The 71,777-nt window shown below is 40.7% G+C and overlaps 3 protein-coding genes, 1 non-coding gene and 1 pseudogene across 7 annotated transcripts; 4 read left to right on the top strand and 1 right to left on the bottom strand.

Annotated features, from left to right (window-relative positions):
- The first annotated feature begins 36,882 nt into the window (after positions 1 to 36,882).
- On the top strand, positions 36,883 to 40,485 carry LOC125592658. Its single transcript, XM_048767989.1, has 2 exons — positions 36,883 to 38,293; positions 38,486 to 40,485. The coding sequence occupies exons 1-2, from the start codon at positions 36,883 to 36,885 to the stop codon at positions 40,483 to 40,485; spliced, it is 3,411 nt and encodes a 1,136-aa protein (XP_048623946.1).
- Positions 40,486 to 53,693: 13,208 nt separating this feature from the next.
- On the top strand, positions 53,694 to 53,800 carry LOC125593683. Its single transcript, XR_007329583.1, has one exon. It is a non-coding gene; the product is annotated as a small nucleolar RNA R71 (small nucleolar RNA).
- A 3,222-nt stretch (positions 53,801 to 57,022) lies between these two features.
- Positions 57,023 to 59,300, top strand: LOC125592311 (annotated as a pseudogene).
- Positions 59,301 to 60,358: 1,058 nt separating this feature from the next.
- LOC125592310 lies at positions 60,359 to 63,923 on the top strand. 4 transcript variants are annotated; one of them, XM_048767119.1, is made up of 4 exons: positions 60,359 to 61,079; positions 61,964 to 62,137; positions 62,213 to 62,784; positions 62,866 to 63,923. In XM_048767119.1, the coding sequence occupies exons 3-4, from the start codon at positions 62,290 to 62,292 to the stop codon at positions 63,682 to 63,684; spliced, it is 1,314 nt and encodes a 437-aa protein (XP_048623076.1). In that variant the 5' UTR covers positions 60,359 to 61,079; positions 61,964 to 62,137; positions 62,213 to 62,289; the 3' UTR covers positions 63,685 to 63,923. The 4 variants fall into 4 exon arrangements, with proteins under 4 accessions (XP_048623076.1, XP_048623075.1, XP_048623074.1 ...); XM_048767118.1 differs by lacking the exon at positions 60,359 to 61,079 and having other exon boundaries at positions 61,197 to 62,137; positions 62,866 to 63,505; positions 63,593 to 63,923; XM_048767117.1 differs by lacking the exon at positions 60,359 to 61,079 and having other exon boundaries at positions 61,197 to 62,137; positions 62,866 to 63,505; positions 63,587 to 63,923.
- Positions 63,924 to 64,536: 613 nt separating this feature from the next.
- Positions 64,537 to 68,527, bottom strand: LOC125592309. The gene has a single exon (XM_048767115.1). The coding sequence runs from the start codon at positions 68,525 to 68,527 to the stop codon at positions 64,847 to 64,849; it is 3,681 nt and encodes a 1,226-aa protein (XP_048623072.1). The 3' UTR covers positions 64,537 to 64,846.
- Between the last annotated feature and the right edge of the window lie 3,250 nt (positions 68,528 to 71,777).

Raw genomic sequence — 71,777 nt, 5'->3', positions numbered from 1 at the left:
TCTGTGGCGGAGCAACATCCAACATTCTTAGATGAAAATGATTGGTTTCTGATTCTATACCAATGATGGGGAGAACTAGTGAATATTTATTGGCTTGATGCAATCTAATGTTGCTCAAAATGTTTAGCACTTATCTCAGTGAATGTGCTATAGTCGTTAAAGACTTTAAGAAGTGAATTCACCAATATTATAAAAATGCATAGTGGGTGATCAGTCCACTAACATCTTCGTTATTTATGCCAATATCTTATTTTGGCTGGTGAAAACCATATTACCCTTTTATCTTATGGGTAAGCAACATATGTCAAATCATTCGGAAGAATCTTCTGGTTCTTATATGACTATGCATATGACCTTTAAGTATATATTCGCATTATTAATGAACCAAAATGGTCTAACTGATTCATGCCAAATGTAAACTTCTAGTTTACTATACATTTATCTTCATTATACTAATCTTTGTGTAGTACAATATATAAGAGGCTGTAGATATTTTCTCTAAAATACTTATACTGCTTTGAGAATTATTTCTGATTGAAATGTATATATCATTTCGTTTGCTTATTGTCTCAACATAAGTGTCTCAAAATCTTACGGATTTACTTTGAGAAAAATTCATTAATCTTAGTTTTAGTGTAAACATAATCTTCTGGATGTTTGACTTATCATAAAAAGTGAGATTCTTTAACTCTTCCCCTCGAGATGATAATACTACAGGTTTATCAATCTCGAATGTATCTCATTTTCTTAATCAACACTATATCCTACATGGGTTATGTATTTTTCGTAGATCCTTTTAACTTTTGATACTTATAAAAATACAATACCTTAAGAACTTTAAATTGCATTCTTAAAAACTTTAAATTGAATTTTTATGTGCAGTAATACTATGTACACTTCTGGAGCATCATATAGATCCTCTTTTTAAGCATTCTATAAGTTTTTACTACCTTGTATTGTACACACAATAAATTTTCTTTCATCTTCAGATGAATTCATAATTTCTTTTCTTTATTACCATGTTTATTTTCTCAACTTTAAGTGAGAGTATGAGTTCTATAAAGAAACTCTTTGGACCTTGACCTCATTTATGCTCACGTCTAAAACAACTATTTATGAGTTTTTTTTAAATATCTTATTCTCTCAGGAGAATGAATCATAATCAACTAGACGTGATTTATCAATAGATATTTTTCAATATATATGCATCATAAAAAAATTTCTTGAAGAAATTTTACTTTTAAACTTAACATCCAACATAGTTGGCTTTATTTACAGACTTCAGGTCTTGTAATCTTTAAATGCAAAATACAAAATGAGCTTTAGGTAATCACTTCAGGTGATAATACATTTTTATATATATTATCTTCCAAAACTTATGGATCTTTTAGAGTCAAGCTTTAAACTTAAAATCCACAATATAAATGGTAATAAAATCAAAATATTTCAAATATATATAAATATGTATTAACAAAGGTGTCTTATTATATCAGAAAATAAATAAAACTTTCATAGTAATTATTATATAGACTATATTATTACTCTCATGCTATTTAACAAAGTTTAACCTATCAATCAATTTAATGAACAAATTTATATCACTGCCAACTTCATGTAAATTGATTTATCTAATCAAGTTTGTTAAACTTGTATATAAAGCATAAAAATACTTATCTTATAAACAGAAGTATATCGGCGATGAAAGTTTCAGCTGTTCACGTTTCTGAATTGGCTGATAACTTGTACATATCTTTCCGAGAGAATACACAATCCTGAAAACTTTAAATTTTTCTCATATAAACATGGCCATTACATTAGTAAATATCAACATATAATCCAAATTATTTTATGATATTAGACCAAAGACTAATCGACTACAAAACTAACTGATTACAAATAATTTCTTTTATGATGTTAGACCATGAATCATAAAGTATGTTTCCTTAATACCATTAAACCATGAAGCATATTAAAGTATAATAAGCAAAATTTAATTCATCAAATAACTATTATTCTTACATATAGACAAGCGTTGATGATTATTAATGATATCAAGTTCTTTAGTGCTCAAAGATTTTAAAACCAAACAATCAAACCAATCAAAGATTATATTGCAAATATTAATTAATGATTCTCAATTATTTATAGCATGAACCATATAAACCAATGGTTATCCAAACCAATTCAAACATATTATTTTTTGAACAAACCAATTTAGTATTATAACTTTGACCAAACGTATTATTATCAAACAAGCATATTGGTGACACATGTGTGCATGTGCATGGTTCAATGAATAGACGAGGAAATCGGTAACGCAACTACACGTTACAAAGGTGTTTTCTGTTTGGAGTGTTAACCAAACCAAACCAATTAACAATAAGCGATACACATTACAGTGTGTAGAATTAAATTAAACAAAGTCGTTTTAGTAGATCCATCGATCGATGCGTTATAGCCCATAAACCCATCGATCGATGCGTTTTAGCATATGGACAACCATTAGTCATGGTTAATATATTATATGTCATATGACTATAGTATTATGCAATTTTAAAATGAACCATTTATATTAATCATGCAAGCAATTACAAGGAGAAGCGATGTAAAGAAAATTAAACCGATATTCATCTTAAATTCACTCGGAGTAAATTCTCCAACGAATAAACCATAAATAGAAACACAAATAAAAATGGCACATAAAAACAAAAGTGCACGAATCATCTTTCTTGAAATGAAAAATCGGAGGAGAGCGATTTGAAATTTTTGAGAGAAGATGAAATGTTTTGGATGATGAAATCGAGTGAAAATGAGTTGTATTTATAGATGAAAATTACTGTTCATGACCATTGGAGAAAGGGGAAATTTTTTGAAAATTTTTCTTTGTGACCGTTGGGGTTAAATCGAGTGCACCGAAAATCAGTCTGAAAATATCGTATTAAACGATCAATCAAATCTATAAAATTTCATAAAAGTGAAAAATTATGACAATGAAATATTTATGTTATATGACAACAAATCATGCGACGGCTCAGCCGATCAATGCAGAATAATAAATAAATTATACGGCGGCTCGGCCGACCAATTAATAATAAACAGAATATAAGGCGGCTCAGCCGACCAATAAATAATAAACAGGATATAAGGCGGCTTGGCCGACCAATAAATAATAAACAGGATATAAGGCGGCTCGGCCGACCAATAAATAATAAACAGAATATAAGGCGGCTCGGCCGACCATTAAATAAATTAAATTACTAGTAAATAATATAGGCGGTATTCCGGCCATTATAACATGATATAAATAATAGTAGAGGCGGTATACCGACCATTATAACAGGGTATAAATTATACAAATAAATTTTACCGAATCGCAGAGTGATCGTGCTGATAACGTGTTATGAAATAACTTATAATTTATAGTATCGTGAAATTTAAATAAGAGTAGAATTTAATACCCGTAGGAAGCAAATAACACTAGTATAAGGGAGAGAGTTTATTATAAGAAGGAAGAAGAAAATGTAATGATTCTTTGATGAATTACTCTTGTTCTTGTTTATGGTGTACAAAAGAAGAGTGAGATGAGTGATGGTATTTATAGTGAACAACAATACATAAAATAACAACGATAGTGCTTAATTTGGTAAATGAGTGGGTGATCATAGTGTTTGATGAGTAGATGATCATAGTGCTTGAGTTTGGTAAAGAAGTGGATGATCATTTCAATGCTTAATTTATAACAGTAATCAAATATTTTTTCCTCATACTATGACAATCATTATAATTAATAAACTATGCATGCATATTATTGTGTTGGAATATTTTAAAAGGAATAAATCTGTGGAGGCTATTGGATTATGTACTGGGACTATCCACTGTAACCGTTACTGGTTTCTATTGGATCCTTAATGCACGAAGATCTAATACTATATTTAACACATAGGAGCTTCGAACATTCGTTTGGGGATAAAAGAAGTAACTTGTGTATACTTAGAGAACGAATAGTATTTGGTCGAGACCACTACGAAAGAATAACAAACTACTAGATTCTGATCCGTCCGTATTTTTTGTTTTAACTATATTTTTTGTTTTAATTTTTTTTTCAGAAATTTAATTTTTATATTTGTGTTTTTCTATGTAATCCTATTTACGGTTTTCTTTGTAATTATATATATATATATATATATATATCTTAATCAAAATCTATTTTATAAATTAATAGCAATGTAAAAGTTGATATTATATATATATATATATCTGAATCAAAATCTATTTTATAAATTAATAGCAATGTAAAAGTTGATATTATATATATATATCTTAATCAAAATCTATCTTTGTAATTATATGTCCGTATACCTGTTTTTTTGAAATCATATTTGTTTGTTTTAGATCTTGAACCGCAGGTATAATGTCCACTTAATAATATAAATGACCAAAAATATTTATGTAAAATTATTTTTATAAATGCTAAAGAAAATATAGCAAGTGTGTAATGAAAATAAAATAAATGTGTGTAAGGAAAAGAATGATTTTGGTTTCCTATTACAAACGACTAAAATCAGGAATTGATCAAGAAATGTCATTTACGGTAAGTATGAAGAATCAAACTTATTTGATTATGCTTGGAATTAGTTAAGCCGAGTTTTGTAATTAATAAATTTGGTAATCAATGATATTAAATTTCAGTGGCTTGGTGGCAATTGTTGGTTCAGTTGCTTTAATTTCCTAATTCTATACGACAAAAGCTTGTTGTGCATTTTTATTTATTTTTTTAATAAGTGGCATAATTGTAATTTTTCATCATCTTCTCCAGAACTTTTTTTTAGGGTTTTGACACTGTAAATCTATTTTCATGGCGGCCATCAACTATTTCCTTGTAAATTATAAATTGTTGTGTGATTACGTATCAGTTATGGCTCAAATACATAGATATGTCGTAAAAAATCAGTTTTAAGCATTCAAAACTCAAAAAAAAAAATCGCGACCTTCAATTTGCTCGCCACCTATGACGAAATCACCACGCCCAAGCACAGCTCAATATCTCGCAGGCGCTTAATCAGATGCCTTACGAGCATTTTCGAATATGGCCCTTGTCTTAATTTTTGTAGTCTCAGACCGGTAAGTGGAATGAAGAAAATCAGCTAGAAAGTGAATCAAGAAAACACAAATGGATAGATAATATAATTTGTGTACTCTGAATTTGTGTCTGAGTTCTGTATTTGTTTGTTACTGAGAAATTAATAGATGATCATAAAAAACGTTTTTAAAGAGAACCTGATAACTGCTTCTGCTAGAGGAAGTTATAAATTACAACGTAGTTAGTGTTTTAATATAATTAGATGCAGTTATATAAAAATCAGTTTTTTTAAATATTGGACTCAACTAATATGAATGGGGCATGTTCCTGTTTTAATAGTATTGATATAGTTGTAGTCGTACACGTATGTAAATCCGTTGATTGAGAAAGGTTAAATCTGCAAATTCTTATATCTTATCATAACCATAATCTTCACGTATGTAGTCATGACATTTGTGTGGGAACCGAAATTCGCACTTTTGATTTCCGTTTAAATTAGGAAAGTTAGGAAAACCCCTAATTTCCCAGAGGTCCCGAATATCTGCTAAACCACACGCCAAGCAATCAGAACACGAAAGTAAAGACGAGAAGAAATAAGAAATCATAAAAAGGAGCAAAAAGGTGTCATATTCCGAATTCCCGTATGAGTGTTACAACAAGGTAGAAGCCTCGGCTATGAGAGCTGTCGGCGAGATTCCTAGTTCTAACAACCTAAGACTGCAAAACCTAGTTGAGTCGCAGCTCGAAATAACAAAAACGGAAAGTTGCCTAAATACTCTAAGTGCTAAGTTTGCTCTGTCTCGAATTCCCTTTTGCCTCTCGCTTAGGACTCCTTATATACTTGCTCCTAGGTCGGTTTGCGCCTTTCCCCTTCTGCCCTTAAGCCGTCATAGCTCAAAAATGCAGATATTCCAATTTTCCCGATCTTCGTGATTATCTTCGGAAACTTCACATTTATCCGCGGAAACTTGACATTTATCTTGCCTTACGAACCAAGCATAAACCGTCATAAGGCTTATGAGTTTTCGGTTAAGAAATCGTAAGTGGGCTTCGAGTTGCGTTTTAGGCCTCTTTGGGTCGTCTTTGAATCGAAACGTTTATTACGGTTTCTTCGATAAAAACAAACTTCCCGCGGTTTTAATCATAAAGTTTGACTGATGAGTTCGAGTGATGAGAAACAAAGAATGGTTTTACGGGAGATAGCATTAAAGAGTAGACGAGAATGCATGAATTTGTGTCGTATCGACGTTTTGGGAAAGTTCCGTAGCGACCGAACCATGTACGTGCTTGGTCGCTACGTAGCGACCGAGCTTGGGTGGAGCTCGGTCGCTACGTAGCGACCGAGCTTGGGTGGAGCTCGGTCGCTACGTAGCGACCGAGTTTGGGTGGAGCTCGGTCGCTACGTAGCGACCGAGCTTGGCTTGAGCTCGGTCGCTACGTAGCGACCGAGCTTGGCTTGAGCTCGGTCGCTACGTAGCGACCGAGCTTGGCTTGAGCTCGGTCGCTATGTAGCGACCGGGTTTGGCTTGAGCTCGGTCGCTACGTAGCGACCGAGCCGTGTGTGTGCTCGATCGCTACGTAGCGACCGAGCCGTGTATGTGCTCGGTCGCTACGTAGAGACCGAGCTCACGTAGCGACCGTGCTTGGCTTGAGCTCGGTCGCTACGTAGCGACCGTGCTTGGCTTGAGCTCAGTCGCTACGTAGCGACCGTGCTTGGCTTGAGCTCGGTCGCTACGTAGCGACCGAGCCGTGTGCTTGCTCGCTACGTAGCGACCGAGCTTGGCTTGAGCTCGGTCACTATGTTGCGACCGAGCCATGTCCGTGCTCGGTCGCTACGTAGCGACCAAGCTTGGCTTTAGCTCGGTTGCTACGTAGCGACCGAGCCATGTGTTAGCGGCCGAGCCGTGTGCGTGCTCGATCTCTACGCAGCGACCGAGCTTGGCTTGTGTGTGGTCCGATTGCCATACTTAAGCTTGTCCGTGGCCGATTTGGATACGTGTCCGTTGCCTCCGGACAATCGGTATTTAGCGGTTCGATTGAGATTAGAACAAGATTTTACCGCAAGGTTTTTTGTGAAGATTCTTTTTACGAAGAACAACTTTCGTAAAAAATGTTCACGCTGATTTTTACGGAGATTTGGATGTTAACTTCGTCGTGACCGTTTTGACCCCAACAATTAGCCCCCAGCCCGTTAGAATCGTGGATCGTCGATGAGATTCTAGCATGCGGTTAGGCGAGTTAGGCAAGATAGGCATGTTGGACTAAGTTCGTATCCGAAGATTCGTAGACAAACATTGACGAAGAAAAACTTATGCATATGAAGAAAAGATTTTTTTGTTTATTGGGGATGCGCCTTATGAAGGCTGCCTACGTACCCTTGTCGAAGGGATCAAGCTTTTCGTAGTTCGTCTTGGAGTTAAGATGCTTACGATCTGTTTTCCAATGAGATATATACGGTTCAGTTTATATGTCGTGTAGAGGTTATCAGACATGTTGCGGCCAATGGCATTTTATATTGGTGTAGAAGGAAGACTACGAGTTGTCATCTCGTAATCTAACTCTGTGTGAACTGCTATATTCGTGAGCTGTTTCGAGAGTTTTACGCAGTGCATAAACTTGCGGGATTTCTGAAGATGCTCAAATATTAGCCAAGAGACAAATTTTGAGATCTCGTACCAGGGTGTTTGATACTATGCCTAGAGATGTTAGAGACCAGTGTGCTGAGTTTAGGGCAATACCTATGTCTAATCACAGCATTAGGGGGTGCGATGACTACTTCGGCTTACGTTTCCCGTATCGTTTTTGACCTGATTCCATCCCGCTTTAAAGTCTGCGATATGTTATTGGCCTACGTGACTTGTATGGTAGGAATCGAGCATCTCTTCGAGGACAATTTTTAAGTCTCCCGAAAGTGCTGACCAAAATTTTGGATTTTTTTTAATATAGCGCTATTACCCTTGTGTCGGGTGTACGAGAGGTATCTCTACGAGATGGCTAAGTCTGTTTAGGACGTTAAGAGTTTGTTGTGATCAGCAACAAACTTACCGGTAGATATTACCGTTTTTGAGTCTTCGCGAAGAATACGTGTTTGAGAAGATGTTAGTATGTATGACTATTTGGTCTTCCAAGAAGGTGCCTTTATCGAGGAAGGTAATTTTGTGGAAAAATGGTTCTTCAGGCGTCTGCGACGTCTCGCAATGCTGAAGATTTATTTTTCTTTTGTATGCCGCGTTTCGTGCTCGAAATGTTCGTGGGCTTGAAGATGTTTCGCGATATTGCAAAGGTTTAGTCTTAACCCTGCGTCGGAGAAACATTGTTGGTTTGTCTGCGGATGCTCGCAGGCAAAACTGTTATTGCTGTTCGGATGCTAATAGTATGATTTGCGATTGAGGAACTAGGACCGAGGGGTCGCGTTAATTTGTCCATGGGAAGAAGCATTTTCCTTCATAGTGCTTTGTGAAGTGTTGGCCTTCCGAGATCTATTTCGTGCATTTTTGAGGATCTTTCGTGTAGCTCTAGGAGCTTTGTTACAAATTTTCCCTTACATGCCGCGTATTATGGGTAAAACATAGCGGCTTAAAGCGAATTGTGGAATGTATCGAACTTGGTCGATTGTCTACAAGTTTTGGGTTTTCCGTTAACCGTTTGGTTGTTAGGACTGAGTTTCGTTACGAAGAATTTATCATATGATTTCCGACTGTGGGCTATACGATAATTATTCTCTTAATAGTCACACGACGTTTTTAGACAAATCGTAGATTTTCGTTTAGCCGTTAAGTGATGGACCGATGGTTTCTCAAATAGTTTGGCTTGGCTTTAAGGATGTGTTCACTCAGATAGCCAAGGATGTTGTAGGTCAAGGATTAGACCATGGTAATTTAACATTTAAGGTCATGTTAGTTTAAGATCATCCTTAAAGGGGATGGCAAATTCTGGTTTGGACCTTTACTGGAAGGCGTAATTGACAGAGGGCCAAAGAGCGCTTGTCGAGATTGATAGGCCAAGTTTGCCAGAGTTATCCGTGTTAAGATAGCTGATAGTCATAGAAAATGGTTCTATGCTTTAGGTTTCAGTTATACGATGAATGTTTCGTATAATGTTACCTATAGTCTTATGAAAATTGATTCGTTTTTGTCTGAGGAAGATGTAGCCTAAAAGGTTTGATACAGAACCAGTGCGGAGTCAGTTGCGGCACGATTGCCTGCTCGGATGTGACCGAGGGGAACGAAACGCAGAAGCCAGTGAGCCGCATGGATAAAATATGAGATCCATTAAATCGTAATGCGAAGAGATCTCTCTTTTGATTGGTCATCCAAAATCAGATTTTACAGCTTTGTGTTTGCTATACAAAATATACTTCTTTGTAAAACCAGTTATGTTTACTATCAAAAGTTTCTTCGTGGGACTTGGTCTGATTGTACGAAGGATTTTTCGTGTAAGTAATGGGGACCGGTTTTACGAAGATTGTAAATCGGTGATACGTATACACATGTCAAAGTAGCGTTGTTTCTGCAGGTTTTACGAGAAACGTTTCTGCTGTGATTTCGATCTTAGGTGAAAGTTGCATGGAGTTACTCATGGAGGATTACCGAAGTTTATTTCACTACGATCAAGTCGCATAACGTTTTTCATTGGTTTTTTTAGAAGATTCTCATGACACATTCATTTCTGGAACGAATTGGTCAACCAGAGGTAGATCTAGCCAACGATCGGGAAGAAAGTGTTTCCTTTAATGTGCTCGATGCTACATTTATTCTCGAGTTTTCTTCGTCACAAATGTTCTTGATGCTTTTCCGTGACTCACTTGGTTCAACGGAAACTGAAAGAAATGCTTTGATGCTTGAAGATTTCTCGTAGAAATTTTTATACGAAAAATGGCTTTATAAAGCCGGAAAGGGGTTCAAGACTTTGGCTAATCGTCGAGTTTCAGTTTGATATTGGTACAGGTTTTCTATACGCCTGATTTCGACAAGAAATGTTGTATAGTCTTTGAGATTATGTTCGTGATCGTCTAGGAATGTTGCTAGCGTTTAGACGAATTTTAGATTGTCGTTTGCTTTTTTGGGACGATTTATGGAGGCATCATATTGCCTAAATGTTTTTCTGCCTATTGTTGCTAGAGTTTGCTTTGACGAAAGCGTTTTCTTGATGACAAGGCAAAAGGTTTTGAAGTTTGGGAGTATACGAGTTTAGTATATGTACCGACTCCCCCCCCCCCTTTTTCACGAAAGAAAACAGTTGAACCGATACCTTGAAGGGTTGTGTACGTTTCTTCTTCCGAGGATTGAAATGATCGACAGTCTTGGTCGATTTAAAGACGACGCTGGGACTGTGATTTGGATGTTGACGACTTGGGATATGTCGGCTTTAAGAAAATTGTTAGAAACAAATCGGTTTTAAGACGACGTTTGTGTCTCTAGTTCTTTCTTTCTTTAGGAAGTGATCTGAATATGTGTGGCGATCGTTTCTCGATTTTCATAGAGTTTAGATCGGTTTTGCAAGATCTGCCTAAACAGACATGGAACAATAGACAGGAAAAATCGCCTAAGAATTATTTCGCTAGACAATCCACCTAGGTTTTAAGTTCCCTAAAGTTCTACGGAAGTCTCAATGGCGTTTTTATTTCTTAGTAATTTCCTACGAAAATTACAAGCCTGATGTCAAGTCGAAAATACCTTAGTTCTCTCGAAGATTCGGGTTAGCCTCTTCTCCGTTTTGCTTGCTCATTTGCCCTTACTCTTTTCGTGTCTGTCTGCCCATTTTGAATAGCAAGAATATTGATTTTTCCTGGACTTCTCTGCTTTCCTCGCAGCTTTTAGGCTTCTGCCAATATTTGCGGTTTTCGTGATCCATGTTTCGATCTTAGTATCATTGGATTTACGAAAATGAATGAGCATCTCGTCGAAAACTTTTTTAGCTTTTAGGATTATCCAGGGATGATCAAGAGGTGCCAAGGATGATCAGGAAGACTTGCCAGGTGATGAGATTTTGGCGACAGATCAAGGCGCCAGAGGAAGGATGGTGAGACCGTGGAGAGAGGCGGATGGGCGAATTTTGTTTCTCCGATTTCGCTCCATCTCTTTCCTTATCCGAGATTCTTTTTCTACGATTATTGTTAGATTTTCAAAGGCTATCGAATGTTGCCAACTTTAGTTTTACGAAAGTTTTTTCGAAAAATTATATCGAGTTTAATTTTACGAAAGTTATTCCACACAATGTTATCGATTTTAATTTTACGAAAGTTGTTTCGTAAAAGGTTGTCGAGCTTAATTTTTGCAAAGGTTATTTTGCAAGATGTTGTCGAGCATAATTTTACGAGATTTGTTCCGTAGAGATGTTTTCAAGTTTTGGTTGTACGAGAGCCGTGACGAGGTTAATTACTGCAACCAAACTTAATCAGAATTTTTTCTCATATCCGTGGGATTGATCCGTGGAATTTTCGAGTAGTTTTTTCTGAAGTAAGATTTAGGTGACAAACATCGACAACTCACGGAATTTTTTACTATGGAAGTGATACTTGAATTCTTACGAAACCTTAGGCCTCATAAAACGTTTTAGCGGTGGGGACACGATCTCCCGTTTCGCTTTATTTAGTCTTTGTCAGCCGTTTTAGGTTTCAAGTGATTCTATAGAAATTAAGTTCGTTTCTCTGAAAGTTATTTGGAAGAAGTACAGCCGTGGGGGTTTTATAACCGATTTACTGCACTTCCTTTTTCTACGATAAATCTATTGTTTTTCCGAAAGATATTCGGAAGAAGTACAGCGGCGAGTTATGTACCCGATTTGTTGTACCCGATTTGCTGTGCTTCCTTTTTCCGCGACTAACCTAGGGTTTTTCCGCAAGATCGTCGGAAGAAGTACATCGGTGAGTTATGTACCTGAGTTGCGTGCTTCCTTTTTTCTGCGACTAACCTATTTTTTTTCCGCAAGATAGTCGGAAGAAGTACATCGGTGAGTTATGTACCCGACTTGCTGTGCTTCCTTTTTTCCCCGACTAACCTAGGTATTTCCCGTAAGATAGTTGGAAGAAGTACAACGGTGAATTATGTACCCGATTTGCTGTGCTTCCCTTTTCCGCGATTAACCTAGGGTTTTTCTGCGGTTTTGGGGAGAGGAAATTTTACTTTTCCAAAAAGTTTTCGAAAAACGTGTTTTGGTAAAACCCTTACACGTTGAGATTTCTTTAGTTCGGTAATGAGCCAAACTTACGGGGTTTGATAAGATTTATTGTTTCCCTCTATGTTTAGAAAGAGAAATCACGACTCGTTTCATTGCACTTCATGTGGCGAAAAGTCGCGGCAAGGTTTTCGATTTTCTCAAGAACTGTGGCGTTTGCGTAAGCGTTGGCCATAGGCGCAGTGGCGTCTGGAGTTGTATTACCAGCGTTGTTGCGAACAGCGATTTTGTCTTTCGTATTTCTAGACATTGTTTTGATCAAGCGTTTTGCGGCTATGAGTTAGAGTAATCCATACCCCCTCCTTCTAGCGCCAAACTGTGGGAACCGAAATTCGCACTGTCGATTTCTGTTTAAATTAGGAAAGTTAGGAAAACTCTAATTTCCCAGAGGTCCCTGATATCTGCTAAACCACACGCCAAGCAATCAGAACACGAAAGTAAAGACGAGAGGAAATAAGAAATCGTAAAAAAGAGCAAAAGGTGTCTTATTCCGAATTCGTGTATGAGCGTTACAACAAGGTAGAAGACTCGACTATGAGAGCTGTCGGCGAGATTCCTAGTTCTAACAACCTAAGACTGCAAAACCTAGTTGAGTCGCAGCTCGAAATAACAAAAACAGAAAGTTGCTTAAATGCTCTAACTGCTAAGTTTGCTCTGTCTCGAATCCCCTTTTGCCTCTCACCTAGGACTCCTTATAAACTTGCTCTTAGGTCGGTTTGCGCATTTCTCCTTCTGCCCTTAAGCCGTCACAGCTCAAAAATGGAGATATTCTAATTTTCCCGATCTTCGTGATTATCTTCGGAAACTTCACATTTATCCGCGGAAACTTGACATTTATCTTGCCTTACGAACCAAGAATAAGCCGTCATAAGGCTTATGGGTTTTCGGTTAAGAAATCCTAAGTTGGCTTTGAGTTGCGTTTTAGGCCTCTTTGGGCCGTCTTTGACTTGAAACGTTCTTTACGGTTTCTTCGATAAAAACAAACTTCCCGCCGTTTTTATCATAAAGTTTGACTGATGACTTCGAGTGATGAGAAACAAAGAATGGTTTAGCCATGGCCTACGGGAGATAGCATTAAAGAGTAGACGAGAATGCATGGATTCGTGTCGTATCGATGTTTTGGAAAAGTTTGGTCGCTATGTACGTGCTTGGTCGCTACGTAGCAACCGAGCTTGGGTGGAGCTCGGTCGCTATGTAGCGACCGAGCCGTGTGCGTGCGAGTAACAGATGAATAACACGATGAGCCCTGGTTTCGATGGACGGCGTTCGTGAAGAAAAGGTAAAAGACAATTAGGTGGGTTGTTTAGTTATAAGCCCAAACAAAAAGACAAAACCCAACTATAAACTATAGAAGCCCAAATAATCCATTCAGATTTCAGAACAAAATGAAGCTCTGCGTTTTGGGGAAGCCGGACACGTGTCGCGCTCACGAGAACCGACTTATCTACGTGGAGTCTGACGTGGCGCAACAGAAAAGAAGAAAACCTTGTTTTATAGTAATAGAAGATAGATAGATGTAATAGGTGACTCACCTGCTTAAAATTTTACATGTTATTAATAATAGCTTTTCTTTAGTTTTGTTTTATATTTATATTATTTTATTAAGCCAATGTTATTTATGAGTTATTGGGTAGTGAATTTTTAATGTACTTGATTTTTATATGATACTGTTTCTAAAATTCTAATTTGATTTTAATCTGGTAAAGTTAGTTTTGTTTGTACTTTAGTTATAGTTTGGCATTTTGTTTATTTTGGTTGGTTATTGGGATTTGTGAATTTTTTTAAACACTCAAATCACTTTCAAATTTATAAAATAATATAATTTCAAAATTGATAAATATTGTTTAAGACCAGTTTAAAATTGCATTATTTATAATATAACTTTACATAAAAAGATACACATAAACATAAATTCTATTAAAACTACTTAACGTTGTAGAAAAACTTCCCGTAAACAACATATTTAGTTTTGTTTTGTAAAGACAACACTAAGTAGAAATTGTATCCGCCGCGTTCGAAGCTGAAATCTTGTTTATGGGGGAGTAACAAACATTATAAGTATTAAAAGCTTTAGCTGACTCTATTACATGTTATAACGTTTGCCTCGATAAATTGCGTAGACAACTAAGTTATTTGAAGTTCTCTTATATTATATAGTCATTTTATGATATTCACTTTGATATTTGATCTATCCAAAGGTCTATGGATTTCTTTGTGAATAAAGTAAAATCTTAGATATTGAATTATTTGTGCTAATGCTTCAAACTTGAAAAAATTAGTTGTTTATTTATATAGAGATATGAACATCCATATAGTACAAGATTGAGAATTTGTAATTAAAAAGAATATTAATGATTTAAAAATAAAAAAATTATTAAAAAAATTATTTATCAATTAAAAATTGAATTAAATTAAATTAAATATTAATTATGATGTTTCTAACAAGCGTGAAAAACTTATTTAGTTTTCTAATAATATATCCTACAAACAAATGTTTCTAATTAAGGTGAGCAAATTTCTAAATGAGAAAAAAATGTTTTAATATCTTAAAAAAATAATTCTGACTAACCTATATGTATTTGTTTTATTCATGAAGGTTTAGATATGTTAATGTCATAATAAAACCGATTTAACAAACGTGATTTAAGAAAAAAAATTCTGTAGTTTGTTTTGTGAAATTTTTGATTTTATAAGGAATTCATTTTATTAAACATGTTATAAATATAAAATAAATTTCTATATATTAATATATTAAATTTATATCCTTTCTGATATAAAATTATTTTGATATATATATACATATATATATATATATATAATTAGTTTTTTTCTTAAATTATAGGTTGTAGACATATTTTTACATACTTCATATTAAACATATTTTATTTCCTTTGATATCTATATATTAAAAATCGTTTTTATTAAATTAAATACTTTAAATATAAAAATTGATATAGGTATATTTATATTAAATACATTGCCTTATTATATTAATTTCCTTTTTGAGTTACATAAAATGAAAATTTTATTTTATTAAATTACATTTTCTAAATATAAAAATGATAATATATGTATTTATATTATAGATATTGCTTTTTGATAATAAAGTGATTTAAAAAAAAAATATTGATAATAAATTGAATTCATTAATGTCATCATTGTAATTTTCTAAGAATAAACATGTGGGCGACACATAGAAAACCGATTTAACAAACGTGATTTAAGAAAAAGAAGTCTGTAGTTTTTTTTTTTTGTGAATTTGAGATTTTATAAGGAAATCATTTTATTAAACATGTTATAAATATATATAAAATAAATTTCTATATTTTATATATTAAATATATTTCCTTTCTGATATAACATTATTTTAATATATATATATATATATATATATATATATATAGACATTTGCTAAAAACAACCTGAATATTCAAGTCAAACCTAAAAGTGTACCCCACTTTCAGTCAAATGCAAAGTCAACCTAAAGGGATAGTGAAAATACTATTTAACCCTTATGACCAAACAAAAAAATCGAAATATATTTTACGTTTTTATCCTTTGGAAGTCTACACGTAATAAAAGAAGTCTACGTATATATAGACTTCCTACGAAGTCTACCTTATAAACTTATTTTGGAGTCTACACTCTAATTTGATCTAATAATTTAATTTTGAAAATGTATAAAAATAATTATTGTGATATTTTTAACTAATCATCAATATAATGGATAATATGAAGTAAATAAATTAAAATTTCATATAACTGAACAATTTTGAAGAATATACACTAATTTGGTTATCATGTGTTAGACAATGTTCATAGTTTAGAAACAAAATGTTCTAACATGTTATGTCTTTTAGTGGTTGATTTCATAGGGTTAGATTTTAGATTTTGTTTTGATTTTGTTTTATTAACTTAAATCTGCATATTAATGTTTAGTAGTTTATATTTTGTATAATTGAGACTTTTTGATTATCAAGCAAAACATTTAGTGTTTGAAATTTGTGGTTTAGTGTATCGTAGACCTACAATAAAATCTATTTATTTGAAGACGTCTTTTTAGTCTATATTTTTCAATTTTTTTTACAAAAAATCATTATATTTAAACTAAGTTAAGTTCCTTAAAAATAAAAAAATTAAATCATAAACTATAACTATTAAAAAATAAAGAAATAAATTTAGTAAATCATATATTAAAATTATTAAAATAATAAAGAATAAACAACAAAAATGAAATTATTATAGTAGACTTCTAAAAATGTCTACTATGTTATAGTAAAATCTACTTCAAAATTTTAATTTTATTAGACTTCAAAAGAAGTCTACAGCATCGTAAATTTTAACCTAGTTACATTTTTGTCTCCCTATATAAACAAAACTAATACAGTCTCTCTCTAAAGTGGATGCACAAGTTTTTAAAACTCTCTCCCTTCTCTCTAAAACTCTCTTTCTTCTCCCTAAAATTCTCTCAATTCTTTCAAAAACTCTCTCATTTCTCTTATTTCTCTCTAAAATTTTCTCAAGTCTTTCTCACAATGTTATCTTATCATTTTAGATATTATGATTCATGGTTTTCATCTTCTCTTTTAAAAAATGTAAGTTTTAGATCTATAGATTTTAAATGTGTATTTTTATGTTATTTATTTCTAACAATATTATCTTTTTTTTGTAGGTATTATCACTCATGGATTTTATTTCTTCTCTAAAAATGTAAGTTTTAGATTAATAGATTTTAAATATGTATTTATATGTTTATATTCAAATAAATTTATAGATCAAGCTCTGTGCATTAATTTGCTACTAGTTTATCTTATAAATTCTATTTTGAAAAGTATTTTCAGATTTAAAATTATTTTCAAATTTCAAATTAAAGATTTTTTCAGATCTGAAAACTATCAGACAGTGTAGACTTCCAAAGAAGTTTACTAAAGCTAGTAGACTTCATATGAAGTTTACTAAACCACAAAGTTTAAGCAGACTTCATTGGAAGCCTACAAAAATATGACTTTAATTCTTTTCTATGTTTTTTAATAATTTTATCTTGTTTTGCAGTTATTTTTTTCCATAGTTGTTTTCTTCTCCTCCCAAAAATGTAAGGTTTACATCTATAGATTTTAAATATGTGTTCTAGTATTTATATTAAAATAAAGTTACATATTCAAATTCTATGTCTTTAATTATTACTATTTTATCTATTAAATTATATTTTTAAATTTTTTTTAGAATTTAACTTATTTCAGATATAATTTGTTTTTGATAGAGTAGACTTCAAATGAAGTCTACTTAAAAGTTAGGGCTGGTAGACTTGAAAAGAAGTCTACAAGCCTTGAATTTTAAGCATATTTCATTAGAAGCTTACTCAAAATATGATTTTAATTTTTAATCTTTTTTTGCAGGTATTCTCTTCTAAAGTTTTAAAATCATCTTCCCAAAAAAGTAAGCTTTACATATATTCATTATAAGATATTTTGTGTTTATAATGAACTAAATTTAAAGATTCATACTTTATGTTTTTGCTTTGTTACAAGGATGAAAAAAAACTATTTTTGAACTATCTTCCAGAACATAATATTTTCAAATTTTCTAAATGTACACTTTTAGATATGAAAACTTTACGTCAGTGTACACTTCAACTAAAGTCTACTAAACAATAACTTTACGTAGACTTAATAAAAAGTCTACTAAAATATGATTTATTTTTTATCTTATGTTTTTCTCATAACTCTTATCTTATTTTGCAGGTACTTTTTTCAAGACTTTATTTGAAGCATCAAGATTATGAAAAATTAAACATACTCAAGAATACTTTTTAATATATTGCTCTGTAATAATTTCTCATAATAAAATATTAATTTTTAAATAATTGTTTAATGCATAATCTATAAAGATTGTATTCATTTTTAGTTGTGTTTCACTTGTATGATATTATTAATTTTTTGTTAGATATCAATTTTTTCACAAGATCTAATCAACCAAACAAGTAAAACCACCATAGGCTAAAATAATAACTAACACACATGTGAGAAGAAAAAAATCTATACAAAATTCTCAAAAAGTTTCAAGAGTAAAACTAATCAAATTTTTTTGCAATAAGTTCCAAGTGTATAATTATAACTCATTAACTTTTGAAATTCACCCAAGACCATTAAATTACTAACATACACTGTAAAATAATTAAATCATGAAAAAATATGATGAATAATACACAATTGCACTTTTAATAGAATTTACGACGTAGACTTCAACTACAGTCCACTTTTGTAGATTTACAAAGATGTCTACACTTATTATCTAACACCAAAAATTTCTAGTTGGCTCTGACTTGATACACAAAGGCGTACAAAGTGTGTCTTAGCTAACTCGATCAAGTTCTGCACTTGTCTATCATTCGTGACATGCATAGGAGGAGTATCTGGAGCCATTTGTTGTAAAATGACGTCTGGTAAGGAATATGTTAGCACCACCTTCTCGTTTTTCTTGTCCAGACCATAATCTTCTAGTGCCATTTCAAGAAGTTCACCATGTGTAAAACCACCCGACATAAGAAACATTCTCCCTCATTTCCGATTATTGACCACAAACTCCCGTAAAGAGCCTTTCACCATCCATTCTCCGTACACAACAGGTATCTGAGCCATTTCTTGCAAAAAAATACAGGTTTACATAATCAGCAAAGAAATATTTCATGTTTCATAAAACTATAAACGAAGACTTACAAATACGTCTACAATTATTAGCTAACAATATTGTCAAATCAAATGAATTACACTTTCATAATTATAAAACATTTTCTTTTCAAAATCACCCAAACCGATTAGGATTAACTAACACACACTGTCAAACAAAAAAAACTTAATGAATAATACACAAATTCACATTTTTATAGATTTTCTATGCATACTTAATATTCAGTCTCTGAAGATCTAGACGTTCGTTTCAGTTTACAGACGTAGACTGTCAAATAGGTCTACTCTTTGGGTTGGTTTTTGCAATTGACCATTTTACGGGTTGCTTTCTATAGTTGAAAAAAGCTGTGATTTTGTACATGTAGACTTTCATTTCAGTCTACAATTTAAAAATGTTAGTTTTTGCAATTGACCAGAATTCATCCAAGATTTGACTTTCAGAACCAGACTTCATATGCAGTCTACATGTTTGAATTTTTTTGAAAGAGGTTAGTTTTGCAATTGACCAAGTTTGACTTCCAATCAGTAGATTGAAATGAACGTCTACGGGTATGTAGTCTTCTTGTGAAGTCTACTCTCAAATCCGACGGGTTGGTTTTGCATTTGACCAAAATAAAAAAGTAGACTTTATATGCAGTCTGCATATGAAGTCTACAATTTAATAAATTTTTGATTGCTTTTTAAACTTTTTGGTCAAACACAAAACTAACCTATTCAACGAAGTCAAAGTTTTGGTCAAATGCAGAACTGACCTTTTATAGACTTTGTTGGCAGTCTACATTTTGTAGACTTCCGTTGAAGTCTATTTTGAAAAGTCAAAAGTTCAGTCAAATGAAAAACTAACCTCTTTTAGGTAAACGTCCTAGTAAGTCTACCGAAAGTTTTATTTTTGTTGTCAAAGGTAAAGACGGAGACTACTGGGGAAGTCTGCGTTAGAAAAAAAATTTGTTTAGTCAATTGCAAAACTAACCCGTGCGTTGACAAATAGACTGCATCGTAAGTCTCCACGGAGGCGTAGACTTACAAAACAGTCTACCGTCGCGACACAGATCTGAAAAAGAATGAAAACCATGTAAATAGTTACCTTTTTCCTGTGTAAAACTCGTTTCCAACCTTTTCAACCGTCCAAACTCCAAATATGAGCAAAAAGAAACATCTTTGACTATTCACTAATGAAGAAACTCGAAAATATGAAGTTTGTGATTATGAAAATGAAAGTTATGAGAGTTTTTTAGATGGAAATGTAGAGGAGATAAGAGGAAATGAAGTTTTTTGGGTTAGAATGAGAAAAAAGTGGTTGAAAATTGAATTCTTGAGCTTTAGAACTCAAAAATGGTGGTTCAAGGTGGTTGGAAAAATTGATGAAGATGGCATTTTTGTAAATAAGAAGAAATGATTAGGGTGTATTTGGTTTTTTGTTAATTTCGAAATTAATAAAAAATTAAATAAAAATGGCAATTTTGCGAATAATTCAAAAACATAGGGATAGTATGAAAATTTTATTGATGAATAGTAATGACAAAAAAAAGAGGTTGGTTTTGGGTTTGACATATATATATAATTTTTTTTTAAAATTAGATGTTTTAGATATATTTTTATATACTTTATACTAAACATATTTTATTTCCTTTGATATATATATATTAAAAATCGTTTTATTAAATTAAATACTTTAAATATAAAAATTGATATAGGTATATTTATATTAAATATATTGCCTTCTTATATTAATTTCCTTTTTGAGTTACATAAAATGAAAAATTTGTTTTATTAAATTACATTTTCTAAATATAATTTTTTTTTTTTTTTTTTTTTAGGTAACCGCGGGTTTCCGGCGACCGTGGTCAACCGACTATTCCCGCGAGGCCCACGGCACTCCACGTATTCTTGGGATTTAACCCTAGCCCGGGTGGCCAACGCGAATCGAACCTGCGGGGAACGTATTGGTTCTGGGCCTCAACTACCTCTAGGCCAACCGCGTTGGTTAATATAAAAATGCTAATATATATATTTATATTATAGATATTTCCTTTTTGATAATAAAGTGAATTAAAACAAATATTGATAATAAATTGAATTCATTAATGTCATCATTATAATTTTATAAGAATAAACATGTGGGCGACACATAGAAAACTGAATTTCTTAAATAATATAACATATATATACAATACGTTCTTGCAATACGCCGTTGACGAGCTTGACCTGAGATGTAGTTAGTGGAGGGTTGGAGAACTTGAACGGAGATGCAGCGGCGGACAGTTAGGGTGAACCAGTTGAGGAGGGTCAATAGCTTATCAACTGTATCTGGAAGGAATCGAAGAGATCTAACTCCGTGTGTGCTGATGATGATGTTAGAATTGTGAAAGTATGAAAAGAATATAAGAGAATGGTTGAGTTTGGAAGAGATTGTGTGAAGAACAACAGAGAGGAGCACATGATTTTGATGAGAGAGAGAGAGAGAGAGAGAAATCAAGTGCACATAGAAATATTATATATATATATATATATATTAAAAATCGTTTTTATTGAATTAAACACTTTAAATATAAAAATTGATATAGGTATATTTATATTAAATATATTGCCTTCTTATATTAATTTCCTTTTTGAGTTACATAAAATGAAATTTTTTTATTAATTACATTTTCTAAATATAAAAATGCTAATATATGTATTTATATTATAGATATTGTCTTTTTGATAATAAAGTGATTTAAAAACTAATATTGATAATAAATTGAATTCATTAATGTCATCATTGTAATTTTTTAAGAATAAACGTGTGGGCCACACATAGAAAATTGAATTTCTCAAATTAAATAACATATATACACAATAGATTCTTGCAATTCAATGTTGAGGAGCTTTACCTGAATTGCAAGAATGTATTTATATGATAAAAACTACAATTTATATTTAAATCATTAAAACATCATGCTTAACAAATCATATTAGATTCTTAGGTCCCCTAGCTCCCTGTAAATTTGATTCCTAAGTACTACAACTCGACTTCTTATTTGAGAGAGTATAAATCACTTCTTAAGGTAATTTGAGTGGTATCAATAAGCTATCGACCCTCCTCAACTGGTTCACCCCAACTGTCCGCCGCTGCATCTCCGTTCAAGTTCAATTGATTGGTTGAGGTTTTGGTGCTTAAAAGGAAATAGCTAGACTTAGGGTTTTTATTCAGGAAATTTGGGATTATAATCCTACAGATGCCTAATGAGTTGCATGCATGATAATGTAAATCTCAACTACTTAGTCAACAAGTCAATCAGCTCTCGCATGTTTTGACTTGTCTATTAACTAGATCTAATGATCTCAACTATCGTATGTTGATCAATTAGAAAGTGTCGATCGATGATCCTATAGGGATATCGATCGATACACCTTTCGCTCCGTCGATCGATTATGCAATAATGATATCGATCGACGCGCTTCTAGTTAAGCTTTATACGCGGGTTGAATGGTAGCTTACTAAGCTCACTAGATCAGCTCTCGCCTTACTCATAGCAAGAAACTTAGCTCAATTAGAATGTTTTCAGGATGAAAATGAAGCTCTCGCTTTTATCTATCAATCCTAGGGCAAGTTCTAGGTAGCTAATCTAGAAACAAGCATTAATGAACAATCCTAATGACAATTACCACAACTTAGCAATCTATATTTGGGGCTAATCCCTCCTAACCTATTTAAACCCTAAAATCTAACAATGGAACTACTCAGACATGGCCAAACAATTCATAACATCAATTAGGTAAGAAAACTTCATTAGAATAGTAAATAGATATTAATGGAGTTCCAATCACAAATTATAACTTTGGATCTTCCCTCCAATCTATCAAAATCCTAGAAAAACTTGCTGTGAAAATAATAAAACAATAAAGCACATCTTTGCCTCTAACATGGTGGCAAAGCTTATATAATTAGATTAAAACTCGTGAGGGGTAATCTTGTAAATTGGTGAAGACTTGGGCTTCAAGTTGGCTGTGACCAAACGGGCTTTCTGCGCGCTTCGCTATCGATCGATGTCAAGACATGAACATCGATCGATTATTCCTCTTCAATATCGACCGATGGTCGAGCTCGATGGTCATCTCGGGTGCTTGCTCCAAATATCTCCAAAATGGTCCAAAATCATCACTTATCTCCAAATCACTTCTGATCCTATAAATATGCTAAATAGACTCTATAATATAATAATTAATAGAAACACTTATAAACCATGGATGAAAATGGGTCAGATCCTGCGCACTTAGAACGCTCAATCCGCAAAGAAAAATGCACCGCATCGATCGACAACAACACCCGTTAGTCGACCGACACTCGCCTTCCACCGTCGATCGAGACTACTTTTCTGTCGACCGCCCATACCCGCCCGACATTGATCGACATTTCACCGCGGACATCGATCGATACTGAGCCGTGAGACATGGTTGCGACTATAGTTCTAATTCAGGACGCGACTGGAAACCTGCATGACCAGAAAGGTCATTTGCGTAATGCAGGTTAGAAGATAGATGATCAAGGGGCTGTAATCCATGATACTGATGCTGATATTGCAGCTGCTCAAGCTGTAGACGAGGCTGCTAGACCGAGGACATTAGCTGATTACAATATGCAAGATCAGAACTACGAGAACAGATCTGCCATCCGTCCTCCAGCCATTCAGAGACAAGACTTTGAGTTGAAACCTTAGTATTTCACACTCGTGGGTCATACACCCTACTGTGGGTTATCACACGAGTATCCTATGGACCATTTACAAAGGTTCGAGGATCTTTTTTTTTCTATTAAAACCAATGGAGTCCCTGAGGACTACCTCTTTTGCAAGCTCTTCAAGTACTCACTTGCTGGAGAAGTTTCGCACTGGCTTAAGCAGTTACAGCCAGGATCTCTCACATCCTGGGCCGACATCAAGAACACATTCTTGTATCACTTCTTTGATGAGACACATGCTAAAGACTTGAGGAGCAAGATTGCTACATTCACACAGGAGCCTACAGAGTCATTCAGAAGCTCCTCGATCTGATTCAAGTCATATAAGAGAGACTGTCCAGCTGACATATCAGATGGCTCTAGACTCAGCTTGTGATGGAAACTTCAACACTAGGAATCCAGAAGACGCTGTGATACATATTGAGAACTTAGCATCCAGCAACATCACCAAGAACACTGATTTCGAGAGGAAAAATTGGCCACTACCCTAGGAAAGGAGCAGATGGACGATGTCAAGGCTAAGCTGGATAGTGTTCACAAGCTTCTCAAGAAGCAAGTCAACTTTGCAAAGGATGTAGAAGCTGTAGATGTTGGCAGTGACATGGATGGAGAGGAGGTTGTGAACTTCGTTAGAGGTTCAGGCTTTCAAAATCAGAGGTCTGGAAATCAGTGTAGATACAAAAACTCTTTTGGCAATGGACAGAAGAGTGGACACAATCAGAGTTCACAGTACCAGAAACCCTTCAGCAGCAAGTACAACAGCAGCAACAAAGCTTATGGAAATTCTTTCTACCATAATCAACCATCACATACTCGAGAGAGCAAGATAGAGTCCATGCTTGATCAAGTTCTTGAGGGTAAGTAGAAGTTGATGGTGAACTTCAATGGAAAGATAGATGCTGTCTACACAAAGCTGAACTCAAAGTTTTAGTCTTTAACCAACCATGTGAGAAAGTTGGAGACACAAGCGGTTCAGACAGGAGAGACTATTAAGAGGCAGGAGGCCTTCATCAAGGGCAAAGGTGATGAATCACTGAAACACCACGTGAATGCCATCATAGATGATGATTTCTTGCAAGTGGTAAAAGAGGAGAAGCATCAGGAAGGTGACTTCCAAGTCGAAAGCTCCATGAGTTTCAGCGGTTCACACTGTTGTCGACCGACACCAAGAGATGAATATCGGCCGATGGACAGACGAGTATCGATCGACAGATGAAGATGCATCATGCGCAACAGTAAGGATTCTAACTCACGAGGAGTTCGCAGCTAAACATCCTCAACCACTCAAACCCTTACGCATCAAGAATTCAAACATCAATCAACATCATGAGCCAGCTACCGATCGACATACAGACTCTGCCAACGATCGACAATACCGCATCCAGCATCGATCGACGACCACCTATGGCCTACAGAGTGCAGCTACCAAAGATAGATGTAACACGCCTGAATGCTATCCGAAACTCATCTCAACCTTCAGAAAACATTGCAGATAACTTCAGTCAACATTCTGATGATGCACCAGAGTCTATGCAAGTTGATCAAACTTCTAAGAGGAGAACCCTGAGGAGAAGGAAGGAAAAGATTCCCAGACATCTAAAGAGGGGAGTTAATGAGAAGGAGATGGATAGCTTCACCAAAAGAGTTCTCAGGATACCGTTGGACAAGCCGTTTGAGGAGGCTTACTTTGCACACATGTTGTGGATGTTCTTCAGAGAGACCAAGGAAACTGAACAGAACATACATAGGATCTTCAATCATATCAGAAAGAAGATGAAGCAGATGATTACACTAAAGAAGAAGAGTGATCTTGGGAAATTTGCAGTGCCATGTTTAGTGAAGGTCACTGAGTTTTCATGTGCGCTGTGTGATTCAGGTTCATCAGTCAGCATACTACCCAAGGTAATGGCAGACCATCTGGGTCTGAAGATAGAGCCTTCGGAGGATTCATTCACTTTTGTGGATTATTCTACGAGGAACTCATGAGGAATCATCAGAGACCTTGAGGTGCAGATTGGTAATGCACTAGTTTCATTTGACTTCCATGTCCTGGACAACAAGCTGAACAAGAATCATTTTCTACTACTTGTGAGAGCTTTCATGGCTATTGTAGGAGCAGTTTGCAATATGCAGACTAATCAGTTGTGCCTAACACTGATAAATTCTGATGTCTACTATGATCCAGTCAGAATTGTTAAGCCTCAGACGTCCAACACTGGAGTTAATACATGATTCATAACAACATGCTACTGTGATTTTAAGGATGAATACGAGACAAAATATTCATGATCGATCGATAGCCAGACTCAACCATCGATCGACAGGGCCGTTCATCCAACCATCGATAATCATTCCAGAGAATCGATCGACAGCAGTCCTGCGAATGAGACTTTCGCCTTGCCAGAACACTGCTATCCGAGCTTTGCAATTAACACTCATCCTAAGACATCGATTGATTACCATCACTATGACACAATCAACAGACATGTCGACTATCCTATTGGCAGTTGGGCATACGATAGCCATCATGAGAGCTTTGCAGTAGACACTGCATTACCTGAGATGCAATATGATGAATATGACAAGGACTACCATAGAGAGAAGATTATTGAGTACCATGGTATTTCCATGGATGATAGAGGACTTCTCCATACATTGTTTGCAGATGAGAAGGCAACATCGATTGACAACATCATGAAGCCATCGATCGACGCGCATAACACACTAGATTTAGAGTTACATGTCAAAGATAATACTGATTATGGTTATCTAATTCCGGATGAATTTGGTATTTTCAGGGATCCATAAGGCCATGCACGAGCCATGGATGGGCGCATTCTCAACATATCCAAGGATGACATAGCTGAAATCATTGCCATGAATGGGTCCAAAACTTCATGGACACGCAAAACAGAGCTGAGGATCCACCATCGATCGACGACGGAGCTGCACCATCGATCAACGATAAGTTCGATGTCAGATGAGGAACGCTTCATCAGAATAGGAAATGGAAACCTCACTGGGAGTACGCAGAGGTACCCATACCGACCATGCCAGAAGAAGCCTGTTACAGCAAAGCAGAGATTGATGAGATGGTAGCAGAGATCTACAGAGCTATTCGGACTTCAGATGATTATCATTCAAAGAAGTTCGATGACGTCTACTATCCTTTCGACAACAGTAAAAGCAGGTTTACCACACGCACAGATGGGATGAAGCAAAACATAGCCATGATTCAGAAACAACATGCAGTCGGGGCAGGAATATCGAAATCGATCGCCGATCACACTCATCCATCGATAGACGCCCGCTCCCGAACATCGATCGATGCTCAACTTGCATCATTCGAAGATAGGCTTTAATCATTCACCTACAGGCTTGATGGTGTTTACTACCCGCCCCGTGACGATATAGATTCATTGACCAAACACATGAACGCGTTGCAGCAGGAGATGGACACAATTCAGAGACAGCTAGATTTTCAAGCAGAACCGTTACCATTGATCGACAGACGGACACGCCCATCGATCGACAGCGAGCGTACATCACTACGAGGGAAGCTGGTAACCGAGAAGGTCTTACAAGATAACCTTGATGAGATAACTTTCTCTCAGGACTTGTTGTAGGAAGATGTTTACCAGGAGTTGAAAGACATCTCAGAATCGACACATGCCATAATTGGAATGAAACAGCACAGCATTGGAAATCTTCAACATACGATGAATACAAGTGAGGTCGCTAGGGAAAGACTAAAGAATCAGTGGACCAGAGGAGATGAGGCCATAAGAAGCTTCATGGGCACTTGGTTTCAGATGAGCAAAGATGAAGTGGACACTTGCATACAACCAAGTGGTCACTTTGATCATTACTAGCAAAAAACAACCTCCAAATTCAAGCTAAATGACTATATCAAAGCGCTGAGTGGGAGGCAACCCACTATTAGGTATTTTCTTTAAGTTCTTAGTGTTAACAGTTATTTATTTTCGTTTTTAATTTTCTTGCAGGTCATAAAAACAATAGAAAAACCAGAAAAAAGCAAAAAGAGACCCAAGGAGCCGTTTACTTGCCATCGACCGATGAGATCCAGTCGACATCGTTCGACAGCACAACACGAAAAACGATCGATAGACACTTCCGGTGTCGATCGACATCGACATCAGCGATCAGGTATATCGTTTTCCTTGTTACATATTGTACTTATGATTTATGTTTTCACCAAAATCCGACTACATATACATTGGGGACATTGTGATTTAAGTCTGAGATGAGGTTTACTGATATTAATTTACCTATGAGTTTTATAAAAGATTTCAAAAAATTTGTATTGAGTCAAGAAGGAGACAATGAACTTTTACAATTTTTCTTACTTCTCTAACCACTCTTTAGCATCATTCCTAGATTTATTGACTGCAGATTGTACTATAGATGCTAAAATGGATCATCCTTCCAGTTATTCACACTTGCTGAGAATGTTTGAAAGAACCAAGCTGACCTCCGACCTAATTGAGCTCAACTTGCTTATCTTGGGGCTTGGTTTACATTGGATCGGAATCCTCCTGGAAGTCTGGAAGGTATTAGACTTAGTGTCCATGGTTTTCCTTCCACCTCTCCTCGGCATCCATTTATATTTACAAAAGATTGAGATGATTTCTTGCGGTGTAGAGAGGTAGGAGTATCTCCTGCGACCCCATTATTCTACTATAATATAATGATCACACATTGTTTGGAAGCGAGGGGTAGATACATTATCGATGACCCCACTATTCGCCTACAACTTTGCCCAGTAGAAAAAAAAAATCGAATTCAGAGAACAGAGAAGAGAGAAGGGGAACCAAAAAAGGGTTACATGTAGGTCTAGATACTTGTTTAAGTTGATTCCATGTGTTCAGTGATCGATACTCCCAAGGTAAAGCCTACACCTTTATTATTTATATGAAAGAGATGAGGTCAGTAGAGGGGTTAGTCAGACATGATTAGTTAAGTTGCTGGATGAATGATATTGATTGCTAAACTAGGATATTGCATAGAAAGTGCTTCTAATTTGAGATTGATTTGATTCCATTTGCAATATTGCTGAGGTGATGATAGTAAATTCTTCATTTGTGTGAGTCTCTGCTGCTTTTAAACCGCTTCCAAAAAGACTGCTCGTTGTTTTGCTTGAGGGACAAGCAAAAGAGTAAGTCTGGGGTGTTGATATACCATGGATTTTATCCAATTTTAGTCATGGTATATAGGTGTTTTTAAATACATTATAGTTGTTTTGGAGTCTTTTTAGTATGTTTTCATGTATTGGAGTGATTTGGAGAAAATTGGTGATTTTGGTGCATTTAGGAGATAAAATGATAAAGACTTGTAGCTGACCATCGACCAGCCTAGCGATCGATGATCGAGGATGATAATCGATCGAGACACACCCTGTGTTGTCGATCGACGGTGAAACGCGCAAAGTTCAGATTGGTTCAAGCCGACTTTAAGCCCAAGTCCCACAAGAATTACCATATTACCCCTGGCGAGTTTTAACCTAATATTTATGTGCTCTGCCATTGTTCTAGGCAACACACGCTTTCATACTTTTCACAGCAAAATACTTAGAGTCTTAGGTTTGGAGAGAAGATCCAAGAACTCTTTCAGAGATTTATGATTGGAACTCCAAGTTTTCTTACTCTATTTTATTTATGCAGTTTTCATATCTTTTTGTGATGAATTGCTTAGCTATGTATGAGTAGTTCTCCTTGTTAGATTTAGGGTTCAGATATTCATGAGGGATTAGCACAAAATATAGAATTTCTAAGTATTAGGATATCCATCAATTAAACTGTTCTTAATGCTTGTGTTCTAGAGTAGCTAACTAGGACCTTGCCTATAAGATATTAGGGCGCAAGCGAAAACTTGGTTCTCTGTCTGAATTAGTTTAGATTGTGCTAGGATTGCTAGACACAAGCAGAATTTGGTTTAGTTAAACCTAGTGAACACGTCAAACTCGTATGTTAAAGCTCCCTAGAAGGTACGTCGATCGACAACTCGTGCGTTAAAGCTCCTTCTCCTTTGGTAAACTGATACCAAATGTTTAACTCTTGATACATAATTATCCTCAGGTTATTGGCACAGTCTGATGCTTGTGACAGATCCATGAATTCAACTCAATTATTCCAATCATAAAACATTTTTCCTTCCATGAACTTTGCATCTCTTGATACAACCACTCTTCTTGTTTCAGGGTTGTAACATTTGTGTCCTTTCTGTGTATAGGAGTACCCAATGAACATACACTTCATGCTTTTTGCTACTAGTTTGTTCCCTTGCTCTCATGGTATCAACATAAAGAAAACGCATCCAAACACTCTGAGGTGGTGGAACGGAAAGTTTGCTTTGGTTCATCACTTTATAAGGAGATATATTCTTCAGCACCTTGGTAGGAATTCGGTTGATCAGATAGCAAGTTGTAACCACAACATCACTCCCGATCCGTTTAAGAACATTGGTATGAGATTGATACACTAAAAATGAATCCTTGCTACTGTCAAGTTAACAGTGGTAATCGTAATATTTGAGATTCAATCCAGAGGACCAGTTTACTCTTTACTCTTATGAGTTTAATATTAAGCTGGAAAATAAGTGGGGTTTTAAAATCAATGGTGACGCAAGTAAATAGAATACCTAGAGATTCAAACTCTATATAAATGAAAGCCGGCTTAGGGTTGTTCATCGGGTGTCAATGCGGAACCAAACAACTATTCAAGTGCAATGAGGTGCAGTCTAGAACTCAGATCACTCGGCTAGAACAATCCACTATCACGGACTTGTTCCCTTTGCTGATCGGTCTTGATACCTAAGCTCTCACTTGGAACAAGACGCGATAGCAAGCCTTGGAGATCAGGTCCGATTAGTTCACTTAACACCCTAATATCTACTCTCGCTGATTAGGGATACGAAGCTCATTCAATATATATCAATTTATCTCCTAAGCGGTTAGCTAGGTGATTAAACTAGAGATCGACTTTAAGTGATCAATTCAATGCAAGCACTAAGAACAATATGAATGAAGAAAAGTTAAAATCACTTATTTGCGTTTAGCTCATGCGATTGACACCCTAAACCCTAAGCAAGTTTAGCCGACTACTCAATTATAAAGCAAGATGACACAGACATGATTTCTGAATAATAATGCATATAAAATAAAGTAGAAAGACAAGGGTTCAGGATGATCTTCTCGTGAAAATTGTTGGGGTCGAAAACGGTTGCGACGAAGTTAACGTCCAAATCCCCGCAAAAAACAAGCATGTCTTTTCGCAACAAATCCTGCTCGGTCAAGAGAACGTCACAACTTATGTTCCCGAGATAAAGCTTCATTCGAATTCTATTTAGATCAAGCATAAGCCATCGGAAACATGCCCAGACCGGTTATGGATACGGCGAAGTTAACGATCAAAACGTCCGAAGAAGAAAACGAAAAACCTTGTTCGACACGACATTAGTCCATGCATTCTCGTCTACCCTTCGATGCTATCTCCCCAAGACCGTAGGGAACCCATTTCACGTTCCCCGCCATTTTAAGTTATCGATCAAACTTTACCGTAAAAACCGCGGAAAGTTCGTTCTTTATCGAACGAAGCCGTAATAAACGCTTCGAGTCAGAAGACGGCCCAAAGGGACCTAAGACATGACTCGAGGCCCAACTTATGATTTCTTAACCAACAGCCCTAAGCCGCATGACGGTTTACGCTTGGTTCGCAAGGAAAGATAAAAGTCAAGTTTCCGCGGATAAATACGAAATTTTGAAGATAATTACGAAGATCGGAAAAAATGGAATATCTCCTTTTTTATGCTATGGCGGCTTAAGGGCAAATAAGGAAAATCGTAAACCGACCTAGGAGCCAGTATATAAGGAGTCCTAGGCGAGAGGCATGGGGGGATTTTTCTCAGAGCAAACTTAGTACTTAGAGCAATTAGGCATATTTCCGTTTTTGTTATTCGAGCTGTGACTCAACTAGGTTATTGCCGTCTTAGGGTTTTAGAACTAGGAATCTTGCCGACAGCTCTCGTAGCCCAGACTCCTACCTTGTTGTAACGCTCAAACACGAATTCGGAATAAGATCTACTTTGCTCTCTTTTCGATTTCTTATACTTTATTATTGATATTCTTGTGTTCTGATTGCTTGGCGTGTGGTATTAGCAGATATCCGGGACCTCTGGGAAATTAGGGTTTTCCTGGTTTCCCTATTTAAACGGAAATCGACAGTACGAATTTCGGTTCCCACAAAAATGAGAGATGAAGCCTTCTCCCTTACAAGTTGCTAAATCCAAAATAGTTCTAGGTCACCTGTAAAACTCGCGTAAGGAATTAGAAATGATAGCATAGGCTTTTTATATGAAGGCGCCGACAGCTAAGAAATGAGAGAAAATCTAGGGAAAACCCCTGAAATCTTGGAGGTTTCCTTAATAGTCAGGAACAGTCAGTCGCTTGCTCTTTTTGGGAACAACCTTCGGATTGATCCGACTGGCTGTTCTGCGTTAGATATTCCAAAATGACTTCTTCCTTCATGGCACTCTCTTCTTTACTCTTTCACCTGCTCCAAACCTGGAATGATATCAAATAAGCACGAATTAGGACTGAGAATTAACTCAAAGAACACATATAATGGTATTAAAAACACCATATATCAATTCCCCCACACTTAGATCCTTGTTTGTCCTCGAACAAGGCCAAGCCTCAAGAATAGGGAGAAAGGTTTGAAAGAGTGGAAACTCGCTTGACCTCAGTAACCATACTCTTACCACACATCTCTGAACCATACAAGCTGTAGACTCAGACCACACACCCTTACCAGAACACCCACGATCGCTGTTCAAAAATCAGCTCCATACTCTGTATCTCATACCTGAAAAAGGGTACACTATCGAGACAAAACTCCTTAAATTCAATTAAGAACAGCGTGAGCTTCTCATCACAGACACTATTCAGGGTAGACGGGCTAGGTAAGGAACAGGCTATTTCATGGTGGAGCTAAGAGTGTTTAGGGGATACCAAATTTAAGTGGATGCAGGATATCGCGCAAAATAGTAGGAGAGAACGGATCCATTGATGTCCACAGCCCTTACTCGTTTCTGCTTCACGGGTGCAGTTGTTCTCTCCTTCGGATCAACCGTGGGACTGTTCTTCAGTTCTTGACTTCCTTTGCCTACTCCTCAAAAATTGGTACCAACTCCTTGCTCATCCTTCCCAGTGGCGTGTTTATATATATATATATATATATATATATATATATTTTTACATACATGGTGATGGGGTTGCGAGGGAGAGGCAACATAAAGAATACTTTGCAGCCACTGGTGGTCTATTCTTTTGTTTCTCACTGGTCGCCATTGTTCCTCTGGTTAGAACATGCACTCATAGACTGTTCTCTTGCTAGAGCATGGTCTCATCGACTGTTCTCTTCATGCTTGATCTCTCTTCTCTGAGTGTATGGCATTAACGAGTAAGAGGCTGCGTCGATCCTTTCCTCTCCGACCTTTTTGCACATATCTGCACATATGACACTGGAAAAAAAAAGTGTGCATGAGGGTAAAAATAAAGACTTAGGCGCAAGGTGGGAACTAGCTAAAGATGAGCTAGCCACTCAGGATCAGCAAGATTGGTAAAAGGAGTAAGAAGTCCTGAGTGTAAGTCTCGTTTCCCTGATCTAGTGCCCATAACAAGAAGAATTTAAGTCAAGATTATGTTCAAGTTAGGTGGAGTTGAGTCTACCCAGTGTAACCTGATCGGTTGAGAGCTTATGGAGAATCAAATGAGATAAGTCAGGGGTGTTCCAGGTCCAAGTGTGGGTCTTTCATCACTGCTAAGGTCACTAGATAAGAAAGTTAGAGCACGAGGTGGTTAAAAGATTATCACAAGACAAGGTCCTAATTCCCACAAGAGTTTTAGCTGACTAGATCCTAAACTGACTCAATAAAACATCCAAATGACATAGGGACTGACTCAGAAATAAAGACATAGAGTATCAGCACAAAACAAGTGTTTCCCCCAGACTTAATTTACACCATCCCTGGTGTGAAACCAAATCGAGGTCAGCAAAATAACAACATAAAGCACAAAAATAAAGAGTTCAGATGGATAGAACAATGGATAGAGAATAGTCCTTGCGGACTCAGTCGGACTCGCCGCTCTCGGCCGGATCAAACGAACGTCTGTTGCGCGAGCGATGAACCTCCTCAGTTGAAGTGCATGTTCCCATAGGCGCCTTTCCTGGACGGTGCGATCGTGGAGACTGCTCTGCTGGTGGCTGTCACTGGTTACTTCCGCCAATGCAGCCGCCGGTAACGATATGGAGGATCCTCCGCATGAGACTGTTGTTCTTCCGCTGTGAGTCAACCATCCAGCATCGGTAAGCCTGATCATCTGTCACATCCGCCAGCTCTCCGAGGCCGTATGATGGGTCAGCTTCTGGGGTAATGTCCTCAACATCCTCCATATCCGCTTCTGGTGCAGCAGCACGAGGATCAGTGCATAGGAGCTCAGGTGGTGGGAGAAGCATATGTTTTCAAACACGCTGAGCCTGGTGATCTCGGGGTGAGGCAGCTTGGTGAACAGTTGGGTACCCTCCTTGTAGAAACCCATTAAAAAAAAAAAAAAGAGAATGGTCGAGTATCTTTTGGGTGGTCTAGTCGCGGACGATCAAATTGTTTTTGTCTGAACCATGAGTCAAGTATCCCACTAGACAATGGTTAGACAATGTGGTATATTTACTCAAAGGACGTTTGAAGCATGACACTTTTGGAAGCACAACAGGAAGACCGGAAATTGGGCGAAAACCCCTAATTTCGGTATTATGGAATTTTTCGAAGAAGCCGGAAACTCGGGAAATATTTTCCATCAATTCAGGATTCATTTGGAGCTTATTAAAAATAATCAGGTCATCAGAACGGGCGTCGAAAAATTTTGGGAGTGATCGCGGGACGAAAAAATCACTGGAAGGCTGATATCGGACAATTGACCGAGAAGCTCGAGGTGGCTAGATGTGTGTGTGTTCAGGACGTGGTGGCAAGCTCCTGTCAGTGTGTGTGTCAAGGGAAGCAGGAGGTGTTGCAATACATGCAACCTGTACATGCAAGTAGACATGTGGAGCACGAGGTGGAACGGCCAAGCACGAGGTGTTGCGATGCATGCAACCGAAGCATGCGGCCAGCCACGTGTGAGATGGTGTGTCGACCTGCATGCACTTCAGTCATCAGCTGGCCATCTGGACGTGAGTGTGTCATTCTGCATGAGACTGAGACATGCAGCCAGCCATGTGGAGCACGAGGTGTCGCCGCGCATGCGTCCAGAGCCATGCGAAGCGACACACGGGCTGCCACACGGCTTGTTCCTGATTGGTTGCTGTTTCCTATAAATATCCCACGACCCCCTCTCATTTGAACACATTCAGAACACTTGAAATTCAGTTCAAAACGTTAGAGGGAAAGCAAAGAAAGAAAGATCGAGTTTCGATAGTTTTCGAGCGATTTAGGCAGTTTTCGAGAACAGTTACTCTGCCGATTTTGAGTCAGCACCTGGAGAAGGTTCTGTCCAAGTGAAGAGAGATCAGTTCTAGTGGAGACCAGTTCAAGACCAGTCTGGACGTGGGTCTACTTGAGAAGGTCAAGAGAGGGTTCGGATCGCAGAAGTCGGGTTTGGGGTCAAGGCCACGGTCAACCAAAAACTGTGAGTTATAATCGATTGATTGCTGAGTTGTTTTCATGCAGGGTCTCGTTACTTGGAAGTTGGATCATGGCAGGAGGCCGGGTCTAACTGAGTAACGGTTTGAATAATTGAGGTTATGTTGATTGAGTTGATGGCATGCTTGTTATTGTTTGAGAACCGTAGTAGCATGCTAATGGTTAGGTTGATTGGTTAGTTAGCGAATGCGGAATGCTTAGATGATATCGCTAAGTTGTGGATAGTTAGGTATTCTGGAATATGATTGGTTGTGTTAATTTGCGATTAATACTAGGCACCTTGTGTTATTTTTACCGGGTTTAGTATTAATCATATATTGGCCGACAGCATTTGTGTAACCCACAATGCTAGGCATATTGGGGTGAGTTAGTGTTCCTTCAGACCTCGTACCCGGCGGGTTCAAGGAAACCCCTTATTCGCTGGATCGGGAAGACTCAGATAGACGGGGTCATGGCCTATGGCTGAGTGATTGCACGACGGTGTAATGTGGCAGTGACCCGAAGGAGTGTGGGCTGTCGCGCGGTGACCCGAAGGACTGTGGGCCGCGGTCGGTTGAAAGTTCCTTCTTCTGACCTTCGTGGTAGGAAGATAGGATATTGCCAATAGTGAAGGAGGAACATAACGTCACCAGGGCCCGAGTTTGTTATATATATTATATCGTGTTTCGGGTTATTGAACCCTGGTTTAAGTCGAGTTTGAGTTTGGTGATGAGCTTGTAATTAGCATAATGCTAGTTATCTTGCTATCGTTTACCGCTGCGTATTTCTGATATTGCTTATTGTTATTGAATTGTGTTGTTAGGTGAACTTCTCGCTTTAGATTGTTTGGGGTGGGATAGCGAGGGGTTGTATTTGTTAGTTGGGGATTGTAACTCGCTGAGTAATGCTAGATTACTCACTCCTCACTCGTTGTTGTTTCAGGTGACCAGTAGCGAGCTTGTAGAGGTCGCGGGAGGCTAGGCTGGCTGGTGTAGATTTGCATCTTTTTGCTTAAGACGCTTTCAGACTATAAGTATGTATTTTCGCTTTCTTGGCATGCCACTACTTGTGTAATATTTTGTATGTTGAAAACCAGATATTATATAAGATAAATAAAGCGATGTTTTGTGTAAATGCCTTGTTGTTTCTGATATTAGCTTGTCCAAGCTAACACAACGTCAGATTGGGGTACGAGTTGAGAAGCCTTAGGCTTTGGTCTGACGGGACGTGTTAGCGGGCGGACTGGCCTAGTTACGAATTGTACTTTTCGTGACCTTGGCCGGATCGGCCGTTAACCCGTCATGTAGTGCTCCCGATCCTTGGTAGACGGTCGGCCCGTCGGTCATGTTCTTATTTGATTGTTGGCCGGTGGTTTGACCTATGCCTAGAACGGGTTCAGGGGCGTTACAGAGGTGGTATCAGAGCATGGTTTCGTCCATGCGTGACACAAGTGCTTTTTAATGATTTTATCGAGTCAAATGAGTCGCAAAAAGATTATTAGGAAACCAGCCGCTTCCCGTAGTAGGAATATGACTTACCCTTTTGATTGTGTGCAGATGGCTAATCGCGGGACAGGTGATGATGGACGAGGTCGGATATGGGGAGAGGGTATGTATTGGACAGGCGGAGGAATGGGTTACAGATCTGATCAAGAGGATGGAAATGGCATTAGTGAGATGTTTGGACACGATAGGACCCCTCTGCAGAGAACAAGATCTTTTCCTGTGTACGGTAACAGGACTAGAGTGAGGGAAGACAGTTTGGCGAGTATTGGCCCAAATCGTAATTGGGACCAGAGACATCAACATGATCAATCCGTTCAATCACACTCAAGGCCAGATCAGAACCGTGCCACTGAAGGACCACAAGATCAAGGAGCGGAAAACACTCTGAAGCTTTTACATGACGTGATGACCGAGGCACTTGGTAACCAAGGCAGGCGTACTCAACCCCCTGAAGTTTCCAAGCTATTATCTACCATGAAGAACATTGGATCCTACAAGTTCAAAGGAGGATCCGATCCTATTGAAGCCGGCAAGTGGATTACTATGATGGGGAAGAACTTTGAGGCTATGGAGTGTCCGGAGGAGTATCAGAAGAAGATCGCGGTGTACTATTTGGAAGGCGACGCAACAGGATGGTGGGACAGTATATACAGGCAGCGTGGACACACCATCACATCATGGGAATCGTTCAAGGGAGAGTTTGAGAGGAAGTATTTTCCTCCAGAAGCAAAGCATCGGTTGGAGCGCCAATTCATGAACCTTGTTCAAGGAGATAGGCCAGTGAGGAGTTACGAATCTGAGTTCACAAGGTTGAGGCAGCATGTTTTTGATGGGCGTGAAGATGAAGCAACTATGATCCGTAACTTTATGTACGGATTGAAGCCGGAGCTTGGAAGTCGTTTAGCTGGAAGCAACTTTAGCAGCTTATCGGATCTGGTGGAAAAAGCTGTTAATGTTGAGACTGTGTTAGAGGCGGAAAGGAAGATTATACAACATTCTGGTGGACATACCAAGTTTAGCCAAGGAGAAAGACCGAATTTCAACAAGGGTCCAAGATCTAACAAAGGCAAAGGGCGAGGATTTGGAGGCCAAGCCAACAATCGTGGTAACACTGGAGTATGTTACACATGTGATCAGCCGGGACATATTTCGAGGTTTTGTCCCAAAAATCAGCGGAATAACCCATGGAGTAACCAGCAGGGTTATTCATCGCTGAGGATGGAAGATGTTACTTGTTTCTTCTGTGGAAGGAAGGGCCATTATGCATCGTCATGTCCAAACAAGCCAATCCCTGCGACCCCTCTCGCGATCCGAGCTCCTCCTAGCCGTCCAGCTATTGAGCCAGCACCAAAGAAACAAAACCTAGGAGGTAGAGTTTATGCCTTAGGGGTAGAAAACCCAGACAATGCAGGACCGTCAAGCGGTCCCATCACAGGTATTGGGTGCTTAACCTCCTCTGTTTATTGAATGGAATTTAGTTGTTGAAACCTAGTTAGTATGCTGGTTAAGTATAGATTGCTTGATCGCTAGGTTGCGCGTTTAGAAATTTTGGATTGATGATTGATGGTTGTGCGAATTTTGATTAGTTTTTGTGATTGAGATATTGTTGATTGGGTTACTGTGGCAGGAACCATACATGTTGCTGGTAAACCCACACATGTATTGTTCGACTCGGGGGCAACACATAGTTTTGTGACCCCTGAAGTAGCTGCCCGGTTTTGGGATTGTTTTGTGGTTGACAGGATAAACGTGGCCGTCTTGACCCCCGCAGACCGAACCCTTCAAGCAGATCAGTGTATCAAGAATGTTCCATTGGTCATTCAAGGCAAAGAGTTTGTGGCAGATTTGTTAGTCGTGCCTTTGGAAGGGTACGAAGTAATCCTTGGAATGGATTGGTTATCGAGCTACAGAGTTCAGATCGACTGTGGAAAGGGAAGGTTGTTGTTTGGCAGAGGTAAACGACCAGAGATGGTGTACTATGGAATCAGTCCTAGTATGACCGTGTCTTTGGTAGCAGCAATGAGAGTACAAGATTTGTTTCAAGATGGGGAAGTATATTTGGTGACCTTATCGGTTAGTGGAGGAGCCACTAATGATGAAGTTAAGGTCGAAGACATAGAAGTGGTCCAAGAGTTCGAGGATATCTTTGCACCACTAAAGGAATTACCTCCACCTCGGAGTAATCCCTTTACGATCAATTTGGAGCCTGAAGCAAAACCTATAGCTAAGGCACCATATCGGATGGCACCTACGGAGTTGGCTGAACTAAAGAAGCAATTGGAAGATCTATTGGAAAAGGGATTCATTCGGTCGAGCTCTTCACCTTGGGGAACTCCTGTGCTATTTATGAAGAAAAAGGACGGAAGCATGAGGTTGTGTATCGATTATCGTGGTATCAACAACATCACGATAAAAGATAAGTATCCTCTTCCGAGGATAGACGAGTTGTTAGACCAACTAAAGGGAGCTAGTTGGTTTTCGAAGATTGATTTGGCATCAGGGTATCACCAAATTCCTATTGCCAAGTCAGACATCATGAAGACGGCGTTTCGGACGAGGTATGGGCAGTACGAGTTTGTAGTTATGCCCTTTGGTCTCACGAACGCACCTGCGGCTTTCATGCGTTTGATGAATGAAGTGTTTCACGACTACCTCGACAAGTTCGTGATCATTTTCATTGATGACATCCTGGTGTACTCGAGAAGTAAGGAGGAGCACAAAGAGCATCTGAGACTGGTTATGGAGAGGTTACGGAATCAGAAGCTATTTGCCAAGTTCAGCAAGTGCTCGTTTTGGAAGAGAGAGATAGGATTTCTGGGTCACATAGTATCAGGAGAGGGCGTTGCTGCTGATCCAGAAAAGGTCCAAGCCATACGGGAATGGCCTCGACCTACCACTGTGACGGAAGTAAGGAGTTTTCTCGGACTTGCGGGCTATTATCGGAAGTTTGTTAAGGACTTTTCCTCCATTGCAAAGCCTTTAACTAAACTTACCGGTAAAGGAGTTCCTTTCTTATGGGTGGAAGAAACCGAGAAGGCTTTCAAGAAGTTGAAGGAAGCTCTCACGACCGCACCTGTCTTAGCTTTGCCCGAGCAAGTTAAACCTTACACGGTTTACATGGATGCTTCACGAGTTGGGTTAGGTTGTGTTCTTATGCAAGATGGGCGAGTCATCGCATATGCCTCACGACAACTACGGAAGCATGAGGATAACTACAGTACACATGACTTGGAGTTAGCGGCTGTAGTGTTCGCTTTGCGAATTTGGAGATCTTACTTGTATGGAGAAGAAGTAGAGGTATACACGGACCATCAAAGTCTTAAATACCTCTTCACTCAGCCAGATCTCAACCTTCGCCAGCGTAGGTGGATGGAGTTTGTGGCAGACTACGATATAAGGATTCGCTACCATCCTGGTAAAGTGAATGTTGTTGCGGACGCCTTAAGTCGAAGAAAGTTGGACGCAGATTTGGAGAAAGAAGTGGAGCTATTGAACCAAGAGTTGAAACAAGTGAAGTTGGTCGTTTTGGAAGGGCAAGCGAGCGAGCCATTGGGACTTCAAGCGGTGAATCAGGCCAGCTTGATTCAGAGAATTCGAGAAGAACAAATTAAGGATGGAAGCTACTGAAGATTGCTGAAGAACTCAAAGGACAAGCCGGGCCAAATAATGCTGGATACTACTTGGCGGAGGATGGAACCTTGCTAATTAATGGGAGGATCACGGTTCCTAAAGGACAAGGGCTGAGAGATGAGATACTAAGGATTGCACACCATTCTTTACTTAGTATCCATCCTGGAAGTTCGAAGATGTACCGAGACATAAGAAGATACTATCATTGGCCGGGCATGAAGAGATCAGTAGCGCAATGGGTTGCGCAGTGTGCAACTTGTCAACAAGTCAAGGTCGAACATCAAGTTCCAGGAGGATTATTGCAGAGTCTTCCGATACCTCAATGGAAATGGGACTCGATTTCCATGGATTTCATTACGGATTACCCACTGCTCCAGGTAGATCGAACAACTCGATATGGGTGATTGCGGATAGGTTAACCAAGGTTACACACTTGTTGCCTATGCGGGACACTGATAAAATTGAAGTATTGGCCGAGCTGTACATCGACCAAATCGTGAAGTTACATGGAGTACCCTCAGACATAGTCTCAGATCGCGATCCAAGATTCACGGCATCATTCTGGGAAGCACTGCAAGAAGCCTTGGGAACTAAACTATTCAGAAGTACGGTGTTCCATCCAGAAACAGATGGCCAAACGGAGAGAACCATTCGGACCATCGAGGACATGCTTCGGATGTGTATTCTCGATTGGGCAGGAACTTGGGAGAAGCATTTACCGTTGGTCGAGTTCTCATATAACAACAGTCATCATTCGAGCATAGGGATGTCACCTTATGAAGCGTTATACGGAAGGCCATGCAAAACGCCTAAGTGCTGGACGGAAGTGGGCGAAAGAAGAATGTTTGGGTCACCTATCGTTCAGGAGACCATGATTAAGCTAGAGACGATTCAGGCCAACATGAAGAAGGCTCAGGACCGTCAGAAGAAGTACGCAGACCAGTCAAGAAGAGAGGTAACTTTTGAGATAGGAGATTGGGTCTATTTGAAAGTTACTGCACAGAAAGGGAAGGACAGATTTGGCAAGGTCGGGAAACTTGCGGTCAGGTTCATTGGTCCGTACAAGATCATCGGGAAAGTTGGTGAGGTAGCTTACCGTTTGGATCTGCCAGAGGATATGCGTCTACATCCTGTATTTCATGTTTCCATGCGTCGGAAACATATAAGGGATCCAAGTACAGTTGAACCTGAGAGACTAGAGGAGTTGAGGACAAACCTTACGTATCCGGAAGGACCAATCAGATTGGGAGAACGGCGTATTCGGAAGCTGAAGAATCGTGAGATTGCTCAAGTACAAGTTTTCTGGGGAAGACAAAACAGGATTCATGTTACTTGGGAAGATGAAGAGCGATTTAAAATCGATCACCCTGAGTTTTTTCGAGAGGATGCTGTGATGGAAGAAGGAGGCCCCTCAGAACCTTAGAATTCGAGGACGAATTCTGTTAAGGGGGGGGGGAGAATGTAGAAAACCATTAAAAAAAAAAAAAAAAAAGAGAATGGTCGAGTATCTTTTGGGTGGTCGAGTCGCGGACGATCAATTGTTTTTGTCTGAACCATGAGTCAAGTATCCCACTAGACAATGGTTAGACAATGTGGTATATTTACTCAAAGGACGTTTGAAGCATGACACTTTTGGAAGCACAACAGGAAGACCGGAAATTGGGCGAAAAACCCTAATTTCGGTATTATGGAATTTTTCGAAGAAGCCGGAAACTCGGGAAATATTTTCCATCAAGTCAGGATTCATTTGGAGCTTATTAAAAATAATCAGATCATCAGAACGGGCGTCGAAAAATATTGGGAGTGATCACGGGATGAAAAATTCACTGGAAGGCCGATATCGGACAATTGACCGAGAAGCTCGAGGTGGCTAGATGTGTGTTCAGGAAGTGGTGGCAAGCTCCTGTCAGTGTGTGTGTCAAGGGAAGCAGGAGGTGTTGCAGTACATGCAACCTGTACATGCAAGTAGACATGTGGAGCACGAGGTGGAACGGCCAAGCACGAGGTGTTGCGATGCATGCAACCGAAGCATGCGGCCAGCCATGTGTGAGATGGTGTGTCGACCTGCATGCACTTCAGTCATGCAGCTGGCCATATGGACGTGAGTGTGTCATCCTGCTTGAGACTGAGACATGCAGCCAGCCATGTGGAGCACGAGGTGTCGCCGCGCATGCGTCCGGAGCCATGCGAAGCGACCACGGGCTGCCACACGGCTTGTTCCTGATTGGTTGCTGTTTCCTATAAATAGCCACGACCCCATCTCATTTGAACACATTCAGAACACTTGAAATTCAGTTCAAAACGTGAGAGAGAAAGCAAAGAAGAAAGATCGAGTTTCGATAGTTTTCGAGAGTTTCGATTTAGATTTAGGAAGTTTTCGAGAACAGTTACTCTGCCGATTTTGAGTCAGCACCTGGAGAAGGTTCTGTTCAAGTGAAGAGAGATCAGTTCTAGTGGAGACCAGTTCAAGACCAGTCTGGACGTGGGTCTACTTGAGAAGGTCGAGAAAGGGTTCGGATCGCAGAAGTCGGGTTTGGGGTCAAGGCCACGGTCAACCAAAAACTGTGTTATAATCGATTGATTGCTGAGTTGTTTTCATGCAGGGTCCCGTTACTTGGAAGTTGGATCATGGCAGGAGCCGGGTCTAACTGAGTAACGGTTTGAATAATTGAGGTGTTGATTGAGTTTTTGTTATTATGTTAGTGTTTCATGCTTGTGGTAGTTGTTATAGTTAGGTTGTTTGAATAGCGAAGGTGGATGTTAGGGATTCTGGATAGTGGGTAGTGTGGTTAGCTGGTTATGCTAAATGTGGTGTTGGTGGGTTGAGTGTTAATTGGCATATGGCGTGGATTGTCGTGGTGGTATTAATGGTGGGTTAGGGCGTTGGGGCTAAGGGTAACCACGGGGGTAAGGCAGGTAAGGTAAACGGGTTTCTGGTGTATTGTTTGAATAAGCCTTGGGTTGTTTGGGGTTATGTGTTGTGACTAGTTTGATTAGTTTGTAAAAGGTGGGGGTGGGTGAGGTGGGTAAAGTAAGGGGGGTTGTAGTGGCGGTGTAAGGTGCTGGTGGGAGGAATGTAGGTGTTAACGGTTAGTGAAGTTTGTTTGAATGTTAGAGTTTTAGTTTTTGCTGGTCGTGTTTGAGTTAGTATGTTGTTTGAGTGAAGGGGTGAGGCTAAGTAAGGGGGGTGGGTGGTAGTGGGGGTGTTAGGTTAGGTGAAACTTGTAAAGGGGGGTAGTGTAATTATGTGTGTTTTGGTAAAGGTAAAAGTGGTTGTGTTGGGGGGGTTGGGTAACCGTGGTGTTTTGAGAGTGTTATGTTTGTGTGATCGGTGGTTTTGTTTTGAAAATTGGTGTTTTATGGTGGTATGTAGAGGAGGTGGGGTATGTTTCGGTGGTGTAAGGTCGGGAGTAATTGGAGGTAGGTAAAGGGCGGGTGTGGGTTGTTGGTCAGGTGGATTTTTAAGAGGGCGTCGGTGGTAAGTATAGGTAGGTTGGTGTAAAAGGGTTGTAAAAGGTGCGTAAGGGTAGGTGGTAAGTAGGTAAAGAGTAGTAATGTAAAGTGTAGTAGGGGGTAAGTTTGTAAAATGTGGGTTTTGTGTAAAGAGTGTGTAAAAGTCTGGTGTGTGGTAAAAGTTTTCGGTGGTTGGTAATGTAAGGTGTAACGGGCGGGTAGGTGTGGTGGTTTTAAAAGTCCGGTGGTGTTTAGGTATGGATCTGTGTTTGTTGTTGGTGAGGGTCGGGGGTTTGGTCGTGGATTGTTTATTAGTGTTTTTTCGGTGGTAGGAGTTGGTTGTGAGTTCGGGGCGTGTATAGGGTAAATGTGTGCATTGTGTGGGTGTATTGGGTTATGGCCGAGTAAAAAGTATGGTAATGGTAAAGAAAGGTGTTGAGTAATACAGTATGTGTAAGTGTGTTTCGGGTAGGGGTTGTGGGGGTAAGGTAAAGTGGTAAAAACAAGGGGGTAAAATGTCGTGGAAGGAAGCGAGGGTAAGAGGTGTTGATAAAGGGAAGTGGGGTTTGAGGTTTAAAGTCAGACAGTGTTCGTTAGATATGGATAGGGTTTAGAGTGTATTGCCGGGTTAGTTTGTGGTGGTTGATGTGGTCGGAGGTTTGAGCGTGGGTTGTCTTGGGATGGGGTCTCCACGTTGGGTGTTGATGGATCGGATATATGAGGTTGTTGGTCAGTGTTTCGTTGGTGGACTCGGTGGCGTTTAAGTTGTGACTTTGGTTTGAGATTGCGCACCTCCGGTTTGAAGTGTAAGTGGAAGTTTGAGCCGGTATTTGGTGGTACGGGGTGTTTAAGTTAGGTAAAGGGAGAGCAGGTTGTAAGTGTGGTGTCAGTGCCGCAAAAGGTAATAAAAGTGTGTCGATGGGTTAGCGTGGTGTAAGTGGTAAAAAAGGGCGGTCGGGGTAAAAATGTGTACCGTTGGGGGTCTAATGGCAAATCGTTTGTATTAAGGGTTCGAAAAAGTTCTGCGGTGTTAGTTAAAGTGGAGTGTGTTATTGGGTGGATTTCTGGTTCGTAGTAAAATATCATAGTGGGATGGTTGAGGCGAGAAGCCAAAAGGTGAGTGAGTTTTGGTATATGTGTGCAGTACATCAGTGTTGTGGTAATGTAGTGCACGGGGTTGTGCTCGGGTGGTGAGTAGTAGGTTATAGTGTAGGTATTTGTCACGTTGTAGCTGGGGGTTGTGTGTTGGTTAAAGTGTGGTTAAAGTCGGGTAAGGAAGTGTCCTGATGGTAGGTTTAAATAGTAGAATTAATTTAAAGAACGTGGTGTAATTGGTGGAGGCGGTTCAAAAATAAAATCGGTCGATGTATGGATTTGTGAGAAGGTGGGTGTAGTTGTATCGTGTGTGGAGTTTTTTGGGACCAACCTGGGGGTTAGTTAGTGTAGAAGTGTCAAGTAAATAGGTGGTAGTCAAGCCACGGTACTTTACTGTGGGTTGGGAGGATTGTAAGTTGTTGTCAAGGGGGGTAAGGGTGTTGGAGGGGATGGAGGGGGTAACTGGACGGTTTGAATCATTGAGGTTATGTTGATTGAGTTGATGCATGCTGTTATTGTTTGAGAAACCGGTAGTAGCATGCTAATGGTTAGTTTGATGGTTAGTTAGCGATGCGGAATGCTTAGATGATATCGCTAAGTTGTGGATAGTTAGATATTCTGGAATATGATTGGTTGTGTTAATTGCGATTAATACTAGGAACTTGTGTTATTTTACCGGGTTTAGTATTCATCATATATTGGCCAACATCATTTGTGTAACCAACAATGCTAGGCATATTGGGGTGAGTTAGTTCCTTCAGACCTGTACCCGCGGGTCAGGAAACCCCTTATTTGCTGGATCGGGAAGACTCAGATAGACGGGGCATGGCTATGGCTGAGTGATTACACGACGGTGTGTGTAAATGGCAGTGACCGACGAGGACTGTGGGCTGTCGCGCGGTTGACCCGAAGGACTGTGGGCCGCGGTCGGTTGAAGTCCTTCTTCTGACCTTCGTAGTAGGAAGATAGGATATTGCCAAGAGTGAAGAGGAACATAACGTCACCAGGCCCGAGTTTGTTATATATATTATATCGTGTTCAGGTTATTGAACCCTGGTTTAAGGTCGAGTTGAGTTTGGTGATGAGCTTGTAATTAGCATAATGCTAGTTATCTTGCTATCGTTACCGCTGCGTATTTCTGAATTGCTTATTTTTATTGAATGTGTTGTTAGGTGAACTTCTCGCTTTAGATTGTTTGGGGTGGGATAGCGAGGGGTTGTATTTGTTAGTTGGGGAATGTAACTCGCTGAGTAATGCTAGATTACTCACTCCTCACTCGTTGTTGTTTCAGGTGACCAGTAGCGAGCTTGTAGAGGTCGCGGGAGGCTAGGCTGGCTGGTGTAGATTTGCATCTTTTTGCTTAAGACGCTTTCAGACTATAAGTATGTATTTTCGCTTTCTTGGCATGCCACTACTTGTGTAATATTTTGTGTGTTGAAAACCAGATATTATGTAAGATAAATAAAGCGATGTTTTGTGTAAATGCCTTGTTGTTTCTGATATTAGCTTGTCCAAGCTAACACAACGTCAGATTGGGGTACGAGTTGAGAAGCCTTAGGCTTTGGTCTGACGGGACGTGTTAGCGGGCGGACTGGCCTAGTTACGAATTGTACTTTTCGTGACCTTGGTCGGATCGGCCGTTAACCCGTCATGTAGCGCTCCCGATCCTTGGTAGACGGTCGGCCCGTCGGTCATGTTCTTGTTTGATTGTTGGCCGGTGGTTTGACCTATGCCTAGAACGGGTTCGGGGGCGTTACACTCCTTGTCGAAGAAGCTGTAGGTACCCTCTTCTCGCATGATGTGGCACGCCATAAGGTACTTGATGTCGAGGTACTGAATCTCCGTGTTCACCTTGTATTTACTGAGATCAATGCCGAAATGCTTGAAGAGCGGCGTGAGCAAGCTACCGCTTCTGTTCTTCTTGTTCGTGTCGTGCATCAGGCAGAGCCTCCTCTCGCAAAGCATGGTGATGAAATGAAAGCCTGGGTTCGTCTTGACCTTCTGAATTTGAATGCCAGACCCTGAAGCGCGGATCTCATCCTCAATACCTGCATACAGAGTTTGCAGCTCCCCGTTTCTCACTTTGGAAGTCTGATCCTTGGCGAACAGGAGGTTTGAAATGATCTTTACAATTATTCTAATTGCCGGGTTCCTGATCTGCGACTGGTAGGCTTTGCCAGGTGTGAAGTTCCCATTCGCGATGAAGTCCCAGAAGGTGTTTGATGGGGCGAACTTTTTCGCCACTGCTACCCCTCTTGGCTCATTCGCGATCTCATAGATTTCGTTGAGTTTGTCGAGGGACACTGAGCAATACTCCCCATCGGCCAAGAATGAAAAGGAGCAGTTGGCGTAGGAAGGAGTAGAGAAGTCCTCATAGCTGATGGTGGCAGTGGCGAGCACTTGGCGGACAAGGTCAGGGTAGAGCTCATGCGTAGCGTAACAAAGGGGAGCGATCCCCATCGCTTGCAGCGTCTCGAACACATCCTCGTCGATACCGAGCTCAACGAGAGTCTCGGCGTGGCAAAAATGGGTAGGTAGTATCTCGGCCTTGAGGAGAGTGTTGTACCGACTAGCTGTCTCCTTGTCCCACCCTTCGCAATTGAAATCTAAAAGCATAGGATCATCGAGATTGATTGGCTCGTCCTCCTGTTCTCGCGGCCATGGGTAAGAGGCGGAGGTTGGTTGTTTTGCTCGTTGTGGGGGCGTGTTGTTCGTCTTCTTTTTTTCTATTGGCCGATTGCTTGGTGCGTGGAGGCATCTGCAAGGCAAACAAAAGTTTTTCATTAGTTCCATCCTCGGTTGCAAAGAAGAAAAGGAATCAAACTAATCCTCTTTTAGGAACTATTCATTTTCCCTTCTAAGCAACCCGTCTTCAACAAACCTGAACATCAACTCGCCAAACCAGACCATTTCAACTTTTCACAATCACAATTCATATGAGCAATGTATATCAAGATGCAACATTTTGTCTAAATCAGAACTTGCTCAAACAAAGGGGAAATGAAACCGCGATTCTCTAGGGCTAAGAGACAAAAGTTCAACTTCTAAAATCAACCCTAACAGCAAAAGGGAATTTCGGATCAAGCTATTTCTAACAAGAATCGAACTATCAAAGCGGTTTAGAAGGGTAAGCTTTTCAAACCGAAATCGCGATTGTATTTTGATTGCCGAGCCTCTTACCGTGATAATCGGAGCAAATGGACTGCAAAAACAGAAAGAACTCGAAAATCCAATTGGATTAGAAGCAAGAATCACTTAAAAAGAGTGAGAATTTAAGTTTTGGTGATGGCTTCAAAATCGCAAGAGAAGGAGGAGTGTATGGCTGAGTGAAAGGGGAAAGTGGAAGGGTGGGTCCTTAAATAGACGAAACCCTAACCGCTCTCCATTATCTCTCTCTTTTTTTTTTATTTTTTTTTATTGTTTTTGGGTCCGGAACACTTACCTGGAACAGGCGATGGGTTGTTCCACCAGAAGAACAATCCTTCGGTTGTTCTGACTGAAGTGTTCGGTTTTTTTTTTTTTTTGACATGCAAACTAAATCTGAAAAGAAATAAAATAGACTATAGAAAACAATATATACACTCACCAGTGGATTGCCTCCCACCAAGCGCTTAGTTAAAGTCATTAGCTTGACTTGGTTCAGCCGATCAGGCTGATGGGGGATCGCTTAGGGGAATTTCTTCACCCTCTGCGATTGTGGAGTCAGCAAGGTAATGCTTGATGCACTGACCATTGACGCGAACTCGTCTCCCTTTCTGTCCAACAACATAACATCTCCGTAAGGGTGGACTTCCTTAATGGTGAAGGGTCCGGACCATCTAGATTTCAGCTTGCCTGGGAACAACCTAAGTCTGGAGTTGAAGAGCAAGACCTTATCGTTTGGTTCGAAACGTCTGGCAATGATTCGCTTGTCATGGTAGGCTTTGGTCTTCTCCTTATAAGTTTTGGAACTCTCATAGGCAAGGTGTCTTATCTCTTCCAGCTCATGGACATGGATCATGCACCTCTCAGTTGCTGGCTTGATGTCGAAATTCAGTAACTTGACCGCCCATGCAGCCTTGTATTCAAGCTCGACAGGAAGATGACAAGCCTTACCGTAGACCAGGTGATAGGGGGTGGTCCCTAGCGACGTTTTGTAGGCTGTTTTGTAGGCCCAGAGAGCATTGTCCAGCTTAAACGACCAGTCTTTGTGCGAGGTATTGACAGTTTTCAGAAGAATGTTCTTGACTTCCCTGTTGGAAACTTACAACCTGTCCACTCGTCTGGGGGTGATAATCGGTATCCACCTTGTGTTTCACCCCATTCTTCTTCAACAGGCCCTGAAATGCCTTGTTGATGTAGTGTGTTCCGCCATCGCTAATGACAACTCTAGGCACCCCAAATCTCGGAAAGATGATGGAGCTGAACATCTTAATCACCACTTTTGCATCATTAGTGGGACTCACCACTGCTTCTACCCACTTGGAGACATAGTCAACGGCGACCAGGATGTACTCGTTCTTGAAGGACGGAGGGAATGGTCCCATGAAGTCGACTCCCCAACAGTCGAACACCTCAACTTCTAAAATGTAATTCTAAGGCATTTCATTCCTTTTGTTGATGTACCCAAGTCGCTGGCATGCATCGCATCGAGCTATGTAGGCGTGAGCATCTCTGAACATAGTTGGCCACTAGAAACCTGCTTGGAGGATTTTGGAAACCGTTTTGAATGTGGCGAAGTGCCCTGCATAGGAGGAACGATGGCAATGATGTAGAATCCCTGGAATATCTGCCTCTGGAACACACCTTCTGAATATGCCATCCTTGCAATGTTTGTACAAGTACGGTTCATCCCAAACATACTACCTCGCCTCTCTTCAGAATTTCCTCTTCTTGTTTCCAGTGAACTTAAGTTGTTCCTTTTCAGCAGCTAGGAAGTTCGCAATCTCAGCAATCCAGGGGAGGTGAGAGTACTACTTTTGGATCGCGGCTACTGGTTGTTCCGGTACGCGAGAACAATCGGATGTTATGCTCAGGGGTTGTTCCGCGAAGCGCAGACCAATCGTGTTGACGTGTTCCACTGTGTGTTCTTCATCAAGAGATGTGTCGTCCTCAATCTTCATTCTGGACAAGTGGTCTGCAACCCCATTCTCGACTCCCTTTTTGTCTTTTATCTCGAGATCAAATTCTTGGAGAAGAAGAATCCACCTCAACAACCTCGGTTTTGCATCCTTCTTTGTGAGCAAGTACTTAAGAGCAGCATGGTCTATGTGCACAATCACCTTTGATCCCACCAGGTAGGATCTGAACTTCTCGAATGCAAAAACAATAGCCAGGAGTTCCTTCTCAGTCGTAGCGTATCTGCATTGAGCTTCATCCATGGTTTTGCTTGCACATGAAGTTTCTTATCCTTGCGCTGCCCAAGGACTGCTCCAACTGCAAAATCGCTAGCATCAGTCATGATCTCAAAAGGGAGATTCCAGTCTGGCGGTTGTACAACAGGTGCGCTGACTGGAGCTCCTTTGATCGTATGGAACGCAGCTAAGCACTCCCTGTCGAAATCAAACTTGATCTCCTTGCAGAGCAGTCTGGTGAGTTGTCTCGCTATTTTTGAGAAATCCTGAATGAACCTCCTGTAAAACCCTGCGTGAACCAAGAAGCTTCTGATAGCTTTCACAGTTGTTGGTGGCTGCAAGCTCATCATCACTTCGACCTTTGTCTTATCTACCTCAATGCCGTTCTCGGAGATCTTATGCCTTAGAACAATCCCATCTCTGACCATGAAGTGGCACTTCTCCCAATTGAGCACCAGATGTTTCTCCTCACACCTTTTGAGTTCCCTGCACAAGTTTGACAAACAGACACTAAAGGAGCTTCCATAGACACTGATATCGTCCATGAAAACCTCCATAATGTCTTCAATCAGGTCAGTAAAGATCGACATCATGCAGCGCTGAAATGTTGTTGGCGCATTGCACAGGCCTAATGGCATTCTGCTGTATGTGTACGTTCCGTATGGGCATGTGAATGTCGTCTTCTCCTGATCGTCCGGATGGATAGGGATCTGAAAGAAACCTGAATAACCATCTAAAAAGCAGTAATATGGGTGGTTGGCCAATCTCTCAAGCATTTGATCAATGAAGGGAAGTGGAAAGTGATCATTTCTAGTGGCTGCATTTAATTTTCTGAAATCAATGCACATGCGATGTCCTGTCACTATTCTAGTAGAGATCAATTCATTCTTTTTCATTTGTGATAACAGTGATCCCACCTTTCTTAGGTACTACATGAACAGGGCTAACCCACTTACTATCAGATATGTCATAGATCACACCCGCTTCAAGAAGTTTCATTATCTCTTTCTTAACAACATCTTTTAGATTCGGGTTTAAGCTCCTCAGATGTTCAAAAGAAGTCATTGATTCATCTTCTAGGTGTATTATATGCATGCATAAATTAGTTGAGATGCCAGGTATGTCAGCTAGTGAATATCCTAATGCCTTACGATACTTCCTAAGCTAACATAAAAGCAATGTAGTTTCCACATTATTGAGTTCAGCGTTCACAATGACTGGGTAAGTGGAATTCGGACCTAAGAAAGCGTACACGAGCCCCTTGGGAAGGGGTTTTAGCTCAACCTTGGGAGCCTTCAACTTGCTCTAGGGATCACCAGGTAGGTTCGGCGGAACAAGCGAGTTCGGTAAAGGGGTCGCTCCAGTTGGAGTGTTCTCGTCCTTGCTGCTTTCTTCCCCCAGACTTAGACTCGCCACCATTCTTCCCATACTCCTTCTGGAGTCAAGCATCTTAGAATACCCGTCTGCGTCAATGTTCTCGACACTCTTTTCGGACTCACCTCTTACTAGTGCAAGCTCAAGTGGATCTTCTATAAGAATCTCCTCGATCATCCCGTCGTGAGGTTGCAGCGGATCAATCCCTTCATCCACCTCGAAGGTCTGTCCATCCAGCATCGGCTTCTTCAGCAGCTCATCCATCTCGAACTGCATGACTATGTCCCCCAGATTGAGATCAATCTTCCCTTGCCGTACATCAATGATGGCTCCAACAGTACATAGGAATGGTCTTCCTAAGATGAGAGGATCTTTGGATTCCTCTTCCAGCTGTAGAACTACGAGGTCTGCTGGAACAGAGGTGTTCCCAACTTTTACTTGGAGATCCTCTAGAATACTAACCGGGGACTTAACTGATCTATCCGCGAACACCAAGGACATCTTAGTTGGTTTGAAATGCGTGTATCCCAGACGTCGTGCTACAGAGTAGGGCATGAGGTTTACGCTGGATCCCAGATCAACCAAGGAGCATGAGAAAATTGTCTTCCCAATCTGGATAGAGAGGACGAATTTGCCTGGGTCTCCTCGCTTCTTTATCTGCCTGTTCTGAAGCACGGCGCTGCACTCCTTAGACACAGTCATTAATTCGCTCTCCTCTGATATTTTTCCTGAGATCAATCCCTTCATAAAGCTGCGCATGGAGGGCATCATCTGGATCGCATCCATCAAGGGGAGTCGGACGGTTAGGTCCTCCAGCATCTTTCTGCACTTCATCTCCTCTCGGTCCTTACGAGTAGCCTTTGCTGGAAAAGGGTAAGGGACTTTAGGATTTTATTCGCGAGCAGGAACAGGCTCTGGGATCGGGCGGACAGCCTCAGCTGGTTGTTCTGGTCCTGGCGAATTGGTTCCAACTGTTGGTTCCCTCTCCTTCTCAGCTGTCGGGGTATCGGCTGGTGGTTGTTCTGACTCTTTCTGCTTCCCCTTCTCAGCCGCAGTGAACCTCTTCTTTACCGGCTCAGACAGTTGCTTTCTACTTCCCAACTCAACCGCATTGCACTCCTTAGGGTTTTTGTCGGTTTTCCCAGGTTGAGTACCTTGTTGCCTCTTGACGCTCTCAGCAGTCTGAGCAATCTGAATGTCCATCTGTCTCATATGACTCATGACATTGTCGTACTTGGTGCTCAAATCGCTGAACATATGGTTTATTCTGGTATTGATCTCGGTAGTAAACTGGTTTAGAGCGTTCCCTTGGAGCTGTTGTCCATGGAGCAGCTGCTGCAACATAGCTTTTGTCTCATCTTGCGTAACAGCGATAGGAGCGGAGGTAGCTGGCTGAGTGTTCTGGTGTTTCTGCATCTGAGGTGGATTGTTCTGCGGTTAGCTTAGAACATAGTTCTGGGGTTGGTAGTTCTTTTGATACCCGGCATACTGACCTTGGTTACTTTGTGCAGGATCAGCTGGTTTGTCTTGCTTAGGCCAGAAAAATTGTGGGTTGTTCCTCACGTTAGGGTTTGGGTGGTAGTTTTTGAGCTGCCATCCTTGCCCATTCACGTAGCTCACCTCTTGCTGCTCATCTCCTGATATTTCAGCATCAAACACCAGGTCACCAGCACTCTTCTCAGGAGCTGTTTCTTCCATTATGAACACTTGGCTTTGGTTTCCCTTAAGCAGTTGGTCCACCTTTGCAGCGAGATCATCTATGCTGTTCACACTCTTCGAGTGTCATGCTCCTTGTTCTTGTTTAGTGAACTTGAAGCCATGTTCTCAATCAGCTCGAACGCACCAGGTGTGGTTTGAGCCATGAAGTCTCCATTACTCGAAGAATCAAAGGTGTTTCGAAACTCATAGCTCACTCCATCATAGAACACCTCCAATATATAGTCATCGTCAAACCCATGGTGCGGCCACTCTCTCTGGTACTCCTTGTACCTCTACCAAGCTTCATGAAAAGGTTCATCAGACTTCTGCTTGAAATTGGAGATCCTGTGCCGTAGAGCCGCGGTTTTAGACTTCCTGTAGAAGTGGCTCAGGAACGCTGATCGGACCTTGTCCCATGAGGTAAGAGAACCGGTCGGCAGAGATTGGAGCCAGCGAGAAGCTTTCCCTTCAAGAGAGAATGGGAACAGCGTGCATTTGACATAATCTGGTGGCACTCCATTAGAGCGAGAGAAATTGTAGATTTTCTCAAAGGCTTCGATATGGTCCATCGGGATGTCAGTAGTGAGACCACTGAACGTGCTCTTCTGTACCAGACTTATCAGTGCAGGTTTGATCTCATAGTCATGCCAAGTGCAAGGAGGAGGGTTGATGGGGGAGCGGTTAGTAGCGAAGTTCCGCGGAAGGTTCCGCTCCCCAATAGGAGCACCACGCTCTTCTCGCGCGGCGTTCTCAGCTGCTTCTTGAGCAGCTTGTTGCTGATTTAGGATGGTCTGCTACATCTGCAACATCTGTTGTTGCTGAGTCTACATTTGTTGTTGAATGATTGCCAGTGCAGCAGTGAGGTCATCCTGATTGCCGTGATCACCCATGTTGGTGTCGGTTGTTCTCGGCTGTTGACGATTCTGTCTGTTTTATCTTGCGAGTTTGTCGTTGGTCAGTTAATGTAGTGGTCCTTGTGCGTTGCTCCGAGTATGTCTACTGGTCATGCACTTGGATCATCTGTTCCAACAAAGAATTAAAAGCAAGTTAGATATCTCAGACTAAATATTAAACCAAAAAATAAAGGTAAAATTCTGGTCCCTGTCGCAACGGCGCCAAAATTTGATACACTAAAAATGAATCCTTGCTACTGTCAAGTTAACAGTGGTAATTGTAATATTTGAGATTCAATCCAGAAGACCAGTTTACTCTTTACTCTTTACTCTTATGAGTTCAATATTAAGTTGGGAAACAAGTGGGGTTTTAAAATCAATGGTGACGCAAGTAACTAGAATACCTAGAGATTCAAATTCGATTTAAATGAAAGCCGGCTTAGGGTTGTTCATCGGGTGTCAATGCGGAACCAAACAACTATTCAAGTGCAATGAGGTGCAGTCTAGAACTCGGATCACTCGGCTAGAACAATCCACTATCGCGGACTTGTTCCCTTTGCTGATCGGTATTGAGTCCTAAGCTCTCACTTGGAACAAGACGCGATAGCAAGTCTTAGGGATCAGATCTGATTAATTCACTTAATACCCTAATATATACTCTCGCTGATTAGGGATATGAATCTCCTTCAATATATATCAATTTATCTCCTAACCGGTTAGCTAGGTGATTAAACTAGAGATCGAACATTAAGTGATCAATTCAATGCAAGCAGTAAGAACAATATGAATGAAGAACAGTTATAATCACTTATTTGCGTTTAGCTCATGCGATTGACACCCTAAACCCTAAGCAAGCTTAGCCGACTACTCAATCATAAAGCAAGATGACACAGACATGATTTCTGAATAATACTGCATATAAAATAAAGTAGAAAGACAAGGGTTCAGGATGATCTTCTCGTGAAAATGAGAGATGAAGCCTTCTCCCTTACAAGTTTCTAAATCCAAAATAGTTCTAGGTCTCTTGTAAAAGTCGCGTAAGGAATTAGAAATGATAGCATAGGCTTTTTATATGGAGGCGCCGGCAGCTGAGAAAGGAGAGAAAATCTAGGGCAAACCCCTGAAATCTTGGAGGTTTCCTTAATAGTCGGGAACAGTCAGTCGCTTGCTCTTTCTGGGAACAACCTTCAGATTGATCCGACTAGTTGTTTTGCGTTAGATATTCCAAAATGACTTCTTCCTTCATGGCACTCTCTTCCTTACTCTTTCACCTGCTCCAAACCTGGAATGATATCAAATAAGCATGAATTAGGACTGAGAATTAACTCAAAGAAAACATATAATGGTATTAAAAACACCATATATCAGAGATGCCTCTTATTTCTTTCAACCACTCCATTCTGCTGAGGTGTATAAGGATAAATTGTTTTGTGAACTATACCCAAATTTTCTAAGTGATTCTTGAATGTGTGACTAGTTTATTCACTTCCATTATCTGGCCTAAGTACCTTCACATTAGCATTTGAAGTTAGTGACATAAGATTGGAAGTTCATGAAAGCATGTAAAAAACAATCCTTAAAAGGCAGTGATGCCAGCCAAGTATACTTTGCCTTCTCATATATAAAAGTGACAAAGTACTTGTAGTTATCTCTAGACACACATGGAGATCTCCAAACATCAGACTAATCTAAGTCAAATCACTTCTCATAGATGGTTATCGATGTAGGGAAGACAGATTTGTAATGTTTTCCTAAGATGCCTACTTCACATTCCAAGTGGTTAAAGGGCATCATATCTGGCATCATGAGTTCTAATGGACGAGAGTGTGGGTGACGTAAAAAGGCTGTTTCCTTCTCCAATCACCTTTCCTGTCTGTATTTTTTCAAACTCAACGTCACGGGGTCTAAAAACCACCTGACAATTCAGGTCAATCATGGCTTTCCTCACTAAGAATAGTTTGGATGCAAGCCTAAGATTCTCAATTCCTTCGTTCTTCACCTTATATCCATTTGATTATAACATTCCCAAGAACAGGTGTAACATCATTAATTAGATTCTTGTCACTAATCATGTCATGACTAGCCTCTGAATCTATTGTAATTGACTTATAAATAAGAGAATGAGCACCTTACTTCTTAGAGGAGATGATGGCTTTTGCAGCTTTGATTAGTAGCTCAATCTCACTCAAGCTGTGGGACCATCATTTGACATTGACTTGTTCCACATTTCTCCACAATTGGATTCACTCATGAGAGAAGAGTAGGCCTCACGGTTCTCTCTATTACGACCGAGCAAATCACTATCATGTAACTTGTTTCCAATAAATTCGGTGTCGAGCCTCTTAGGCTTCGTCTTCCTAGGTGATGACTTCAGCTATGTTCAACTAAAGCCTCTCAGAACAGCTTTTGTGACTGAAACAAACTTATATGAAAACAATTTTCATAAGGCTAAAGGAAGGATTATGCGAAACACTAATTGTATGATAAAACCTAAATTGCAAATATTTTTATACTACATCTGTAGCCTCAATGCCAAAACACATGCATAATTGACCTAAGTCCTCGAATAAACTCTTTGGCCCTTTGTCAATTACACCTTCTTGAAATTCAAGAACCCCGATCCCGATTGCCAGGGAAGGCCTAAAATTAGAGCTTAATACTAGACTTTGTTATTATAAGAGATGAATCCTTTGGATCACTCCAACTACGCCGTGTATCTAAGGTGCATGTGACGTGTCTTGCGCCAAAGATCTTGGTATGTTGTGTAACCGTTTGACCGCAAAGTAACGGATCTTAGTTATTATTTTATTAGACCTGGAGCTCGCTTCCTCGAGCTGTGAAGTACTCTTTTTAGGTAAGAATAGCTAGGCTTTGCTGATGATCAAGTGAAAACTGTAAATTTAGCCCATTGCGATTGGGCCTATATCAGACTGGATTTATATACTAAATCCTTCTATAACATTAACTAAGCTTCTTCACACCCAAAAATCCTTTTCTCTTACTTATCTAACATTAACAAAGAAATAATATCTCAAATAAATCATGTCAAAGACGAAGTTACAATAATCTTTCTTCCAAGATTCTTTCTTCATGAGAAACTAAATTTACTTAAAAATTACTTTCCTCTTCTCTCCTTTTTCACAAATAAAGTAATCTTAATCGCAAGAATCTCTTTCCCATTGGTCATCACAAATGGTCCCTTTTACAAGTAGTTACATGTGTTTACATATTTAAGTAGAATATATTGGATAAATAAAAATCGAAGATGAAAAAAAATTAAGATTATGTCCTCAAAAGATTTAGCAATTATAGATAAAAATCTACTATATCTTTGAAAAAGGGCCCACATTTCAATGTATTGATTCAAGCCACATAAAATTGTGTATATTGGATTCGAATCTTGTTAATGAAACGTGTATACGAAATCAAACAACATACATTGTAGGAGGTTCAACCCAGAGGAGAAAATTAGAAGCAAAGAAAGAAAGTATATCCTTAAAAAATTAAAATTTAGAGATGAAAATCTACTATTCGTATGAATGTTTACCACATGTCATTATGAATTGAAAGAGAATCGAAAGCGCGTGTACAACTTTATTATATAGTCAACACGTATATATATACACATTTGTACATATTGATTTTATGATAATTGTTGATTAAAAGTAAGGAAAATATATGGCCAAATTTGGAACAAAATAATGTTAGAACTTCCAATGACTAATTTCACTATATAAAGCCAATGCTTAACCATACTTTTTCATCCCCTCTTGCTTCTATCTAACATAAAAGAGAAAGAATGTCTCAATCAAATCGTTTCAACGATGAAGTTACAGTACCATTTCTCCCAAATATCTCTCTTCACGAGAAACTACATTTACTTAAAAATTTATTTGCTCTTCTCTCCCTCTTTGCAATAGAAGCAATCTCCATTTTAAGAATCGCTTACCCATTGATCATCACAAATGTTCTCCTTTACGTTCGCTCCTTCATATCTATTCCTGGCCGGTCTTGGTGGCCCCACTCTTGCAGGCGGCTCCGTCGCACTTGCATTTGCCAACATCACCGCTTACTCGTTCTTCTCCGGTTTAACCATGGGTGTAGACTCAATTTGCTCACAAGCAATTGGTGCAACAAACTATAAACTCTTCCGGGCAACAATCCGTCGAGGAATCATCCTACTCCTTGTCACAACTCTCCCTGTTTTTCTTCTATGGATAAACACCGAGAGGATTCTGAAATTGTTAAAACAGGACGAGGAGCTCGCATCCATAGCTCACACCTTTCTGCTTTACTCTGTTCCAGATCTCCTTGCTCAATCTTTCTTACACCCATTAAGAGCTTATTTCAGGACACAGTCAAAGACTATACCTTTATCCGTATGCACAGGGATTGCGAGTGTTCTCCACTTTCCGGTTACATTCCTCCTAGTGTCATACCTCTTTGAGATCAAAGGTATTGCTTTGAGTGGTGCTCTGTCAAATTTCAACCTTGTCATATTTCTCTTCATCTACATAGCTTTCTTCGAAGAAAAGCTAAGTAAAGATGAGAAGGTCTCAGAGGAGTCGTATGAATAGAGTGTGAGAGAATGGAAGAAGCTGCTTGGTCTCGCGGTACCCAGTTGTGTTGCAGTTTGTCCCGAGTGGTGGTGCTACGAGATCATGATTGTGCTTTGTGGGTTACTTATAAACCCTAAAGTATCTGTTTCGTCAATGGGTATACTCATCCAAATCACTTCCCTTGTTTATATTTTCCCTCATTCACTTCCCTTAGTGATTTTGGTGCATTTTAGAGATAAAATAATAAAGACTTGTAGCTGACCATCGACCAGCCTAGCGATCGATGATCGAGGATGATAATCGATCGACACACATCCTGTGTTGTCGATCGACGGCGAAACGAGCAAAGTTCTGATTGTTTCAAGCCGACTTTAAGCCCAAGTCCCACAAGAATTACCAGATTACCCCTGGCGAGTTTTAACCTAATATTTATGTGCTCTGCTATTGTTCTAGGCAATACACGCTTTCATACTTTTCACAGCAAAATACTTAGAGTCTTAGGTTTGGAGAGAAGATCCAAGAACTCTTTCAGAGATTTGTGATTGGAACTCCAAGTTTTCTTACTCTATTTTATTTATGCAGTTTTCATATTTTTTTGTGATGAATTGCTTAGCTATGTATGAGTAGTTCTCCTTGTTAGATTTAGGGTTCAGATATTCATGAGGGATTAGCACAAAATATAGAATTTCTAAGTATTAGGATATCCATCAATTAAACTGTTCTCAATGCTTGTGTTCTAGAGTAGCTAACTAGGACCTTGCCTATAAGATATTAGGGCGCAAGCGAAAACTTGGTTCTCTGTCTGAATTAGTTTAGATTGTTTGCTAGAAACAAGCAGAATCTGGTTTAGTTAAACCTAGTGAACACGTCAAACTCGTGCGTTAAAGCTCCCTAGAAGGTACGTTGATCGACAACTCGTGCGTTAAAGCTCCTTCTCCTTTGGTAAACTGATACCAAGACTTTCCATAATTATCCTCAGGTTATTGGCACAGTCTGATGCTTGTGACAGATCCATGAATTCAACTCAATTATTCTAATCATAAAACATTTTTCCTTCCATGAACTTTGCATCTCTTGATACAACCACTCTTCTTGTTTCAGGGTTGTAACATTGGTGTCCTTTTTGTGTATAGGAGTACCCAATGAACATACACTTCATGCTTTTTGCTACTAGTTTGTTCCCTTGCTCTCATGGTATCAACATAAAGAAAACGCATCCAAACACTCTAAGGTGGTGGAACGGAAAGTCTGATTTGGTTCATCACTTTATAAGGAGATTTATTCTACAGCACCTTGGTAGGAATTCGGTTGATCAGATAGCTTGTTGTCACCACAACATCACTCCCGATCCGTTTACGAACATTGGTATGAGATTGATACACTAAAAATGAATCCTTGCTACTGTCAAGTTTGTGAGAGACAAGGTTTCACTTCTTAGATTTAGGTTAGGTCAAGAGAGATGAATGAGAATCGTGGGCTGAATCCCGTAAATAAACTTGAAGAATGAATATGATTTTATTGATGAGTTGAAAGATGATGAATACAAAGGAATGTATCTTGAGATGATTGCTAAAGAATACGTAATGCTTTTAATCTAGTACAAAAGTTGATATATGGAAAAGAGATCCCCTTTGTCTTTTATCTTCTCCATCTTTATATAGTCTAGGTTTCGTTGGCAACCCTTCAACTGTTCTCCTAGATATTTGGCTTCAATTACGGAGCTCGCTTTAGGCTCCTCTTGACCGAGTCTCTTAAGGTGTTAGCTCACTTTCTGTCGTGACCTCTGCTATGATGTCTCCCAGGTCCAGTCGTCAGCTCGGCTTTCAGCTCCCTTTGTTATGATGGGCTTATCGCAACCCACATGCTAGCTCACGCTTATCGGTACCTCACCTGAGGGTCATATTCGGGTCCAACAGTTGCCCCCAGCTTCCGAATAAAATCCTTTGTCTCGGAAGCTAGAATCTAGCTATCGATCTTATCTTTTCGTTAAGATAATGATTAGTTCTTATCCTATTTAGATTCAGCTTACTCGATCTAACGGTCTTTATTACGTTTGGCAGAATCTATGGTTCAGATGGAGAGGGTTTGAAATGACTTTTCCGAATCTCGAGAGGTGATGGGATATAAAGCGGTGAACATTAACTGCTAGCCTTCCACTTTCTCCACGCCTCCGTTCGGTTTTCAAGGTAACTTCTCTCTCTTTATTTTACTGCGATTTTTTTATCTTCCTCGTTACTTTTCTCTGCAAATTCTCTCCCAAACCTTGCAATCGATTTTCTCCTTAACCTTCCCATACTATGGATCATCCGAAAGAAGGTTCCGGGGAATCCGGGATGCCTCCCTCTGCTTCTGGAGCTAAACTACTGAAAGTTAAGCAAGAAATCGGAGCCAAGATGAGGAAGGGGAAAAAGACAGCCAGGGAGGCAATCGCGACCAGAGTTTCTAAACGGAAGAAGAAAGACGATTCTAGTGGGAGCAGTCCTCACTCGCCTTCGTTGCTGAAAAATCAAGACGTGGTTAACCTCATGGTTCAAGCTCTCGCCCAAAAGGAGCTTGGCCGTGCCTGTAATTCTGACGAAACCCCCGAGACCGCTCCGGAGGGTTGGTTCTGTTGCCATGAGAAGTACATCTCCAAGTCTCACTTGAGATTTCCTCTTCCGACCCTACTGCTTGATCTACTAGATCATTATCAGTTAGCCCTTTCCCAACTCTGTCCCTCGGTTATCCGGGTGATAAACGGCTTTATCACTAGGTCCAAAGAGGAGGGGGTTAGCGTCGGTCTTACCGAACTTATGAGCCTCTTTTCCCTGAAGGAAAGCGCCTCTAAGGAGGGTGGTACCGGGACCTACTACCTCCCTAGTCGTCCCAATCATGTTATCTTCAGATTCTCTAGTAGTGATGATGACTGGAGGAAGAAGTATTTTTACGTTAAAGTTGATCCTTCGACGGTTCCTGTGGGTCGGAACCTTAGGGTCACTTGGACTAATCCATCTGGTTAGGAATTCTAGGGATATTTTTTTTGTTTTATTCATTTATGGCCGAGTAACCTTTTGCTCTGATTTACTTGCAGAAATCGAAGATCCCCCGAAGCTCTCTACCAAGCTCACCAGGGCTCTATACCGCAAGTTGCAACAGAGTCCCTGTACCTGGGTGGCCTACACCACTTCTCGAATAAGTGCAGCCAGATTCCCAGATACCTACAACGCCTCTTTCCAAGATCCCATTCCTGCTGAGAACCTTGAGAGTGAGTTCTTGTCGAACCTTTTCAATGATTTTATCGCTTTGAAGTTTTTAAACTTAAGGATTTCCATTGTTCCAGTTTCGGCAGGCGATTCGGTTGTATCGATCTCAACTGGTGCTAGTGCTTCGGGAACTGAAAAGTCTCAGCCAGGTGACATGACTCTGCGACCGTCATTCCGTTCTAGGGGTAACCCCTCTAAAGCTGCCAGTGCTTCTCGTGGAAGCGACAGGAACCAAGGAGGATCGTTCCTTATCTCAATGAAGGAAGTTTTGGACGACGGAGGATCCAAACCTGTTGTCGAGACTACTCCAACTGAGGTTGTAGCTCAGGATGCTGCTCCTCTCCCTGAGGTCCAGGTGCCGGAGGCTGACTACCAGGCTCCGAAGGGTACCTCTGAGATCGAGCCGTCGAGACACAAGAGGCCCAGGATCGATCAGGGCGGAGCTTCCATCCGTTCTTCTTCCTCGTCCTCTAGAGGAGGGACTGTTGGGTGGAGCTTTACCCATTCGAAGCCTGGGTCGATCCTGGATGACTCTTGGGGCCTAGCTGCGATAATGAGGCACCTGAAGAGCGTGGGATGTCCCCTTCCAGCGCTCAAGGACCTGACTAACCGAGATGAGTATCTCGATATTGCCCACTGTATGGGTCAGGTACGTGATCTCTATCTGTTATTTGTTTACATTCTTTGGAGACGATGATATATATATATATTTTCTTTGGATTTATTGCAGTTGGCTGGGGCTGTTAACAGGGCCCAGCTCAGGTTTGAGAATGCTCTGTGTGCTGCCCCCAATGCTGGTGAACTTGCTGAGGTTACCGAGATGGTTAAGGCAGCCAAAACCGATCTTGACCAAGCCCGGGTTCGAATTTCTGAACTCGAAGCCGAAGTGACGAGGCTAGGCTCGAAGGCCGATGCTCAGCAAGGAGAGATCGAGAGTCAAAAGCTCGATATCCAGGTGAAGAGCAGGAGGATCAATGATTTAGAGGCTGCTCGAAAGATAGCTGAGCATCAAGTACGTGAGCTCATTGCCTCATCCCGGGATAGCCAGAAGAACAAGGAAGCTGAAGTCAAGCTGGCTGTCAGGGAAGGGAAGAAAGAAGTCGCCGAAGCTTACGGCAAGATCCTGGTCTGTGTTAAGGAGAAGTTTGCTAGGAAGAAAGATGAGGTCGACGCTTTGGTGTACGCTCAGGAGCTCCAAGCTAATGCCGACCTCTTGAAGGATATGCTGAACAACAAGATCCAAAGCGTTGAAGAGGAGTACAACCAATTGGTGGCCTTATTACCAGAAGCGACAACTGCGTATGAGAAGGCTCAAGTCTCTGACTTCTCGGTCAGCAAGCTTCCTCTTCCCCAGATCTCGGAGAGTTCAGGTACTTTCGAGATTAACATGTTTAATCCATCCTTTTCTGGGGAGTATGGCTCTAATTTGGGTTTGATGGCTCCTGACTTAGCTCCAGTCGAGGCAGCAATAGGAGGTGACGGCAATGTGGTCGATGAGGGAGTTCCTGCCGGTGCTGGTGATCCGATTCAGGAAGAGAAGGAAGATTGAGAGCTACGGCTCTTTTAACTTTATGTTTTGTGTTTTTAAGACTTCGGCCTAAGGGCTTTGTTTCGTTATGTTTTGTGACTTAGTGCCTGAGGAGGCCTTTAAACCTTAACGCTTGCTGGATTTCAATAGCCTGGGGAGGTTTTTAAACCCTTTCTTATGTTTAAATCGTGGCTATTATTTCTGTTTTAAGTTTTTGAACTTAACCTCGTTTCATTTAATCATAGTGATTGCGAATCTCAGATGAGTTGTGTGCCGTCATCGTTGAGTCGGATTAGGACCTTTAGTCTTTATTTATGATAAGCATTTAGCTTAATGGATATTCGGTCGTGATAACCTTAAAGAGAAGTTCTTGATTTTAGCTCGGGGACCTGAGTCCGATTCGAAAGGTTCTGGGACCTGGTTGTTCAGGTTCGTAGGAACCTGGATTTAGATTCATAGGGACCTGAGTTAATTCGAAGGACTTCGAGGCCTTTGAAGTTTAACGGATGGAATTGAGGAATTTCGGGATTTTCCTGATTCTTTAGGATTTTAAGACCTTTCGATTTTGATAAGGGTTTCAAGACCTTTTGGTTTTGATTAGGATTTTAGGACCTGGTTGATTGTTAAGGATTTTGATTGTCAAGGATTTTAGGACCTTGTTGATTGTTAAGGATTTTGAGACCTTAGTTTATGTTAAGGATTTTAGGACCTTGCTGATTGTTAAGGATTTTAAGACCTTAGTTTATGTTAAGGATTTTAAGGATTTTAAGACCTTGGTTTATGTTAAGGATTTTAAGACCTTTGGGTGTATTAAGGATTTTAAGACCTTTGGGTGTATTAAGGATTTTAAGACCTTAGGTTCAGGTTTTAGGGACCTGAATGTATTCGAGATTGTTGAGCTTAGGTCCCGATTTAGGGGGACCTAAATTTTCTTGGAGGGTTTTAAGACCTTTGATGTTTATGAAACTGAATCAATCGTTTTATTAATATCAGATATCAGAGAATACATGATTCAGATTATTTACACAGTAACTATTTTTAGGCTAAGTGTTCTTGGTAACACCTGCCCCTTTGGCTTAGGTGAGGAGGTTGGTGAGAAGAGGTTGGGGCTGCACTCATGACGGAGTTGCCTACGTACCCAGTCAAGGGATCAAGCCAAACGTAGTTCAGGGGTTTTAGGTACCTAATGATAGTATCTTTTGAGGTTCGTGGCATTCCACGATCGGATTTCAGGTACCCCGGTTCGTACCTTCTGGAGTTTGTAAACTCCGGGTCGTACTATGTGGATAATTCGGTAGGGTCCTTCCCAGTTGGTTCCTAACTTTCCAGCTCCCGGTTCCTTTGTTCCTTCGAACACTTTCCTAAGCACTAGGTCCCCTACGGCGAACTGTCGGGGCCTTACTTTGGAATTGTAGTGTCGTGCCATTGCTTGCTGATAATTTTGAATGCGAAGCAAGGCTTGGTCTCGTCTTTCCTCGATCAAGTCGAGGCTATCCATCAGGAGCTGGTTATTAGCTGCGGGATTTGAGGTGCAGAGCTCCCGTCTGAGGCTACCTGCGGTGGTTTCTGCTGGGACGACAGCTTCCATCCCATAAGCTAAGGAGAAGGGAGTTTCCTCTGTAGCTTTTCGTGGGGTGGTTCGGCAGGCCCATAGTACTTCGGGTAGTTTTTCCGACCAAAGCTCCTTTTGGGCTCCTAGGCGTTTCTTGAGGTTTGCTAAAACTGATTTGTTGGCAGCCTCCGCCTGTCCGTTCCCTTGAGGTCGCCGAGGTGATGAGAAGGTGAGGCGGATGTTCCATTTATCGCAGAAACTTTTGAAGTCGTGGGATATGAACTGTCCTCCATTGTCGGTTACGATTTCGTATGGGACGCCATGCCTGCATACGATGTTTTTCCAAACAAATCCTTCGACCTCGAATCTGTTTATTTGTTGGAAAGCTTCAGCTTCAATCCATTTCGTGAAGTAGTCGGTTAGGACCAGGAGGTTTAGTAACTTCTTTCCTTTCCCTGAAGGTACTAATGGACCTATAATGTCCATAGACCACCTCATGAATGGGTAGGGAGCTGATATGTTAGACAGCTTTTCCGCTGGTTGGTGTATGATCGGTGCATGCCTTTGGCATTTGTCGCACGATGAGGAGTAGACCTCACAATCTGCGATAATGGTAGGCCAGAAGTAGCCTTGTCTTTTTATTCGGATGGCTAAGGCTCTGCCTCCGGAATGGTTTCCACAGGAACCGTCGTGCATTTCCTTCATGAGTTTCATAGCTACTAGGCCGTGAACGCATTTTAGGTAAGGTCCGGAGACACTTCGTTTGTGGAGGGCTGACTCGATTATACAGTATCTTGCTGCTAAAGCTTTGAGTTTTCGAGCCTCCCACTTGTTGGGTGGAATTTTTCCCTCTAGGATGTAATCCATGATCGGTATTCTCCAGTCTTCTCTCCCTACAACTTTGTTGTGAAGAGAGGAGGGAGATTCCTGTTCGGGACCTGGTGCCGTGGTGCCCCCGGAGATATTCGTTGGAGTAGGTTCTGGGTTCTGAGGAATATCTCCAATTTCCTCGTTATCCCCTGTGGTTTGTGTAGCGTTCCTAGATGCGTTTTTAAGAGCGGTGCGGCTTCTTGTTTGGACTTTATAGACAAGTGGCTCCGAGGTCTGGATGGTGCCCCCGGAGGTACTCGTAGAGTTAGGCTCTAGGGAGTCTGAACTTCGGTGAGTACCTTCACTTTTGTCGTTGTTTTCCGGGTTCTGGGTTGCTTTCCTGGAGGTGTGCTTTCTAAAGCTGCGTGTTCTAGTTTTCGGGAACCAGAATGTCGTGAAAACTTGGGTAGCTACCGTCGGGAGGCTGTTATCCTCTATTTTTTCCTTTGGTTTGCTATCCATCTCAGCCTTGGTAGCTATGTCGATACTTGGCTTCTCGATTCCTTCCACGGGTATAATTCGTTTTACGAGAGGGTCGGATGTGGAAGCTAATGCGGCGAGCGCGTCTGCTGAGGAGTTCTCCCCTCGTGGGATCCTCGTTAGCTCGAACTTGTCAAACTGCTTTGTGAGGTTTAGGACGACCTCGAGGTATGCCCCCATTCTTTCGTCCCTTGTTTCGTATTCCCCGTGAAACTGGCTAGCTACCAGCTGCGAGTCGCTGTAGGCGTTTAGCTCCCGAATTCCGAGGCTCAGGGCGAGCTTTAATCCAGCGATTAGTGCTTCGTACTCGGCCTCGTTGTTGGAAGCGTTAAATCCAAGTCTATAGGATTGTTCGATGGTTTCTCCGGCTGAGGAGGTTAGTCTTAAACCGACACCGGAGCCTTGCCTTGACGAGGCTCCGTCCACGTATAGGCTCCATTTCGGAACCTCTGTTTCCTGGTCTAGATGTTCGGATGCTAGCTCAATAACGAAATCGGCGAGGACCTGAGCTTTTGCTGCTGCTCGGGGTCTGTACTCGATGTCGTACTCGCTGAGCTCTATAGCCCATTTTGCTAATCGTCCGGATTGGCTAGGGCTATGCAGAATCGTCCGTAATGGTTGTGAGGTCATTACGATGATCGAGTGCGATTGGAAATAAGGTCGCAGCTTCCTGGCAGCTGTCACGACTGCTAGGGCTAGTTTTTCCATGGTGGGATATCTCGTCTCGGCGTCTATTAAGCTTTTGCTAGTATAATAGACAGGTCTCTGTTCGTTTTGTTCCTCTCGTACTAGCACTCCGCTGACTGCAGCTGCCGACACGGCGAGGTACAGGTACAGTGGTTCTCCTACTACAGGTTTGGATAGTATCGGAGGTTCCGAGAGGTAAGCCTTCAGCTGTTTGAAGGCTTCTTCGCACTTTTCATCCCATAAGAACTTCTTATTATTTTTCAGAAGTTTATAGAATGGAAGGCATTTATCGGTGGACCTGGAGATGAATCGATTTAGTGCTGCGATCCGTCCGGTCAATCTTTGTACCTCTCTGGTCGTTTTAGGTGATGGCATTTCCAGGAATGTCGCTATTTGTTTCGGGTTGGCTTCGATGCCTCTTTCGGTTACGAGGTAACCTAGGAATTCGCCGGAAGGTACTCCGAAGGTACACTTAGCTGGGTTTAGCTTCATGTCGTATTTGTTGAGGATTTCGAAACATTCTCTTAGATGGGAGATGTGGTCCTCCCCCTTTGAGGATTTGACTAACATGTCGTCGATGTAGACTTCCATGGTTTTTCCGAGTTGTCCAGCGAACATTTTATTTACTAACCTTTGATAGGTAGCTCCCGCGTTTTTCAAACCAAACGGCATGACCTTGTAACAATAGGTTCCTCGTTCAGTTATGAATGCGGTTTTCTCTTGATCCTCAGGATCCATCATAATCTGGTTATATCCTGAAAAGGCATCCATAAAGGACAAGAGCTGGTGTCCAGCCGTTGCTTCGACCAAACGATCGATATGAGGTAACGGGAAGCTGTCCTTAGGACAGGCTTTGTTTAAATCGGTGAAGTCTACACAGATTCTCCATTTCCCATTCTTCTTTTTTACTACCACTGGGTTAGCTAGCCAATCGGGGTATTGTACCTCTCGGATGGACCCGGCCTTTGTTAGTCGATCGACCTCGTCGTTGACAGCTTGGGCTTTTTCTAGACCTAGCTTACGACGTTTCTGTTTGATCGGTTTAAAAGTAGGGTCTACATTGAGCTTATGAGTGGTGACATTTGCATCTATGCCTTTCATGTCGCTGGTGGTCCATGCAAAGGTTTTGATATTCTGTTTTAGGAATTCGACGAGCTCCTTTTTGGTTTCGAGAGGTAGCTCGGATCCGATGCTCACCTGTTTCTCAGGATTTGAGTCGTCGATGCTAACTTTTTCGGTGAGGTTCTTAGGGGGACCTCGGATATTTCGTTGCATTTCGCGACTCTCCTGGATCTGTAATTGCTATTGGGGGGATTCTTTTATGATCTCGAATCCTCCCAGGTAACAGATCCTTGAAATCTTTTGGCTACCGTGTATGGTAGCTATTCCGTTGGTTGTTGGAAATTTCACGCATTGGTGATAAGTTGAAGCTACTGCTTTCATCTTATGAATCCAAGGCCTTCCGAGGATTGCGTGGAAAGGGGATGGTTTGTCGACAACTATGAAGTTGGTCATTTTCATGACTCCGCCAGCTATAATTGGGAGCTTAATTGTTCCCAATGAGGTGGCTGTTTCACCTGAGAAACCTACGAGGTTGGATTTCTGGTCGACAATTTCGTAGTCGTCTATTTCCATTCCCTTTAGTGCGTTGTAGAAAATAAGATCGACGGAGCTTCCGGTGTCGATCATGAGCTTAGGTACCTCGTACCCTGCTATATTTAATGTTATGACAAGGGCATCGTCGTGAGGTCTATCGAGGTCTAATGTCTCACTCTCCCAGAAAGAGATCTTAGTGTTAGACTCAGGCTTGGTCGGTTTGGACTGAGTGTTTGACACAGCTTTCCGTACGTGACTTTTAATAGAGTTAACGGAGTCTTGACACACATCGGACCCTCCAAGGATGTAATCGATCCTTGAGCCAGGGCTCGATTGGGGAGGTGGTTTACTCAAGAGGGCCTCGATTTGTAGGCTTTTTCCTTGTGGAAACTTTCCAAGGATCATATCGACTCTCTTTTTGGGAGCTGGGGGTGGTGAGTCTGTTTCTTTTTCAGGTGACCTCTCGCGTTTTGGAGAGCTATCTCTGGGACCTCTCTTCTGATAAGGTTGTGGCTTTTTGAGGTCCACATCTTTTATTTCTCCGGCTGCGAATTTAGCAGCCAGTTGTCGTTGGAGGTCCCAACATTCTTCGGTTGAATGTCCCTTTCGATCGTGGTAAGAGCAATGTTTGCTCTCGTCATAACCTTTGGACCAGGGGGCTTTAGCTGTCGCGGCGACAGGTTTTTCTTCCTTGTCTTCCTCGACTACGTAAGAATGTTCTCCCTGGGTCTGATTATTTCGGGAGCTACCTCTTTTGTGAGGTCCCTTTCCATCGGAGGCTTCGCCTTTCGGGTGACTCTGGGGTTTTCTGTGGAGCTTATCTAATGCTGCCATTTCCTCCTCCAAGGTAATGTATCTAGAGGCCTTATGGAGGGCGTCATCGATAGTTGGAGGGGGATTTAGCGTTAGCTCCGAGAAGAAACCTGATTTATACCAGAGACCTCTCCTAAGAGCCTCAATGGCTACCTGATCGTTGGGATTCGAGAGTTTAGTTCTTACTGCTCTGAACTTTTCGATGTAGACTCGCAGTGAGTCTCCCAGTCCTTGTCTGATCTTCCAGAGGTCAGCCTCAGACGCTTGTTTCAGGATGTGAGTTGAATATTGCTTCATAAAGGCGTTAGCCAATTGATCGAAACTGTCTATAGAGTTCGGCTCGAGGCTGGAGAACCATTCGAGAGCTGTTCCGATCAGGTTTTCGGCAAATGTTCTGCAATATCCTGCATCACACTCTTCCTTTGTGAAGTGAGCTTTAACGATAGCTAATCGGAAGGCTCTTAAATAGGCCTTTGGGTCTGCGTTCCCATCGTATTCAGGAATCTTAATTTTTCGAGTATCTCTTATGTAAGAGTTGGCAATTCTATCGGTGAACGGAGTTCCACGAGTCTCCTCAATTAAGCTCTCGATTTCGGGAGCTGAGCTCGTTACCTTGTGAACTTGAGCTCCCAATTTCTGGAGAGCTGCGTGGGTTCGCTCCATGTACCTGCGAATTGCGTCAGGTCCCTCGAAGGGAAGGACATTTGGGTCATTATCAGATACTCGGCGAGCAGGTTCCTGGTGAGACCGAGCTCGGTCGTCTTCCCAGCTAGCTGGCGAAATAGGTCGCTCATTGGTCCTTAGGCTCCGAGCGAGGTTAGTGCGGAGAGCTGCAGGATCAGCATCCGTCCTTTGGTATTCGTCTGTGCTTGGGGTTGAAACCCTAGCTTGAAACACTGAAGCTGATGTTCTGCCCCCGGACGGTATGTTGGTTCCTGCTCCAGACCCGGAAGGAGGTGGCGGTGGAGGCAAACGGGTGCTCCCACCGGTGTTTCGATCAGGCATGGAGCTAGTTGTAGCTACATTGCTCCCCATGGTGCTGGTGATAGGAGGGGTAAACGCAGGAGCTGTCCTAGCGCGAGGCGTTTGGAAAGCAGGTTCCTGCCCTTCTGCACCTGGGCTATCAGGGGAGAAGTTCAGGCGCTCTCTAGGGAAGGAAGGGTCAGCTAACCGTTCATGGAAAGTGACTCCTCTTCCCTGGTGGACGGACGGTTGGGTCGTTGCGGATTGAGATCTGGTTATCTCTTCGAACTGTTGCTGCCGTTCGGCTAACTGTTGCACCGTTCGCTCGGTCTCTTGAGCTTTGTCCACTAACTGGAGCATCATCCGACGGATCTCAGAAAGCTGATCTTCCGTTTGGTTCGGAGCGGATTGATGCGATGGGTTATTGAGGGCTGAGGACCCAGAGTTGGTCCCTCCGGAGGCTCTCGGGTTATTTGCCCCCGGAGCAGTGCGATTCGGTGAGCTATTGCTCTGGTTCGATTGATCGGGGTTAGATGGATTCGTTCCGTCTAATGGATTCATCCTTTAAGCTTTAGAGAAAGGGATTCGATTATTTGTCCCCACAGACGGCGCCAATTGTGAGAGACAAGGTTTCACTTCTTAGATTTAGGTTAGGTCAAGAGAGATGAATGAGAATCGTGGGCTGAATCCCGTAAATAAACTTGAAGAATGAATATGATTTTATTGATGAGTTGAAAGATGATGAATACAAAGGAATGTATCTTGAGATGATTGCTAAAGAATACGTAATGCTTTTAATCTAGTACAAAAGTTGATATATGGAAAAGAGATCCCCTTTGTCTTTTATCTTCTCCATCTTTATATAGTCTAGGTTTCGTTGGCAACCCTTCAACTGTTCTCCTAGATATTTGGCTTCAATTACGGAGCTCGCTTTAGGCTCCTCTTGACCGAGTCTCTTAAGGTGTTAGCTCACTTTCTGTCGTGACCTCTGCTATGATGTCTCCCAGGTCCAGTCGTCAGCTCGGCTTTCAGCTCCCTTTGTTATGATGGGCTTATCGCAACCCACATGCTAGCTCACGCTTATCGGTACCTCACCTGAGGGTCATATTCGGGTCCAACAAAGTTAACAGTGGTAATCGTAATATTTGAGATT

Source organism: Brassica napus, chromosome C9 (genome assembly GCF_020379485.1).
Source record: "Brassica napus cultivar Da-Ae chromosome C9, Da-Ae, whole genome shotgun sequence".
In the NCBI taxonomy this organism is placed as follows: Eukaryota; Viridiplantae; Streptophyta; class Magnoliopsida; order Brassicales; family Brassicaceae; genus Brassica; species Brassica napus.
Note: the sequence above shows the minus strand (reverse complement) of the source record. Positions and strands in the feature narration are given on the sequence as shown.

What these genes read in the sequence shown, in the direction of transcription:
- LOC125592658 (XM_048767989.1), top strand. Translation starts at nt 36,883, where the DNA reads ATGACTTACCCTTTTGATTGTGTGCAGATGGCTAATCGCGGGACAGGT. An exon ending in GTCAAGCGGTCCCATCACAG is followed by an intron (nt 38,294 to 38,485) that starts GTATTGGGTGCT and finishes TTACTGTGGCAG; the next exon opens with GAACCATACATGTTGCTGGT.
- LOC125592310 (XM_048767116.1), top strand. Translation starts at nt 61,765, where the DNA reads ATGTTATCTTCAGATTCTCTAGTAGTGATGATGACTGGAGGAAGAAGT. An exon ending in TCCTGCTGAGAACCTTGAGA is followed by an intron (nt 62,138 to 62,212) that starts GTGAGTTCTTGT and finishes CCATTGTTCCAG; the next exon opens with TTTCGGCAGGCGATTCGGTT. An exon ending in TTGCCCACTGTATGGGTCAG is followed by an intron (nt 62,785 to 62,865) that starts GTACGTGATCTC and finishes GATTTATTGCAG; the next exon opens with TTGGCTGGGGCTGTTAACAG.
- LOC125592309 (XM_048767115.1), bottom strand. Translation starts at nt 68,527, where the DNA reads ATGCAACGAAATATCCGAGGTCCCCCTAAGAACCTCACCGAAAAAGTT.